At 35.9% G+C, this 72089-nt stretch overlaps 1 long non-coding RNA gene across 1 annotated transcript; it reads right to left on the reverse strand.

Moving 5' to 3' along the window:
- Positions 1-28334: 28334 nt before the first annotated feature.
- Positions 28335-30250, reverse strand: LOC149781398 (uncharacterized). The gene is made up of 2 exons (XR_016414504.1): positions 30032-30250; positions 28335-28627 (listed from the first exon to the last, which is right to left on the reverse strand). It is a non-coding gene; the product is annotated as an uncharacterized LOC149781398 (long non-coding RNA).
- Between the last annotated feature and the right edge of the window lie 41839 nt (positions 30251-72089).

The following is a 72089-nucleotide window of genomic DNA, read 5'->3' on the forward strand; positions in this document are numbered from 1 at the left end:
GACGATGCCACTCAAACTCCACACGCCTATTTACTCGTCGATTTGAAACCTACGACTCCCGAGGATTTGCGATTTCGTACCCACTTGTTTCACCACTGGTGCCAAGACGGAGGGCCTGTCCTGTACACGTCTCCGTCCTCGACTTCATTTCACTCCCCATAAAAAAATCTATAAAAACCTTAGACCCTTTTTCGTCTGTCTCACTCTCAGTGCGAACATGACGTCCCTTCAGTCGCATCTTCCCGTCAAATTGATTCGTGCCTTGTATGGCATCAGTCGAGAAAAAGATCCACAAACACGAGCTCGTGTCTTAGAAGCTAGTCTCAAAGAAGTCTTACGATGGTTCACGGTGACGGCACGTCAATTACTCCAAGGAATCATTCAGATTCCTCATCAAACCAAACGCTTTTTCGATCGAAACAAAGTCGCTTTGGTCCAACTGGCCGATCCCCGCATCGACACTCAAACCAAAAAACAAATCATTTTGAAACCTGGAGGGAGCGGTACTCTAGGAGGGGTCATCATTCGTTCACTCTTAAGATGGGATCCTAATGCCCCCAAAGTTATACCCAAGACAAAAGTCCAACGAAGCCCCAAGAAGAAAAAGACCAGGTCCCCAAGGAGAACTTCTCCAGTGGCAGGACCCTCCTCTGACCAGACACCACCACCACCCCGGAAAAAGAAAAGAAGCCCCCAGAAAAAGAAAAGTCCACAGAAAACTAGCCGCAAGAGAGGCACTTCGGCCAGGACGCAACCTTACACTCGCAAACCACGACCTGCCACGGCGGTGACTGCGTCTACGGCAGCTTCACGTTTGTCCACTTCTCCGTTAATGACACCCAGAACTGAAGAGTACTTGGAGACGTTGATCACACCAAGAACTTCTCCGTTGATGACCCCCAAAAGAACTTCCCCAGTGGCAGGACCCTCCAATTTAGCGGCAGTGGCTGCTGCTCACAAAGTACCTTCTCCCAAAATCAAAGTCCATGAAAGATCGGGCATGTTACAAAGTTTACTGGATTTGTCCAAGCAAGAACTGGCTCGATTTAGTCCGTTACGTACCCCTGCACGACGTGTCATGCCTGTCCTCAAACTAATACGACGTCAAGACAATCAGTGGCGACGCGTTCCAGTATAAAAAAGGCCTGTGACCAAGTCGGGTATCAGTGTTTTTTGGTGCTTCTGAAGACTCAAAGATGTCACCCTCCAGAAAACCCCAAGGAAAGAAAAGGAAAGGACTGCCACCACGTTTAGCCAAACATGGGGACATGTTATCTGTCCTGTCCAAGGCTTCTCCACCCCTACGAAAAAAACTCATTCAAACAGCCTCCAAAGAGGTCATCGATACCGTGTGCGAATGTTGTTTGAACGTTTTGAAAGGCACGATCCCTTTGTCCAAACACCAGAAACAATGCTTAGGCAAACATCGTCACGTTCTTCGCCAAATGGTTCAAAAGAAAATTCCCATTCGTCAAAAAAAGAAGATGTTAGTGCAACGTGGAGGTATTTTACCTCTCTTGTTAGGCCCCATACTGAAAGGAGTCTTGGGAACCATGTTGGGAGGACTGGTGGGAGCAAGATAAAAAGGCCTCGGAAGTTCCAAGATCTCAGAATCGACCCCTGACAACCCCATGGAAGGACGAAAACTAGCTTTAGTGCCTTACAAACGATGGATGGAATACCATCGGTGGCAAGAACAACACACCCCGCATTTACCTCCCAATCCCAATTTGAGCGAGATGTCCCAGTTACAACACGAATTGCAGTCCTTGATGGATCGCCAAGATTTGTCCGAAACAGAAAAATCACAAAAGTACGGTCAACTCTTGCAACGACTGCAACTCTTTCACCAGAAAGCTTTAGACGAAACAGCTCTACCCACTCTGAAAGATTTTAAGACCTTGATGAAAAGTCCAGCACCAGTACCAGTACCAGTACCAGTACCACCAGTACCCGTGACCAAGACAGAAAAAGGAGAAGAAGAGGAAGGGTTTCAAACTCCACCAGACAAAGTACGCAAGTTAACAACACCAACTACTTCCAGAATTGGATGGATTAAAAAGATGATGGCCACCCCTTCTTCCTCACAAGAGAAAAAGAAAGTGAAGACAGAAGTGAAGACAGAAGTGAAACAAGAACCGATATCCCCCGCTCAGACATCCTTCTCCTCTTCGACACCTATTGCTGGCCGCACACGTAAAGCATTGCAATCCAAGAAAGTACCCCAAGAGAAAAAGAGTAGCATTCTCCAAGAGTGGGTGTCTTATTAACACACCAACCAACACAAAAAAAAAATGGAAAAAGTCTTAGCCAGCATTTACTACGATCCCTCCCATCCTGCAGGTTACGCAGGAGTTCAAAAATTGTATCGTGCTGCCAAAACGCGACTGAAAAGTCTCCGTTTACCTCAAGTGCAACGATGGTTACAAGAACAAGCTACCTACACTTTACACAAACCCATTCGACGCAAGTTTGCCAGAAGTCGCACCCGAGTGGAAGGCATCGATCATCAATGGCAAGCCGATTTAGCCGATGTCTCTCATTTGGCCAGCTACAATCGTGGCTACAAATATTTGTTTTGTGTCATCGACGTCTTTTCCAAATTTGCTTGGGTCGTACCCTTGACTTCCAAATCGAGCAGCGAGTTAGTGCGAGCCCTGCAACGGGTGTTGAAACAAAGCGGTCGTCACCCTCTTCGATGGCAAACGGACAAAGGCACCGAATTTCTGAACCAAGCTTTCCAAAAAGAATTAAAGAAACGTGACATTCATTTTTTTGCCACCGAGAATCCCGAAACCAAAGCCAGCATCGTGGAACGTTTTCAACGCACTTTGAAAGAACGCATGTGGAAATATTTTACGCATCACCACACTCTAAAGTACATCGACATCTTACCGCACCTGGTGCAAGCGTACAACCAATCTTACCATCGAAGCATCGGACGTGCCCCGCAAGACGTGACTCCCGACAACGAAGTGCTGGTGTTTGAGCGCCTGTTTGGTACGTCCCCGACGAGGGCTGTCCCCAAGAAAAGTGGAGTGTTGGCCGTAGGAGATTGGGTGCGCATTGGCAAAACCAAACGCACTTTCGACAAAGGTTACTTACCTAACTGGACGACCGAATTGTTTCGCGTCACTGGACGAGTGCATGGCCGTCATCCTGCCGTCTATAAATTGGAAGACATGAACGGAGAAGTGCTCAAAGGAACGTTGTATTTGCCCAAGTTACAACGTGTCACCAAAAAAGAAGACGACGTGTACGACATCGAAAGCATTCTCGAACGCAGAACCCGTAAAGTGGGCAAACGAAGTATCAAAGAAGTCAAAGTACGTTGGAAAGGATATCCACCCAGTTTTGATTCTTGGATCGACGCTTCGCAAGTCATCGACTATAAAAAGAAGTGACCATCATGCCCTTTCACACAGCAGACGCAGCTACGTCGACCACTCCTCCTTCACCTAGTTCTTCTGTGCAAGATTTACAAAAACAACCCTTGTGGGTGTGGTGTGGAGAACGTGTGCCTAAAACGCAAATCGTCTTTTTCTGCCAAATCTTCGTGGTGTATTGTGTCATCGGGGCAGCCATCGCCAATTTGAGTTTGCAACAAGGAGACAAACAATTGTGGACCATTTTATTGAGCAGTTGCATCGGTTACCTGCTTCCTAATCCCTCCCTGAAATTCACCTCGAACGGGAACCCCGGGAACCTTGTGTCCAGTGCCAGTGCCAGTCACCATTTCAATCACAACCAGAACCCCATTTTAGACGGAGACACGCCTCTGACGTCCAGTAACCCCTCGGACAGCCACAGAACTCTGGAATTATGAGTCACCAAAACCAATTTTACTTAACCTTACCCAGTGACAGTTCCATGGAGGTGTTTCCCAAGAACACGTTGTGCTGTTACACGGCCAAATTACCTCAAGCCATCCAGTTAGATCACGAAGCCCATTGGGAAGTGGCTTTAGTAGAAATGATTCACCCGACCCAAGTCCTCAATGTCCTTCCCAATCAAAATTTTTTGATGTGGAAGTTCATGACGAGCAAATGCAACAGTGGATGGATAGCAATGTCAAATATGACAAGAAAACCCGTACACAAAAGTACACCACCTATCACTTGTTCATTCCCCCAGGCTATTATTTTAGTGGTCAACATTTGGTCAGCACCATAACCTCCAGGTTTAATGTCGTGTTTCTGAAAGCTTTGGAGCATGTCAACAAAAATGTCACCATGGAGTACCACAAAGCAGCTCGTCGCTTCTTGATGAAATTTGAACGGAGTAAAATCCTGTCCATTTTATTTTGTCCTGAATTGTTTGACATGTTGGGCGGAGACATGGACATGAGAAAGACCATGATCAAGAAAAACGAATTACCCATCGTTTACGACAACGAGTCTTTTAGCAAGTTATTTCGTGCCCCGGTAGAACTGAACCAAGGACTGAATTTGATGTTCGTGTATTCCGATGTGGTGGAGTACAACGTGGTGGGACACACCTCCGTACCGTTAATGCGTGTCATTCCTTTCAAAGTGGATTCTGCCACGAACACTGACGAGGAAGGTGGAAACACTTACCACGTCCACCGCGAATTTGTCCATCCTCACTATTTGCCTGTCAGTAAGTCGTATTTGGACACGGTCAACATTGCTATAAAAGGAGATCTGGGACAAAATATTCCATTCACCAAAGGAAAAGTCACGGTGAAACTCCATTTTCGAAAACGGTTCTCTCACGACTCTTAAGTCATGTATCCAGTGTACCGAGGGGTTGCTCGACAGCGAGGACACGGCTTAGGAGATATGTTAAAATCGGCCTTTCGTTCGGTGGCCCCGGTGTTGAAACCGATGGTGACACGCGGATTGCACGCCTTAAAAGATGCGGCACTGACGCAAGGCAAAGAATTTCTCCAAAATGTCATCATCGACAAACAAAACCCTAAAGAAGCCTTCATGAGGGCAGGCAAAAATGTCTTGCTGCAAACGGGCAAAGACATTTTAGGCCAACGAGAAACACCTATAAATGCCCTGCACGCTACCGAGTCAGGCATTCAGCAAGGACAAGGCAGAAAGAGACGACGAAGAAAACACCCTTTCACCAGACTTCAAGCGAGAAAGGCCAAGAAAAGAAGAACCGTTCGAGACTTAGACGTTTTCGATTATTGAGAAAAGAGACAAAAAAATGATGTACCGAGAATCTTGCGCTTGTTCCAAGACGGAACTGGATCTGTTTGCCATGCCCCCCACGATGATGACGATGCAAGAATCCCAGTGGGTGGAATTTCACCCCGTCTCCTCACTGACCGATTCCGCTCCCATCGAGTTTGAAATCAAAGGACAGCCCGAAGATTACATCGATCTGAATAGCAGTTACTTGTACCTGAAAGTCAAAATTCTAGATAAGACTGGAGGTGCTATAGACGATGAAGCAGTAGCTCCCGTCAACAATTTCATGCATTCCTTGTTCAGTGGAGTGGACTTGTATTTGAATAACAAACTGGTCAGTAGCAGCATGGATACTTACCCTTATCGTGCCTACCTGGAAAATCTCTTGACGTACGGAATAGATGCCAAGAACACTCATCTCAATGCCTGTGTGGTATGGGAAGCTGACGAACCTACCAAGTTTGAAATATTGGAAACTGATGAAAAGAAAGACAACAATGATGGATTTGTAGAACGAAGAAAGAGAATCACGGGAGCCGACACAAGTTTAGAACTGATGGATCGTTTGCATTTGGACATGTGGTTGCAAGAAAAGTATTTGCTGAACGGGGTGGATGTCCGCCTGAGACTGAATCGTAGCAGTGCCGCTTTCCATTTGATGGCTGATAGTGACGGTTACAAAACCAAAATCCTAGAAGCCAGACTCTACGTACGCCGTGTGGAAGTGTTACCTAAAGTGGGAAACGACATCAGTCAGACGTTGAGCAGAACGACCGCCAAGTATCCCATACGACGCGTGGAAGTGAAAACCTTCACCATTCCCAAGGGACAGCGATCCATGATCGAAGATCATCTGTTCCAAGGACAGTTACCCAAACGTTTGATCGTTGGTATCGTCGAGAATACAGCCTTCAACGGAGCTGCCGAAAAAAATCATTTCTACTTTCAACACTTTGGCGTGTCCAAAATCGAAGTCAGTCGCGATGGCAAGACCTTGTGTACCCGACCTTTCGAACCTGACTTTAAAAAGAAGAATTACTTGAGATCGTACTTGTCCTTGTACGAAGCCACCGGACAGTTAGGAACCAATACCAGTCACGGTATTACGTACGAGGATTATGCAGGAGGCTACGCTTTGTGGGCTTTCGATTTCACTCCAGACCAAGGCAGCGACGAGGGACATTTCCACCCTATAAAATCCGGCCAGATTCGTGTGGAAATTCAGTTTAAAGACCGAGACCCTGATGAAACGGTGAACGTCATCCTGTATGCAGAATTCGATAATACCATAGAAATCAACAGTTTGAGAGAAGTCATCCTAGATTACTAGAAACCATGGAAGACTGTTATCCCTCTTTACCTAGTGGAGAAACTTTTAGTGTTGCATTGTTGTTAAAAAATGTTAGAGTTGTTGTTGTTTAGTGTTAAGTGATTTTTGAATAAAAAATGTTGTGTTTTGAAAAAATTGTTTGATGTTATATTGTTGGATTATTGTTAAAAATGTTAGAGTTGTTGTTTAGTGTTAAGTGATTTTTGAATAAAAAATGTTGTGTTTTAAAAAAAAAATGCCTTTGTCTTTTGTTTAGCTATAAGAATGTTGGATTGATGCTCTTTCATTTCTTACTATCCCTCTCATGACACTCACTAAACGTTGCGACTCAAAAACCGTGTGGGGGATGTTTTCCTTCACGTCCGCGCTTTGACTTTAAGAACCGGGTTGTTTCCAGTCTAACCATCCATTGTCGACTCATCCTCCTAAGAAGATGTGCTCCAAACTAGCTAAACTCAACGAAGCCTACGTGAATTTGCATAGGGTCAGACACAGTCTGATACCGAAGCCAGAAGAAATAGAGAATGTGAGAATGTTAAAAGTCACTGAAGACCTGATAGAAGAGCTCTTCAGAGAAGAAATGAACAGGGAAAAAGAAGAATCGACAGAGAAGTACAGACTTCAGAGACAACAGCAACAACAACAACAAGAGCAGCAGCAGCAACCTGAAGCTGACAGAGGCTTTGTGGATTGTCGTATCGACACCAAAGAGTTCTTCTTCTCTTTCCGAAGAAGCAGACCTATCGCCAGAAAGTCTATCCTCAGAGGACATCGCATTCTTAGAAACTAAAAAGAATGCCATAGCAAACAAAAAAAACAGCCCTTTTCAGGGCTACCCAATACTCTAGAAAAGAAATAACAATCGATTTGCCAATGTGTGTAGGTAGAGTAGTATGAAAATAAACACTAACTCTTTTTTTAAAAAAATGTGAGGGTATGTGTTTGTGTGTTTGTGTTTGTAAGTGGTTAAGTAAGTTGGTATGGATAGTAGATTAAAATGATGTCTTTTTTTTTTTTTTTTTGGTGTTTGAGGTGTAAATTTGGGGTTAGATTGGATTGCTTTGGGTATGTGGATAGTCTATTGAAGTGATTTGTAAAAATTTTTAAAATAGTGATGGGTAGCATAAAATGTGAGTGAGTGCTTACTTTTAGGTCCACGCGTTGTTGTTTTTTGGTCATGATGTAGGTAAGATCAATTTTATGTTTTTAGGGGATGTTTTCCTTCACGTCCGCGCTTTCACTATAAATTGAAACTCGTTCGGCAGTCCAGCTACCCTTGTTGATTGATCAACACCAAAAATGAACACGAGACTGGAGAAACTGTTGGAACTTCATGTGCATCTGGAATATGCCAGGCGGATATTAAATGAACTGGCCGCGGAAGCCATTGTGGAGGAGGGAAGGATAAGAGAGGAGGAGGAAAGAAGAAACAAAGAAGAGGAGGAGAGAAGATATAAAGAAGAAGAGGAAAGAAGATACAAAGAGGAGGAGAGAAGATACAAAGAAGAGGAGGAGGAGGAAAAGGAGAGAAGAAGAAGAAATTTCAGAATCCCAGAGAGCGAAAATTGGGATTCTGAAGCGACATATCCTGCCTCTGCTCTCTCCCCCAAAAAGGTAAAAAGTAACTGGGGGACAAGATGTGTATGCGGCGCCAGGCCTGGAAGGTGCCACCATTAACCAGGTGTCCATGAAGTTCCAAACAAAAAAAACCAGCCCTTTTCAGGGCTACCCAATACTTTAGAAAAGAAATAACGATCGATTTGCCAATGTGTGTAGGTAGAGTAGTGTGATTATAAACACTAACTCTTTTTTAAGATAGTGTGAGGGTATGTGTTTGTGTGTTGGTGCTTGTAAGAGCTAAGGTATGTTTGTGGGAATAGTAGATTATGGGTTTCTTTATTGTTTCTTAGCGTAGGTGAAGAGTATAGTTAGGGTTCTGTAAGCGCTCACGTACGATTGTGTGGATAGTAGATTATGGATTAGTTTATTGTTCTTAGCGTATGTGGAGAGTATAGTTTGGGTTTTGTAACCGCTCACGTACGATTGTGTGGATAGTAGATTATGGATTTGTTTATTGTTTCTTAGCGTATGTGTTTGTGTGTTTGTGTTTGTGTGTTTGTGTTTGTGTTTGTACCCGCTCACGTACGATTGTGTGAATAGTAGATTATGGATTTGTTTATTGTTCTTAGCGTATGTGAAGAGTATAGTTTGGGTTTTGTAAGCGCTCACGTAAGATTGTGTGGATAGTAGATTATGGATTTTGTTTATTGTTTCTTAGCGTATGTGGAGAGTATAGTTTGGGTTTTTATTATATGAAATGAGAAAGTATAGTTTGGGTTTTATTATATGAAATGAAAAAGTAGGGGGATATTTTCCTTCACGTCCGCGCTTTTCGTATAAGAACTCACAGTATTCGTCGTTCAAACCATTCTGCAAAGAATAAAAAAAGAAGATGGCTTCTAACCAAATGGACAAAATGGAAAAATTGCAAAACGTCCTCGACAATTTAGGAATGATAGAGCAAATGTTGGTTAACCTAAACGAGGATCACTATTCTTATAGTCCCCATCGAGTGAAGATGGAGATAAACAATTTACGAAAAATGAAGGTAATCATCAGTGATCTGTTGAAAGAAATAAAGGAGGAGAAGGAGGATGAAGAGGAAAGGATAAGGATGAGAGCATGGAATGAAAAAATTGAAAAAGAAGAAGAAAATGAAAAGAGGAAGAAAGAAGAGGAGGAAGAGAAGAAGAAAGAAGAGCAGGAGAAAAAAAAAGAAAGAAAAGAAGAGAAAGAGTGTTGGAGATAAAATAAGAACTTGGTGGAGAAAAAGAAGAAACTAGAAGCAGAAGAAGAAGAAGAAAACCCAAAGGCCCTTTTCAGGGCCAGCAATATTTCTCGAAAAGAGATAGCCTTTCCATTGCCTACCCCTTTTTTTAAATTTAAATTTAAATTTAAATTTAAATTTAAAAAAATTTAAAAAAAAAAAAAAAAAATCCCAAAAGCCCAAACTCTATTCCCCATGTTAATTTCCCTTGTCCCTAGACAGACCCAAACTCTATGTTAAATTCCCATTGTCCCTAAAGTGACCCACGATTTCTCTCCATGTTAAATTTCCATTGTCCCTAATCTGACCCAGGGGTCTTTTTAATGCTAAGTCCCATTGTCCCTAATGTGCCCCACTTTACTACTCCTATAGTATGTGCAGTTTCATATTTTTGATATTACCACATGTTAAAATGTCACTTTATGTGATTCTGATTGGTCCAAATAAGGCCATGAAATTATTGTGCAGTATCAATTTTACTGATTGGTTGTGACTTAGAATATATTTAATGACGTAAGTAATGATATTGAATTCAGTTTAAATTCATTCTGATGAAGCAAAAAAGCGAAACCTGTCACACATTCTACTGGGTTTTTAATTACTATGATACTAATGACACGATGAATTCTGTAAGACAATTTCTCCAACTTAACTAGACTGTTAATGTATCACTTTTATGTATCATTCGTTATCCAACAACAACGGAAATTAAAACATAGTTATCCACGTATAGAAAGTCTAAAATGTTTAATAACTCTCAGGTACAGCTAACAAAATAACTTAACCATGTAATACACGAGTCACGCCTCAAAATGTATTCAAGAACGAACACAGTACACCTGCTTATACAACAACTAAATTTGGTCACCAATTAAACTCTTCTTACATTAGAATTACTATTTTAGATACCCACCAATATATCCGAATTGCACAGAAGTAAAAGAAATTAATATTAAGTTTTGTTTGTAAATTTAACGATTTTAACGCTTAATTTCTTTCACTAAATACAATATATAGTTGAATTCAACTCATCTGTTCAGCTATACATATATATTAGCTGAAACAAAGTGTATTCTCTCCGATAGTATGGCTTCATGTGGCATAAGTCTGACTTCCTAGAAATTTAGATTACATTCAAAAATATACAATGTACAAAACAGATTTATGACATACAGAGAATCGAATGAAGAATAACGTTTTACACTTTCACAAGCCTATATATCTGAAAATTGTTTATGTAAAAGTGGACAGTTCCTTGACATGGTGCCTATATATTGTAATGATATGCGTGAAAATGTCACTTGATGTACTAGGGACGTGGACAACTTCATGGCCAGACAACAGAGGGCAAGCGGATCCGCACTTCCAGAACTTCGCTAATTCTCCAGCAAGAGAAAATAATCCGCTTATTTTCATCTGCATTTGCCTAGACTTAAACAATACACTATGGGTAACGTTGTACGCGGCAAGGAAACCCATTCTGTATTCATCATCATATATGACACAAAGCTATTTTCGTGTGAACAGTTATGTGACACCTGATACAAAATAAGGAATAATATGTCCTGCAATACTCGCAACTCATAAACTGGTAATTGGAACACCCATTACTCCGGAAACACTTTCCATACCAACGTCTACAAAGTTGCTCAATCGTCCCCAGGAAGAAATATTTATATATGCCGTGTTGTACTTTTTTGTTATACCCTTTTTACTATCTCTTTAACTAATCCATACTTTAGTTCATTAATTGACATCTGCCGCAAATTATTTCCGTGGTCATTGGGTGGTTTCTGTACCATTTAAATTTGTTAAACTAACAAGTTTACTTAATTATTTTGAATGGCATTATGAATGATGCTCTTACGTAATCAATCGTAAACTGACTCATAAAATTGAAATAACCAATTGTATTACTTCTTCCATACATTTATTATATGGGAAATATATTTTGATATTAAATATCCTTTCCAAACTCATGCCGTAACTTACTCTAATAGCTGGACTTTGTGGTTGAAGGTAAAGTTTCCGTAACTTTGTTTATTTCCCTTGTCATTTATTAACATAAATTTTATTTTTAGAAAAGAGTGTATGGCTCCGCTAAAACTTTTCTGCAAATGGATTTACTTCTTTTGACTGTTTGGAGCTTATGTTATTAGTCTGTTGTGTGTCGTATTCTTTTTTATGTGTATGTTTTTGGGTTTTTTTGTTTGTCGTTTTGAAAAGATATCTCGATGTGAATAATTACACTTACTCCGATAACAATAATTACACTAGTTACTAAGTAATAAATAATGTAGCCTAACAAGACAACATCATATGATCATGCTTTCTCTCCTGTTCTCCCTATATCTCTAAGATGTTTTTAGTTTGTTCTGCTTTGATTTTTTTTATTCAATTAAACTTTTTCCAAGTTGCTTTCCATGTTTTGCTCTACGTGGATTTTTATCTTGTGTAAAGTTACCTCTCGGGTTTTCTTTCCCCACCTCCCATTTATTTTGCAACGAAATTACAGTTTTCCAAAACAGTTATTGAAGTTATTTTCAATTTACCTTCAAGTTCTGCTGAAGTTTTTCAAGTTATCTTCAGCTTAGTTTTAAATACCTTCAAGTTGCCTTGAAGTTATTTTCATCTTACAAATGTCTTAAATCGTATTTAGAGTTTCTGACGTTCTATTACATTCTGCTTTTGTCTTCCTTTTTAAAATTAACTCGCCTGAATGTATCAAGAAAGCACTTAATACTGAAATTAGTAATCTATACCAAATAAGTAAGTAAAAAATTTCATTTTTTAGATTGTTTTCTCTCAACTATTTCTGTGATTTACTTAATTTATCAATTGACAGAAATGTACTCGTGAAAGATGTTATTATTAATCTGACAATGGCTTTGATATGTTAGCAAATGTAGCATTATTAAACATTTCATCTGTTACCTTGATTTCTTTTGTTTCCATTTTATTCAATTCTTTAACGGTTAAGCGTTTACCTGTATGTTTCATTTACTATATTGATTTTCTGATGATAGTTTTATGACCCTATAGTCTTAAACTAAGTAACAGAAAAGAGCGAAAACCAGCAAGTTTTGTAAAATTCAAAAACTCATTTATTTCCCTAGAATAAAAATTGAAAAAGAACTTAGAGTATTGTGAATTAAATCCGAAATAGTTCACAAAGTACTCTAACCAGTCCTAGTGAATAAAGTACTAATTAAATTCCAGTGGTGTTCCAAAAAACTTTAACTCTGAATCCGTTGATTTGCCTGTAGTGGCATGTGACGTGGATATGTGCCGACAGTCTTTTGATGAATCGTAATATAATCCAACATGTCCCTATCTAAATTCACTATCATAGATGAACACTTTGTATTTCCACTGACTAGTAATTTCAATAAAACAATTTTTCCACCAAAATGAAATAATAAACACAACACTAAGACTGGTTCTGCTTAAGATATCAAATGCAAGAAGGAGTAAATTTTAGGTATAAAAGATTAAAAAACGCAAAGGTTGCAAATTACTATTTTCCAAAAAATACTCCGTCACTAAATGGAATTATCAATTCTAGAACATTCTAAGTTGACAATGATATAAAATCTCTTGCAAAAGTTTTAATAAGGAATCTGGTAAGCATCAGGTAGACCGGGTTATTTCGTATGGGAATTCCAATGTCCCAGACTGAGACTAAAATAAACATTTTTATATTAATAATAATCTGAGTACTTCATCCACAATCATAGGAAATCTATGCATTTTGTTTTCCACAAACTAAATGTTACTGGTCAGGTACAACATAAGCGTGATTTTAGACAAGATCAAATCTAAAATAAGAAATACGCAAACGATATAATCATGGAGAAAAATGCTAACCTATAATACAAATTAAATTTTGTATAACAGTAGGGTTCGGTTATTCCATCTTAATTTATAGTACTGACATCACTATCATTTTTGGATTCTACAAAACGTTTTGTTTTCAAAATCGGTTCTTAACCATTTAAATAGTGTAAACTGGACGAAGGAGGTTCTAGCCAAAAGTTTGAAAACCCTCTTTATAAAGATTTAATAGGTCAGTGTAAAACAAATATTTTAGTTTTATGCTTTAATTGATAACTTATCTAACAGGTGATTTGATGTATCTCAGAAAACAGTTCAATAACTATTTTTGATGAATTTAGAGCAATTATAAATTATGAATAAATTTGAACTAGCCGGAACAATCTGAGTTGCTTGTCCCTCCTTTTAAGATTAAAAATAGAACATTGCACTACAAGCAAATCGGATATTCAGATTTCTGTAATGGATAGTTAAAAAAAATATAATTAACAATATAGCTAATAAAACACGCTGATGTACTTTGACTGGTCAAAAGAAGGAACTGGTTCGTCTCGAGGAAAAGAGGACAACCCTACAATATTACACCAACCAGCTGAATATAATCTAAATTCATCAGTTACAATCATTCAACAAATAAGAGTTCACAAGGACGACCAACTGCATGACATTAACAGACATGAGTCATTTGTCATTCATGTATATGATGCAGAGACCTTAACTGATGAATCTATCGTCAGCGGCTTCTAAATTATTTATTATTCAAGAAGAAAAATAATTAAAAGATACAAAAAAACTTTTTGACTTATTTGAAAATATATATAAATAACAGCATTCCTAAAGAAGCCATGTCCATGAATAAAAACTTGAATAAAATCTTTTAAAGAAGAAAACGATTGAAATAAAAAAGATCGCACATAGTTGACAATTAACATTAAAGGAAATTATCAATCAAAATAAATCTCAAAATGAGAAAAAAAGTTAACACTAGGGGAAAGGCCGAAAGCACCCGTTCATTAACATATGTATAACAATAGCTACTGATTCCCCAACTATAGTGGAATAGCAGGAACTCTTGGTATAGCCAAAGCTAATTTTGGAAAAAGTTTAAAATAGAAAAACCTAACAGCAATGCCAATGAGTTCATTCATAAATTCAGAAAAGGCATCAAAATATTGCCAACTATGTGTTAAACTTGGCTAAAAAAGAAACAAAGCACTGAATGTCGTAGCTGGTAAAGTAATGAGCTGGCTTTAGTTATTACTCTGAAAAGTTATTTCTGTAATAGCTGAAAATTATAGGTTACTGAATTGTTTGGAGAAATATGAACGAGTTTTCTTTTTTGATAAATATACTGCATGACCTTGGGAGTGCAGCACATCCATCCGACAAAAAGAGTTCATATTTTCCCATACAAATTGAGTACACACTTTATTATATGCTCGTTTTCTAATTCTACCTTAAACTTACTTATATAAAGAAAAATACACTAAAAGAAAAAGGTAACTCCATTTGTGATGTATTTTAATAAATATACAAGCACATATTCATCAGTACACAACAACAATATTAATGCACATACCCCCCCCCCCCCACCGCCAAATTTGAATTTAGTCGCACGGTCGACATCACTTTCGAAAGAAATTGTCGCTTTGGTCTACTTAAAGTTGAAATTTAAAGTCAGTTTGTGAATGCATGCGCATTGCAACAGCTTTTCCATTTGGTCTGGAATGAATCGATTTTTGTCGATTTTGCTAAATATAATGATTACTGGATGTATCTGTGTCAATCCTACACGAACTAACAACTTATTTGTACAGCGAGGCAGCAGCGTGTTGACTCATCTGCATGTGTGTTTCTGTTCTGTCACTGAATGTTTGGAATCATAATGTGGGACAAATATGAACTCCTTCAGCTGAAATTATCAAAACGCTACGATGGAATATAAAGTTCATTTCAGTTTGAGTGTAGTAAGGAGGATTTTATTGCACTTGGAATGCAATCGAAATCTCAGTACTATTTCGAAATGTGTAATCGAGCTTTAGAATTGTGATAAATTTTATTATTTTACTAATTAAGCTTTAGAATCATTGACATAGCTCATGTAATTCGGATTTGTAGAACTAAGAGAGTACATTTTGAGGAAATTCAGAATTTGTAAAACAGTAAGTATATTTTTTGGTATTCTTATTAGCAGGCAAAGAAGATACGTTTATGCCTTGTCACTTGCATGCTATTTGTAGGGACACCAGCAATTTTATGATCTGTCTGGCTTCTATACCTAGCTTAAATTGCATGAACATGTCATCATGTGTCACCCATGCACTACTGTAATACCCTATGACAAAAAAGGTACAAATTTTAAGAATAAAACGTCTGTTTACAACAATATTTAAGAAGCAATTTTAACTCACGTCACGACTGCATTAGAAAAACGATATATAATTCGGACGCTGATTAGTGTGGTTGTTGCAAAGCGAACTTAAGTGGCCATAGAAAAAGATGGGATGCAGAGTTTGCTACCGAACTAGACTTCAAGCTTGCAAAGGTCACACATGCCTGCATGTAAATACAAACAAATTAAATCAGGCAAATCTTGAAAGTAAACTCACAATCATTAAAATATGTTGTTTAAAGATGGTACGCTCTGAAGTCTATTGGTTTTCGCACGAATGTAGTCATTCTTTTAAATATACACAATTTCATGCATGATATGCAAATACTTACTTTATAAAACTTTGTTTTGTCCAAATTATTGAAAAATTTATGGACATCTTTTTATCGTCGTGGTAACGTAACTTCTACTTGCACTGGCGCAGAGTGAAGAAAAGAAATGCAGATCTTGAAAGATGTATAGAAAAGCAAAATCTACGTCTTTTTAGTACTTAGTACCTTTACAGACATATTTCACTCATGAACTTGAAACATTCTGTACAGCTTCTTCTGCCTGTAATAATTTCTAAATCTATCTAATAATGATTAAGAGGAATATTGAATACACTTGCTTGTTTTTTATTTATTTTTTTTGCTTGCTTTACAAACTGTGTTAAATTTAATTATATATATATATATATATATATATATATATATATATATATATATATATATATATATATATATATATATATATATATATATAAAATTATGACATCATGGTCTTCAACCTAGTGACAGAAAATAACGAAAACCAATAGGGTTTGTAAAATCCAGCAAATAATTTTTTTCTAAGGGTTAGAAAACTGAAAATTTAGATAGAAATTACAGTATTGTGAATTAATACCAAAATAGTCCAAAATATTATATCATAAGTAATGAATAAGTTGTAATTAAATTCCATTGGTGTTCGAAATAAGATAACGAGCCGAAGGTGTTCTTGTGTCTGTAATCTTTAATGTACTAATGTACCTGTAGCCTGAAGTGTGATGATTTCCTAACAGTCTTCCAATTAATCACAATAATATAATCCAAGATGTCCTTGTCTGAGTTCACTATAATTCCAAATTAATGTTTCTGTACAAGAATAGCATTGAGTCCACTGTAATTCCAGATAATAATAATCTGAATAAATAATTCCACCCTAATAAAAAATGAACACATATCTATCCGTGCTGTGACATCTATCAGTTTTAAACTGAATTTTATTCAACATGTAGACACTGGGTTGCAGATATCTCAACTGGATTTTATAACACTGTATCCGATCTATTAGTTTTCATTGGAACATTTAGATTTATTTAGGCAATATGTCGTTGATATTCACTTCAGAGCTAACGCGAATGCAGGTGGTGTTAATTACAGAGCAATTGCGGTTATACTCAGCGACAAAGCAATGTTGCTTGAAGGTGTTGGTGACCGAATGAGAGTTATTGATGCATCAATAGAAAATATATGTAACTGCGCGGTGATTTAAAAATACGAGTATAATTACAAATGGTAGAATATCATCATGTTAGTGTCAGTCTGACTCCTGGTTAGATTAAAAAAGCTACAATTAGCAACAGCAAAAAAAAAAAAAAAAAAAAAAAAAAAAAATTCCGGTACCACAATAACGCTAAAAAGTCAGATTACAGATGGTCAAAATAAATTGTCGTTGACAAAATGTCATCTTAAACATCGTAATAATGCCAAACAATCCCAAACTAGAATACCATTTGAACTTTCCGCCGGAGCCATCAAAGATACTGCTAACATCGGCGGTATATTTCCACTTCTCGTGGCGATACCAGCATCGATAGCTGCTGAAGCTGCAGTCGTTGCAAAAGCGGCCGCGTTAGGTGCTGTTGGAACAGCTGCTGGAATAGCATTAAATAAAGCAACAGGAAAATGTCTGAGACTTACAGGAACACTTCGTTAACACCGAAATGTTGTCAAATTTTGATTTACTTGATGCTGATGAAAAATTAAATATAAAACATTTTAGAGGTGTTTTTATGCGCGACCAGTTACCGCATAAACCAGAGCACCGAGACGGATATTATTAATCTTGATAATAGTACCGGTACAGGAACTCATTGGGGGTGCATATGAGATTGATCCACGTGCAATTGTTTATTTAGATTCGTATGGGTTGGCTCCACTGCAGGAATTTATCAACTATGTCACACCACACAAAATCCCGGTTTGGTGTTCAACATTACCAAAACAAACACTAACCGATCCACCGATATGTGGTCGTGAAGCAATTGCTATACTCGATGTTATTTCAAAATCAAAATTACCATCTCACAAAATCGTGCACAATTATACAAATGGATGTTATAACGAATAATGGTAGATATTTACGGAAGATCCCGCGGCGATACTGCCTAGAGTTAAAAAAAAATCGATGAAATAGATTTGTCAAATTATGCGACAAAAGCTGAACTCGCTGATATTATGAACCTCTCTGGAGTTGACCGAGACGTAGTTGTTGTTTATTAGGATAAATACGGTGTTTTAGAGACGAGTAATATCAAATGGAATGATAGTTCGTAGAGTTCTGGGTGCTACTACGGATAATATTCCAGTATTTACCAATGATGGTAAAATCAGAGACTCAAGTATATCAATCATAACTATTAGAAATGAAATTACAAAAAAGTGTTGCTAATCGTTTACGATCTACCGGTGATACAATGACATGTGAACTCAGCATGAATGGAGATAAGATAGTTGTTTAAGAGATCCAACATCTGCTGAGGATTCTGCAACAAAAAAATACCTGGACAACGTAGACACTAAATTAACCACACTACGAGCTGAGTATGACGTTCACGTACATATGTTTTCAAATCTTCGTAGAAATTTCATAACAGATGATGAACTCGCAGAGGAATTCTTTGGAGATCTGTTGACTGTTGACATAAAACTTGTTGATATTAACACAAAATTGGCGATATTAAGACAGCTATGTCGGATATTGAAACGATTAGAAAAAGTATAGAAGATGTTATAACTGGAATTCCTGATATCGTTAAAAAATTAACTGGTTAAAATTACCCACAGACAGATTACCAACGTAATATATACAGCAGCGTCTGACCAACCATTAGGGTCACCACTTAATAAAACTATTAAACATCGCGCTGAGGTTAGGGGCCCCGAGTGGCCGAGTGGTCTAAAGCGCTCTCCGTTACGGATCACTGCCATCTCACCTCTGTCTGCGCTGGTTCGAGTCTCGGATTCAGCCAGTGTGGGTATGTGAGAAAGCTTGCCAGTAGCTTCTCGTGGGTTGGTGGTTCTTTCCGGGTCTTCCCGGGTTCTTCCTCCACCATTAATACTGGCCGCCATGTATAGCCTATCGTGTGCTGAAAAATGGCGTTAAACTCTACAACAACAACAACGCGCTGAGGTTACCGGTGTATACATACTCTCATTACTCGGTGTTGTAGCATTTATAATATCTACCACAATTTCACGGTGTTATCCACTAAGTTTATCTCCTAGATCTATGTTAGCGATGTTAGATCAAAACAGCGAGGCAACATTTACTGTGGAACCGGAAGAAGAAAAACTCGACTTGATTTATTACTGGTGTCTTGAACTATTAGCTAAATTCCCACCTAATTAAAATATAATGAGTATTCCGATCAACGTTCAACGTGATGTTACAGCAAGTGAATGGCAAACAAAATTAAAGAATATCGTTGATGAGTATACGATAAAAGTAAAGAAATATCGAAGACGTGTAGTTATCGTTGACATAATTGTTTATTCAGCGTCTACTGTTATTGCTGAAGTCGGCGTATTGTTGTCAACAATAACAATGATGGCACCAGTAATTATAACAATTTGTGTTTCAGCTGCGACAACGATTGTCGGTATTCTTAATATCATTACAAAACAATATGCACTTGCACAAACACAAAATTGCATGATTAGATAATAAAATTTCATACAGCGACGTTAGCATACTCCAAATTATCCTCGTTATTAACAAGTCTTAGTGATGAAATAATATCCGATTTTGAGTTCACGGAGATGATTAAAATTTATAATGAAGCAATGACTGTGATTAATTTAGAAAATCAGGATTTAAATAATAATGTCTACCCCATTGACGTCGTCAGGCGAGCACCTGCAACATATTGTAAACAATACAGCTCCAACAAAAATAACAAAGATATCAATGAGCTTAAACAATCCTGAAATTAATGTTAACTTTCCAACTGAAATTCGCGCAAATCAAATCGCACTAACACAATTACAAGCATACCATATTTGACCAAATATCAGATGAAATTCGTTTGGTGGATTACAGGCGAATAATGCGTTTGTATTTGCAAATAAAAATAAACCAGATGGAACTCCTGACTGAAACGTTATCGGCATACCTTCAGGCAGTTATCAGAAAGAGAAGCAAAAGTGGTTATAACAGTGTACGAACCAAATTTATCAGCTGCAATTCGAATATATCCTCCAGATTACGTCGTAGGTATTTATCAGTCTTCGATCAGATTAGTGTTAGGATGGCCTGAAATTCCACCAGAATATCACAGACCACCAGAACCAAAACTTATTGATTTTCTTACAGATGAGAAAATGTTCTTAAAGGATAGAGAGTATCGAAAAACTCATCCATGGAACACAATAAATATACACGATTATATCACTGGTCCTGATGACACAAGACATCCTAGATTATTAAATATAAACGCTTTACACAATATTGGCGAGGAAAATAATTTTTTCATCGACACAAAAAAAAATCATTTTACGACGTCATTAAGTCTGAACATAAACAAGTGAGTAATAAACTACTATATGTATTTTCCAGTATCGCACAAGATTACAACGATGATATAAAGCAACAGGTCATTGAGTCAATGCAAATTTAACCCAGGTTGGATCAGACCTCGATTTTATCAATAAACCGATCGTTGTAAATGTTTTTGAATGGGGTGATCGTGTAACATATCAAATCCTCCATACCCTGACGTAAAAACATTAAAAATAGTTTTTCTAAGGCACTACGCGATCACAGGAGAACAATTACCAACATTTATAATATCAGGATTTGCCACTGATGAGCTGAAGAAATCACTTAACGATATTATTAATGAAAACTTTCCCAAAATGCTCGAATCATGGAGAAAAACTACCCCATCAGTAGGTATTCTTCGATATAACAATGATCCATATGGTGGCGGGCGTCATATTTCACCAGGAATCGTTAATATAACTTCAACAATAGGAAATAGGAGTCAATCTTGTTTGTGATGTAATTGATGGCAGCTATCAAAATGATCTCGAAAAATCAAATCAAGCTAAAAAAGGGTATATGTTATATACATTTACACCGCTAGTACCGCCTGGATATTTGATTGTACAAGAACCGATCAATCCGGTTTATCTACGATGTCATAATAATTTATTATCGCTAATACATTTCAAACTAACTAACCAGAGCGGACATTTAATTGACCTACGTGGAGAATTTTTAAATATTACTCTGTACGTAAAATCTTAACAAATTTCAACCTCAACGTTTTCTCTAACGAAACCGACTAAAATGAGTGGGGGGGAACGATGAATTTTGACTAAATTCATAAAAAAATAACAAAATTCAGAAAAAATGGAATATTATCCGTAGATTTGTTGATCACGCAGATTGTTTTACAATTAATTAAATCAGGACGTATATTATCTAATGTACCACCATGTGAGAGTTTTCATACACGACAACGGGGAGGTACTTGAAAACGCAATCAGAACAATAATGACAGTCTCCAGTCAACACAGAACAATTTAGTGTTGATATAGTTATTGATGAATACGGCAACGAAGATGTTTTATTGACGCAGGAACAATTAAATCAGCTACGGCGATAACATATTACTATGATCAAGTGTGATAGAGATCAGATTTTGAATTATGCACATTCCTGTATTAAACTCGATCAACTTAAAAAAAAATATTGTCTAATTCTGAGTAATTTGGTATATTAAAAAAATGGAATATATATTACAACAAATTTTATTATATACTGATTCTCGGTAGAATTAACTTTCACTTTCATCAGTGACGTTGTCATTTTCACTTTCACTTTCCTTACTATTTTCGCTTCCACGATCTGACATAATCTTTCTTATCTGTCTCAATAATATTTTTCGTTTCGTATTCGTGAGCTAATTTTGATCTAATATTTTCTATCACGCTTGAGAGGAATAAGAATTTGTTAACTTCCGTATCTTTTACCGTAGCCAAAGATGTGAACAAAAACTGCTGTATACTTTTTCATGAAGTTACATTCAGATGGTAGTGTATATTTATCTTCAAATTTACGTGCTTGCAGTGATTCAAAATCAGAAATAATTTTCTCCGGATCAAGTTGAATTTTTATGCCGTCTTTTCTTAATTTTTTTTATTGCAGAAATAATATTATTAATATTTTCAAAATTCATTTTTATTATATCATAAATGATATATATTTAAATTATATTTTTAGCGAAAAATAAACAGTAGTAATGATGAGCGGTTATCATTACAGGGGGTATACTTCATTGCCAGTATTTGCCGTTCCATAAAGATCCCTTCATACAAGGCCTTTGTTATGGCCCGACTTTCTTTTAATGCTGTATGGACATCTTTCATGAGGCTTTATTTCCCCCGGCGACATTCTTTCCCAATGCCCTTATTAGAATCCCCTAAAGAGATTGAGAGCTCATCATTGGTACTGTTTATTTTTGGAGGTTCCAAAAACTCATGCACCCCGTATGAAACCCCGGGGAGAGTGCAAAACGATACTCACCACGTTGTTTGATGTGTTGAGGGGTGTACACGGGCTAGTTCCCCAATCCTTATATAGAAAAACCGCTATAATCGGTACCGTTGACATTATACCGGTCACGAGATTCGAACACTGACCCCCAAGATGTGAATCAAACGCATTTGCTTTCTTACAAATATACGTTTCAGAAATTATTATAATGTATCTATACTACAGTAATGAGTAAAATTATTGCGAGAATTATTTTCCTTTATTTTCCAAAACTGTATAAAATAATTATCTGTGTGTATATACACATATATTTCTGCCTTGACAAAACAAGGTTTGAAAATATATATTCCTGTGTAATAGATCTTAAAATAACTTTGTTGTATTTACATGTACCGCGTAATTTCGAAGTTATAAACCATAAATTATCCTTCTACTAATTTGAACTATTACACAATCATACTACTTCACTGATATTAATTATGACAAAGATGGTTAATTAATTATCAGGACAAAATAAATTGGGATCAACGGACAAAACGTATGCTACAAAATTATCTCCCTTCCTTCATAATGGGAAAAGAGTAGTAGTATCTGAATGAGGGTTTTATACCGAAGGTCTCAGAGTAACAAAGTTACGGTCGTATCATAATTTACTGAAGGATAACACACACAAAAAAAATTAAGCTCAGTTGTTAGTACAGATAATCGTGGTAACTACTTAATTACTGTACCGCAGATAGCTTAGCTTGACAGTTATCTCCCTCAATAATAACGGAAAAAAATTTTTTGTTTATTTTTCTGAGAGAGAGAGAGAGAGAGAGAGACAGACAGACAGAGAGAGAGCAGATTTATATATTTTATCCGCAACACGTTCTACCGAATTCGGTACAATATCGAAATATTTGGCTGCTGCATTTATTGATTGAAATATTATTTCTTTGCCAGTCAGTGTATTTATAGATTAAACCGATCTTGCAATTTTCGAATATTTGCCAATATTACCGAATTTGCAATTTTGAATTTGTGTAACAGCTCATAAATTGGATGAATGGAGAATAAAAAATGAAAAGATACTGGATTGTTCTTAATCTGCCGATGCTTCGATTCAATTTATTTATTACAAAAATAATCAAATAACAAAAATATCGTCTTCATCATCTGTGTTTGATCCTGTAGTTAAGCATAAAACAGTTTATCTTAATGGAGCAGGTAGTTCTGGTAAAACAAATCGTGTGATCGAACTATTACGGAATTTTGATATGAATGTGTTAACACCTACACACAGACTCGCCAGAGAAAGGAGCGAGCGAGGAGTGAAATCTTGTACTTATCATAGCTTTCTTAGGTGGAAAGTAGACACATGGACTGCTGAACGAATGGGTGAAAAATATATTCCAAGGATTATTATTCGTTATGAAATATGTACAGTGTCATTGGAAACATTAAAAACATTTCTTGATTGGTTGTTATTGAAAAATACAGTTGTGATAATGTGTGGAGATCATGGTCAACCACCGCCTTTTGTTGGATTATCTCCGCACGAATGGGTAAAGAATTTTGTTGATTATTATGAAGAAATAAATGATGACCATAGATCACTTGATCCAGAATTAAGGGAATTTAAGAAATTAATCAGATTACAATCGAATAAAATTCAGTGTGAAATAATGCGTAAAATAATTTCAGAAACTTTTATTAATGATTTTTGGAATTTGTGAGACCAAATGATCTGATAGTAGCAAGTGAAAGATAGTTCGTGATAAACTTCAAAAACAATTATTTCAGTTGCACCGAGAGAAGTGTCCAGAATAACCTGTACCATTGTGTTATAGACCAGCTGATACGCGACGGCGAAATACCGACGTATATACCAGGACGGACCGAGAAACAAAATCTTGTGTTAACTGCTATTGTTTTAGTTGATGTCAATGTTGTTCAAGATGCGTTAAAAATGAACAAATCTCCATGGACGTTAGGATACGCGATGACAATTCATTCGTCACAAGGACTGACTATTTCTATACAGTTCTTTGGATCGTCGATGATCGTATCGAGTGGTCAAACTTAGTTTATCTCGCAGTGTTTAGATTTAGAAAAATATTTCAATTGCGGAGGGTTATCATAGACTTTACAGAAACAACTGGCGATGTTATTGACAATGATATAAGAAAAAAAATGAGTTGGCTATAAACAGTGTGACAAAAAAAAAGCGCGACTTTGACCTTGATGCTGAATTTATATTGAGACCGAAACAACAGCAAAATAATCATTGTGCGAGCTGTAATGTTTTGAAGTTGTGGCGATACTCGAGTAATGACCCAAGACAATTTACCGTGGATAGAAAAGATAGTAGTCTTGGTCATACACGCGAAAATATAATGCTGACCTGTCTTGAGTGTAGTCGACGTAGAGGTGCTAGTTAAGTGATCACGGTGGTAATTCTGTGTCCTCGGGAATTAATTGTAATTGTTCACGTGTAAATCCACGTTGAGGAGCAGTTGAATCTAATCTGTAGATTGCGGGTCTACCCGTAGATCTTACCATGCTGGAAATTTTATGCGTTGTAATACTTCAAACAGGATCAGTTGCTCTTTTTTTTGCCACCTTCAAGTTCACCGGTTTCATATAAATATCTTACAGTAACATTACCCGTCACTGGTTGTTTTGGAAATTCATGTCGTTGTATAGGTATATGTGTTTTTTGTGATCGCGCTAATAAGTTTCAACGCAGTTGTTTGAGTTATTTCATTATTTAATGCAGCTATCACACCTGGTAATCTTCAACTCACTCACGAGATCTTATATTCTTTTGAATTATTTCCTTCGCATACTGATATCCAAATAACCGCTCAGTAAGAGTTCGATTAAATCGTTCAACAATTGCCTGATCACGATGAATTGCAGTATGTCCTCGTCGTATTTTGAAGTTATGTTTTTTCATCAACGATGATACTACACCCTGAAATTCCTTGCCATGATCAACCTGTAATAGTTGTGGCCATCGTAGACCATCACGCTGATAAATTCGTTCAAACGCAGAAGCAACTTCAGTTGCTGTTTTAGCTGATAATGGTTCCGCTTCCTTGAATCTACTTGCAACGTCAACGACAGTTAGCGCGTATTTATACGTTAATCTACGTCTTCCAATTTTAATAGTATCGTGTGGTAAAAATAATATTTCCGCTTGATGAACTTCATTTGGCACGCTGACATCAAAATGTACATACTCGATTCGTTTAGGCGGTGGCAGATCAATTTGCCATATTACCACGTGTAACAGTTGCTGCTTCAGCGAGTTTACTAATCGCTGCTCTACCCCTCCAGTATCATCTTGTGCTATGATAAATCGATTCCATTATTTTAATAATTAGTTGATTAATTAACAGCTCCTAATGCTAGCTTTATTTTAATCGCAGATCTCACCATCCAATTAGCTAATAATTCTTTGAAAGATTTATTTTTTTATGAAATTTAGTGCATGAATTAATTTCACATCTGCAATATGTCAATCTTGTAGGTTTTTACTTTTATAAGCTACATCATGAGCATGACACGCTCGATCAATCGCGTTTACCGGATACTCTCCGGGTTTTGGCTGACCTTGATTATTATGCCTGATATCAAGTCTGGTTCCAGGAATACAATAATTATATCCTGGGAGATGTTTTTCTCCTGGGTGTTTAGCCCAAGTTAATGGTATCTTTGTTACCGAAGCGGCAATATCACCTCCCTTTTTTTTAAAAAAAAACTCTGCCTGTTGATAAACTTAATTTATTTTGTACCGCATCGTTCACACTTTCCCATAAATGCTTGTCGTTTGTTTTTCGTAGTTATAGTTTTTAGTTCACTTGTGGGGGGTACGCGCCCTGCATTTCATACAATATAAATCCATGTTATAAGTATATGGATGTAATTGATTTTTCGGCAACAACAAAAAAAATGAGAACCGGTTAAACATCATCCAGCGCTACCAAATTCTGTCCGTATGATAATAATTGGGCCCTCCGGGTCTGGTGAGACACAACTGTTACATAATCTGATAATGAGGTGGTTGAAATGGGATAAATTGTATTTAGTTGTACCATCAGGTGATGACTAGCAATGTTATGAAGTGCTTTAAGATTTTAACGAAAATGCAAAATTGTTAAATGAAGACGTTATTGAATTTATTACTGATATCGGTGAATCGCCGTCCGTTGATGACCTCGATGGGTTTATTAACAATTTAGTTGTATACGATAATGTGATGCTGGATAAACGGTCAAATCCAGCTAGAATATTCTCGCGCGGAAGACATAAAAATACTGATGTGATTTATGTCACTCAACGATATACACAAATACCAAAAGTGATCAGAGACTATTTTAGTTGTATTTAACGGAGTTGATACGCATACGTTACGAAATATTCACCAGACTTGGTGTAGCAGTGATATGGACATAATTAAATTAAAAGAATTCTTTTCACGGGCACAGTCAACCCCGCATGGATTTATAACAATAAACTTACATGACCGGCGGTCGAGATACCGAGTCGGACTTGATAACATATCTGGATAACAGCAGAGAGGGTCAGCGCAGAAACGCGCACGTATATTCACTCGAAAACGACAACGCGAAAAAACAAACCCCCGGAGCTACCCTCTGCAGAAATTCTTGGAAAGTTAGAAGCTTTGTTTTCATGTTATTAACCTTATGTTTTTATTTTTGTAGGAAGCCTTAGTTTTCAAAATGGGACGTCCTACGAAAAGGTGGGTTCATCTGCTGCTCTTCAAATTAGTTTTCTTGGCAGCCATATTTATATAGCTGGTTCTCCTAAAATACACAGCGGCTTCTGATTGAAAATGGTGTTGATGCGAACTCAAACATAGCAACCACAGTAACCGTCTCAGAAATATTGTTATATCTACGGTGAGACTGATACTGAGTTCTCATTAAAACACTACTTGCAGAATGTAATTAGTGCTGAATAAAAATGATACAGCTCTGACTAGGAATCTGTCCGACCTAATGTGAATATGTTAGAAGACCAGACCTACTCAACCCACTCAACCATGACGTAAATGTGAAAACAATTATATGCAATTTCTTTACTTCACTGATCTTATGAACACAGTGACCTGCACATAAACACACGAATTTTGACCAGTTGTATTTTTTTCTTTTCGAATAAACAAGTTCGTAGCCTGCACTCTGACATTGATTTCAAGGTCAATGGTCTTGAATCGAGTTTATATCTGTGACGGCTTGTGAGAATTATAACACAGGCAAGTATACAAATATTTTAATCAAACTCAGTCTGGGAATATATCTTAAGACTACTTTGAACAATGCCAGTTCAATACCTTAATTTTTTAAAACTATTAATTAAGCAAAACAACAGTTAGGTAAAGTAAAACTCGAGATTATTCGAGATTCTGCTCCTGTCAATGTCACAGGCCATGAAAACGATGTATGTACTTCCCTTAGCTTGTGAAATGTTAACTCGTATGTATGTATGTATGTATGTATGTATGTGTGTGTGTGTGTGTGTGTGTGTGTGTGTGTAATCTTGATTTTTAACGTAGCTTTAACAATTTTTCCGTCATATCGCTACGATGTCTGTAGTGTAACAGTTTATAGTGACGTAGCATGATGTCACACTCAGTCACATTATCCTGACACCAGGCCGACCAGTCCTAACACTAACCTCTTAATGCTGAGCGCCAAGCGAGGCAGCTGTTAGTACCATTTTTGGTATGACTCGGTCTGGGATAGAACCTACGACCTACCGCATCCGAGGCGGACGCTCTGACCACTAGGCCACCTGAGCGGTCATATGTATGTATGTATGTATGTATGTGTGTGTGTGTGCATGTACGTACGTACGAACGTGTACGTACGTATGTACGTATGTACACCTAACCACACTTAGATCCAAAACTATTAAATAGGTTTCATGATTTAGTAATTAGTGTGTCAGCAATCCATGTAAAATTCAGTATAACCGAAGTACTCTTTTATTGTAATTATAAAAGAAACACGAAGAAATAACAGGCAGAGACGGTTGGATTTCTTATTTACAACTGAATCCAAGATCTTGAGTTAAAGCTAGGGACCAAACTAAAAAGGCCTCTTGCCTTAAATGTCAATATTCCACGTCGAAGTCCTAAGATAAAGATTTAGTCTTGCATGTGTTGGTCGGTGGATCTCTGCACATGAGGTCCTTACACCCGGGAGCATTCTTGTGGGTACAGATGCAACAAAGCATGTCGGTAAAGAGCCCGCCTGTAAGGCCTGTAATCAGAAAACATATATATATATATATATATATATATATATATATATATATATATATATATATATATATATATCCAAACATATACACGTACATACAAATCCAAAACTATACATATACGAATCCAAACATATGCACACACAAACAATTCCAAACATAAACGCGTACATACAAATCCAAAAATATATACATACACATCAGAAAGTATAAACGTAAATACACATCCAAACATATGCACATACATACATACATATCCAAACACATACGCATACACATCCACCCAAATATGTACAAGTATATACACATCCACCCAAATATGTACAAGTATATACACATCCAAACATATACACATGCCACTTCAATCAATTACGAACCCTTGCTAGATGTTTTGGTGAAGTACTGAACATCTCTTTTGACATCGAAGACAATTTCACTAACTGGACTGTGGAAACTGTGTTCATTATTTATTTCAAAGTTGACACGATTTATTAGAAACAGTTATTCTTTCTTTTATGATTTGCTGACATATGTTTTCTTTATGAAGCATCTATTTTTTCACGGAAGAGTACTCCTACATTTCTATTTTGAACTTGATTAAATACAAAATATCGGTTCCTGCATTTATAAATGAGTAAATCAGAATGGTACAGTGAACTACAAAAGAATATGCAAAGCGACAAAATAATGTTTTAAACAAAAAACAAACAAAACAAAACAAACAAAAAAAGCAACAAAACAACAAAAAAATTATTATAAAGTAGCTCTTTGAGTATATGCTATATACCAGGCGAAATAAACATTTAACAGGAAAGAAGATAAAGGACGGATAATTTAGATTGGGAGAAAGTGAAATTAGTATATAATTGTTGGCGTATGCATCATATTCAATTTATGCCGACAAGTTCTGGTTACGTGTTTCAGTTTAATTTAAATACTGCCAAATTGTGTTGCTAATTTATTCTTAGTTTTTTGCAACACATTATTTATTATGAAAGAAAACGTTCGAAACAAAGCTTATATTTTATGTTATATTTACACTCAAAATGCTGTATGAAAAGTATGTTATATCTACATGTAACACGATATAACTATTTATGTTATATTTACGTGTAACATGCTATAAACGTGTACGTATGAGCTGAGATTAATATACCGGGGCACTGGAAAGTCTCAGTCCAGCCCAACGGCTATCGCCCAGTCCCCATCATTAGGCAAATGAGTGTTCTAGTGTCCTATAAAAAGAGAGAGTAGAATTCTTCAAGAGGCCAGCTCATTCATGGTACACACTATATATATTTTGTGAAGTCACGCTAATTTTCAGTACTAAATACATGTACTGCAATGTTTATGAGACATTGTTCAACGCTTTTGCTACACAGGTTGACAAATATAATATTTATTACCTAAACTTCGAGCGAGTCGTCTGCCAGCATTTCTTGAATCAGCGAAATGGAACACAGCGCCATGTGTGCATACACAAAAGGACAAAATGGTGAACAGTATACGGATTCTAGCGGTACTCATGATTTATTGCATACCCTTTTCCACAGGCACACAGAACACTATCTGCAAACACGAATAATAAATAAATCCAGATCAAGGCCTTGGAGGCTCATTTGGTCTTTAATACCTAGTATGTATAGTGCTGGAGAAAGTTAAGGAACAAAATATCGCTGGCACATGTATACGAAGTTACGTAAGTAAAAGATTTGTAAATAAAATAAAGGCTAAATAAAACGTTTGGTTAAAATCTGATTAGACCTGATAAATTGAGAAAAGCCAAATTTCACTTTGAAGCAAGTTTCCTCCTTAAAATATAATTAAATATAACAAATGATACGATGACTATACTGCCTTATGGTTAGAGCGTCCGTCTCGGATGCGAGAAGTCGTGGGTTCGATCCCCGGTCGAGTCATACCAAAGACTTACAAAATGGTACTAACAGCTGCCTCGCTTGGCGCTCAGCATTAAGAGGTTAGTGTTAGGACTGGTCGGCCTGGTCTCAGGATAATGTGATTTGGTGGGACATCATGCAACATGTCTGCGACATGATGCTCCAGTGCTAGACATCACTGCAAACTGCCACACTGCAGACATCGTAGCGATATGACTGATTTTTTTTTAAAGCTACGTTAAAAAAATCCAAATCCTAATCTTTAGCGACCAGTAGATCTACTAAAATACATATAAAGGGATATATTGTTACGTGCTCGATACTAGAAGATTAACATAGATGTATAATGCCTGGTAAACTTAATTGGAAATTGTACGCTGTATTAATCTCGCCCAGACCAGCGGGCGGTGTGTGTGTGTGTGTGTGTGTGTGGCTTCTAACTGCATGTGTGTATTTCTACCCGTTCGTTCGTTTGTTTTAGGTGAGTGTGTGTTATGCAAGCAAGGAAGCAAACACACACACACACACAGGACTGACTGACGGACAGACATACATACATGATTTATGTATGTAAGCATTGATATCTTCATGTCCACAGGTTTTATATCTGTGACGATCTAAGCATCACGTGTATTTGTTATACGTTTGGATGGAATATAGCGTCTTAAAATAATATAGATAAAAATACAAATGCTGATTCGTCGATTTTGAGTATCAAAAATATATATCGCAGTATTGTCGAGAAAGATGAAAATGGAGAGATCGCATTTAATGATGATAACATAGACATAAACACTAGGCATACCATTTTGAAAACAGTGCTGATGAAGAACGAATGTACTACGCATTTGATGTCAGTTCAAGTTTGATTCCAGCTAAATTTACAGTACAAGTCAAAATTTAGCAAAGTGAAGCTACAATGATTCAATAAAGACGGAGGCATAACTCCTGAAAAGTTGGCATTTAATTAGCACATGATGAATGAAAATACGATTATGAATGGTCAAATATGGCACAAATATGAAATCATTCATACTTTTCACAGGATCAAAGAAATTTTTCAAATTGCTGACATTTAAAGTTTTCGTTGTCAATGGATTTCCGGTTGGATCGTCGATAACGACTAAATCTATCAAGTGATGACATTATAATTTTGTTACCGAGTGATATGATAATGCAGATGGGTAGTGTCGTCGGATACAAAATGTCACAACAGTACCATGACTGGTTTGAAATGGGGTTAAATCCAATCGTCAATGATGATGAGTGATATTCCCAACGCTGATAAACAATGCTATTATAGGATAAACATTTTCAAGTACAGAAAGGGAGGTGTGACTAAAATATATTGTATTAATTTTACCTTATGTACAACAGTTGGTTCAAGAAGATAATTAGATTGTTGTATGTATGTGTATTCAAGTATACTGAATCTTTCCTAAGTTTCGTTCGTAATGTCTATTTACTTATTCCTCAGCATTGTAATCTTTATAAAAAGAGTCATTTATCTGTTTTGGTAGGTGATACTGCCCTACTCCTTCTTGTGTACTCTTTAAACTAGCTACATTACATTATCTTCTTTAGATTTGATATACACATGTAAATCATTATTAATACGCATATAAGTTTTTCTCACCCATGCGGCAGATAAATCTACCCGTTTTGCTAACCTTACTTTTTCTATATTATAGTCTGATAATACAAACCCGTTTGTTTGTATCCCCCTACCGATTTAAATAATGGATACCTTTAAGTTATAAAAAGTGCAAGAAACTTAGTCAATTCATGTATTGATTTATAGTTTCTAACTGACTCTGAGTAGAGTGTCCCTAACACCGTCATCTTATGCACGTTTCATGCTTAACGGATGTTTTCAGTGCAATAGATGGACATGCTCGGATCCATTTCCAGTTTCTGGACAAGTCCATTTTCAGCAAAGGTATGTATCACGACTACATGTGTAGATACATAAGTCGTCTGCTTCCGATATTTACAATGTCGAATCAAGCAAAGGAAAATGACAACTACGCTTTTCATGTGGATTTAACATGCGGTTTAATTTACATGTTCTTGAATGCAGAGGGATATAACTCCAAACTCTCAAAGTTATGTAATTTACGCAATTATTCAGCATTGCTGAACAGGATGAACTACGTCATTATGTTGTCTGATGGAAAAATAAACTAGCCTATAGTGTACGTAATATGGCGCCGTGTTAGTATGGTAAGTCCGTTAAGCATGAAACAGTGCAAGGGGTGCCATCATTAGTGCCATTCTGGTCACAGTCAGGTTAGAAATTATAAATCAAAGATTCAATTGACTTAGTTCTGTGCACTTTTTATCACTTAAACTTTCTCGTTTTTGAAATTGGTAGGGGGTACAAACAAACGGGGATGTAGAGTCAGACTATAGTCTGGTTATCTCGGACTAGTCTCAGTCATTGTGTGCACGCGCCAAGGACAACTTTATCAAGGGACGCAAACACTGTTGTCTTCTGCTTGGCCTGATTGAGTTTGTTTTCCGACAAAACAAACGCCAACACTTCGTGAAATTTACCAAAATAGTTTTTGGAGGGGACAAAAACATGACTTACAAAAAGATTATTTTAAAATAAAGTCAAACGATAAAGATAAGAAAAAATGGACTACAAGCTAGGGAACATCTTGACTCTTAAAGGTAGGGGAGCATAAACCGTACACGTTTACCCCATTGTGCCCCAGTTTAATCAAATATGTACCTTCAACTGTTAATAACAAATAATGTACTTACCAGTCAGAAGGAACCATTCATCCATCCACACGTTATTCCACAAGCAGATTACCCTGTATCATATCCTTCCAATACTAATAGCAACACTTGCCATATTCCCAAGACAGAAAATATACATTTTCCAAGAAACCGTGAACATGAAAATTCAGCACATGGTTATCCGCTAGGGTCTGTATTTGGAGAGTGTTTCATATACGAGGGTAATTTAACAAATAATACTAATTACAACACCAGTATGTCACAAACAGTTTGACATCCTCCAAAGAAAAGGAGAGCTATATACTATCGTGACACAGATCTCTGGGTATCCATCCAATCATTGCCACTCACGCTACACGTTACTCTTCGTGACTTATACACAGTATCGTTTCATCACTTACAATATAACTTTTCTAAATTGGAACTGATAAAAATAAAACATTTTTCTTGTAATAAAAAGTAATTTTTATTGTTAATTTCATATAAAATAAACATGTTAAAATTTAATAATACCTCAATACTATCACAAGTTTTATGTTGTTATTTTATCGAAAACGCGTAATAATTGTGTACTTGGGATGGATCGGTCACGCTACAGCCCTCATTAACGTATATATATTAAGGTGCCGCATGTTAACATTTGCGCTTGAACTATATTGCAAAAGGCAAGGATTCTTTTCACTTTTAAAAATTATGGGTTATGCATCAATACTAGGAAATCTCAATCGCGGGGTTACATTACATGTCTTCTCACGAGGCAAGCCTCATGGGGAGACAAATAATGAAACCACTTGACTGGGATTTCCTTGTCTCGGTGAAAACGCCAGCATAGATTCCATTCATCTTGCATTTTATCAACTACAGTATAACGTAACCAGAATTTCTGAATTTATTTTCTCTTTGCTCATGCTATTTTGGTGTTATGTCGTGATCATCAAAACGTTAAGCAAGATTTTCAGCACCATCAATTCAATAATATGTTGGTCTTATATCGTTATAATAATAATCTTCAGGATGCTCAAATTGCTTAATTTAAAAATCTTCGCCAGATATTTTATCAATATTTTAGATAATAAAGAAATGGAAATGTCACAGCTTCGAAACAAGATGAAAACAGTAACCCTGTTACAACTTAAACTGAAGAATACAAACATGAGTTGAACATAGATTTCGCAGAGGGAACATACATAGAGATAAAAACTTAAACGCTTGACTCGTGCAAAGTAGGTAATTTTGCTAAGAGAAACAAATATAAAAAGACGCATATCTTTATTAATGCCAAAACAGTTTCAAGAGCCAAATCTAAACGTCGATGTCGAAGTCTCTGCAATGCTTGAATTTGGCACAGGGTCATGGATTATCTGGTACGAACTCAAATTGTACAATCTATCCCTTATTCTATTTGATAGGCGGTGTTGTAGCTTTGCAGGTATCTTTTCCATATTGTCAAAAAGTAAGTTGCTTCTTTACTGAGCTTTCAGTGTACGGTTCAGTATAGATGTTTGATTTAGTAACGAACAGTCACTTAAATTACTACTGTCTGAAGGAGACGACAAATGTTTCCATATAAACCAATACAATAAATACATTTTGAAAAAACTTTATGTCTGCGCCCAATTTTTCAACTTTTCTTGCTGATAAATAAAAACTGACAAGAAAAACATTACGCAATAAGTCTGTTAACTATGCATAGCTTCAATGTGTTATCATATATGCATTTAATTTATTCAGATCAGGTGATGTTCTATATATAAAGGGCTAGGTAAACAAATTATTAATTCCTAATTTAAATTCAGTCTGTGTAATCATTTAGGTATGTGTGCAGGTATAATTTGAGAGCTATTAATTTATTTAAATTATTCATTGGAATTACAAAGTGATCAAGGACTTTTTGGACTAAAACATTACTTTGAGATTATTGAAGACTCATGCAAAGACATGCTTGATATCATTGTGGTACAGCAAGACTATTGGTGCGTGAGTACATTGAAGACTATTTAAATTTGACCGCTCTGATGGCGCAAATGGCTAGAGCGTACGCATCGGATGCGAGAGGTCATGGGTTCGCATCCCGGCCAAGTCATACTAAAAACTTATCAAAATGTTAAAAGCCGCTGCCTCAATTTGCGCTCTTATTAAAGGGTAGTGTTAGGACTGATCGGTCTGGTGTCAGGGTAATGTGACTGGGTGGTACATGATGCAAAATGTCTGGGTCATGATGTCCCAGTGCTAGACATCACCAAAAAGCTGTCGCACTGCAGACATAGTAGCTATGTTACTCAAACTGTTAAAGCCATATTAAAAACTTCCCACTAAACACAAAACACACCATTGGAATTCATTCGGAACATTATACACCTTTAGACTTGTGATAGGGCATTTAGTTATTTTTGGAGTTTAATTCATAATAATGTAAGCTTTCCTTAAACTCTTCACTTTGTGTTCTAGGGAATTTAATTGTCTCTTGAAGTTTACTAATTTTGCTGGTTTTCTCCTTTCAATTACATAGTTGAAAACCATAGACTCTTAATACCTGTTACCATTATCAACAGGTGTACAAGCAAATGTTATAAAAAAATATACAAAGATAGCGTCTTTCGCTAGATAAGAAAGAAAATATAACAATAATCTATTAACACGATTTGCAAAACAGCATTACAGATCAGGTTCTGCTCTTACTGTTGAACACAACATGCCTTTAAAGAAGCTAATAAAGTTTACAATTCACCCACTATCAGCAAAGGTCACTGAAGAACCTAATAAGTCCAGTTTATGTGTGTCATTGCACAATCGAAAGCATATCTACGAAAATGAGCGTCAGCTGGTGTAGATGTTTCAGCAGCTGGATTATGTTTATTAGTAACAGCTAATAGCATATATGTTCCACTATCCTTAAGTGGATTTTACACATCAGATATTGAATTGGTAAGATAATTAGTGAAAAGGTTTTTAACCATGATGGAAAGAGAATATAGATAAATTTAACGAGCTTTTGTTATGTAAAGTTACCTTGCATTGTTTGCTAGTTATGTTTTATGTTTTTATTTCATGACATGCTATTGTAATTTTATGTTGTATGCTGGACTTGACCTTGTCCAAAATTGAGTTAAGTTTCTGCTTGACCTGTATTGACTTTTTAAATTTTATTATGTAAACTACTACTATCTAGCTAAACTATTCTCTCTGTGTATTGGCTCAAAACCAGGATCATTGTTATTGGAATTCACCTGTGTACCTTACCAAATCCAGGTTCTATATTGCTAATTTTAGTAATAGGTTGCTAATGACAACTGATATTTTTATGTTGGAAACATCAGGATCATTCTCAAAGGTTGTGATCCATTAGGTAATATTTTTGTTTTTAGAAAATGATAATTTTGACCTAAAGTCAAATAGAAGACTATATAATCTTGTCACTGAAGGGAAAATTCATTCATGCCTTAAGTTCTAGAACAATTAAATTTTATTTTATATGTTGTGTCCAGTATTTCATTTCGGGCTGTAATCTAATTCTTCTAATTATTAAATTCAAGTGATTATTTTCTCTGAAAATACAAAAATTCTCTGATAAAATTATTGGACAGAGACATTCACTGGAATTTATAGTGAATTCAAACCTGGAGTTATATTACCGTGATCCAATAAAAGAATTGAAAAAGCAGCTTTATACAAGCTACAAAAGACAAGTCAACGCCTTCAGCTTTGGAGTTAATTTGAACTTCTCCTAAATTTTACTCATGACTTTAAATTATTAGGACTTATGTCTGTAATTCTAGGATTATTTGGGATTTTAATTGTAATACTGTACTTTACAAAGCTTGATGTTTTCACTCTGTTCTGTTACTTATTTTAAGAACATAGACTCGTAACGGCTTCAAACCTGCTATTGACCTCCTGACGACAATTAGATTAGAAATTATAAATTGAAGGTTTGTGTATATTTTATGTATCAGTGATATTTTAAGCATTTCAAATTGGTAAGTAAAACAATCTGCCATGGCTGGTGGTGGGGTAGGAGGTGGATAGGCGATTACTACATACTGTATTCATGTATATAAAAAAATATAAAAGTTTATTGCTGTCTTTGTTTCTATGAATACTTTTAGATAAACGTTTTAACTGCTTTTGCAGTGTCAATGATAAACCTTATTTTCTAAATTCAGTGAAGTGAATCGAAACTAAAACTAGACGTTTATTTGGGAATTATTCATCTGCGTATCTACGATTATGTACCTATTATGCATGGTCAACATATTTTCAATCGTTTCTGACAGGAAGTACTGTGAGCCAGAAGCAGAGGCAGGTAATTAGATTTCTCACCCATGTAACAGATAAATCTACTTATTTTGCTAACCTTACTTTTCCTGTCTCAGTCTAGTCATCTCAGACCAGTCATCTCAGTCAAGGTGTCCACGCGCTCAGAACTACTTTTAAAAAAGAAACCCTTCCCAGCTAACAATTCCACGTTGCTACAACGTTGCAGCAACGTTGTGGTAAGGTTGTGGCAACGTTGTCAAATAATGTTTTGGCAACGTGATTTGGTGAACAAGTGGGAACGTTGCTACAACGTTGTTGTCTAACGTTATTAAATAACCTTCCTACAACATTCTTACAACATTCAAATCCTATATGGAAATCTGATGAAACCGGCAGGGCCTTCCATTAGATTTAAATGGGACATGTGAGTTCACAAAGTAGGCAGGGGTTTGGGGAGATCTACTCCAATGGGGATAATTACTTTTTTTTAAGTAGCAGGGTGTAAAGTAAAAGTAGATGGGTAAACCACACTGCTTTTTTGCCTGATAAGGAATCCCCTGAATTTGCAGACTGAAGGTTCAAGCATTTGTTTTTAAAAGAGAAAAAGGAAAAAGAAAACAATACAACATATATTTTAATATCAGATTTAATTAATAGTAGGACTCAGAATTAGTCTCCTCCTCCACTCTAAATAGTATCTCTTTCTTCTTCTGCTCAGGCACGTGCAAATTAAAAAATAATTTAAAAGTCACATATCATCTCAGCACCGCTTACATATGCAGAAGTCACATTAACTAGCATTATTAAACTTTATGAAACTTTCTTCACTGCACTTGTGCTTCCCTTAATATTGTTAAGCCACGTTACAAGATAACTTTGTACTTATGTGTCATTTCAGGTAAGTGGATGGTGAAATCAATTTGCGCAAAGATGAATTTATTTTGTCCAAATATTGTATGTGAATAAAAATTCCAAGTGGAAGCACTTGTCCTATCAGACAAGATGGATGAAAATTGTAGTTAGTTGTACTTAAGCTATTAAAGTCCTGTAAACTATGATAAGCTGATTTTGTTTGCAATTTAGAAATGCATCCACAAGGCTTTAAAAAACTGAATCCAATACTGATGAAATAAGAGTCAAATGGCTAACCTTGTATTTTATCCCTCCGCGTTGGTTGGGTGCATATTTGAGGGTCTCCTATATGGCCTCTTCAGTTTCAGTTTCTTTCGCTTTGCCATTATTTTTCAAGCAAGCTTCTGCAAGAGTAACACAATATTTTAAAATAAGTTTCACAAGAAAGAATGCATAGCAGTTTTCTAAATGCCAGCAATAATCAATGGAGTATTTATAAAATATGTACTTTGAAATATGGGCGCAGGTTCTTTCATATAGATGTAATTGCAGTAAACGTGAAGAAACATGTAGTACCTTATCCATTCATGGGAAAATCTCTGGCGAGTCATTTTCAAAAAATAGACAATTGAAATCAAGTCATACTTACTTATCAAAACTCGGCATATCATAAGGTCTTGAAATGCTTTTTTCCCTTTACGTCCCTTTAGACTATACTCTGACCGAGTCTTTTTGTTCCTAGCCGTTTCATCATCCTGCGGAGACTATTCCTCGTATTACACCCACCTAAGGAGCTCAAGTAACATATATGAAAATAATAATAATAATAATAATAATAATAATGTGACAAAATATGCTTTAATATAGTTTTTTTTGGCCATGATTTTGCATGCAAATTTGTTTGCTCTAACTTGAAACAATTTGCCAACACCAAGTATGCAACACAATGTACTAACAGCAATTATAAAACAAATTAACCACCGTGAATCATTTAACTTCATAAATGACATTCACTCTAAGATTGAATTAAAATAGCCAAAAATATATAATGGTGTATATGTAGTAAAACACCTGTAAATGTTCATCTCTATACATGTTTTGACCTACATCCATAAAACTTAATAGCTGACCACTATATCTTATCCACTCCACCCCCACGAAAATAATTCTGCAGGCGCCCCAGCACTTGTACAATGCATATTGAGGTTCACAACAGCAAATAAAGGTTATAGACACGATAACAGTTTGATATGAGAAAATGAGGCCCCAAATTACCATCTTCTTGGAGAGTTCGGGATTCTCCTCCAACCTCTGGCAAAGACCCTCTAGTTCCTCCACTGAATCAGGTGGAGTTGCAATAATTTCATCTGTATATTCTGTGTCTGGGCCTTGTGTAGTAAATATAATTTTCCTAAGGAGGGCCAGCTGCTCCTGCTGATTTTCAATTATTGTATCCAATTTCATTAGAACGCTAAGCTGGAAATCTGTAAGAGACTTATGCTACCATAAACATCTGTTTTGAAAGATCAGACTTATTCCTATTAACTCCTTGTTAAGGTCTGTAGAGTGAACATGAGTCTAACAATGAAAAAACGTTTTGAAATGAAATAGTTGCTCTTTGTACAATTTATTTGAAAAGAAATAAAACTTACTGTCACTGGAATCCTGTAATTTTTTACTCCCTGGCCTCCTTGTTTCAATCCTGTTGTCTGTAAAGTGTTCATTCAATATAGATGGTTTTGGCGTCAGAGAAGACAATGGTGTACCTAAGAAAATAAAATAAAAAACCCAGTGGAATGATGAACAGAGTAGACACATCAATGAAAAAAGAATCCATTGTAAATATTGTTTATAGGTGCAACTACGTGTGCGTGTGTTTGTGATTTGGATTTTTAACATATCAAATATGTAAATCATGCTTCAGCTTCTACGGTCTTCTGTAATGTCTTTCAAATGACAATAGTAATCATCTCCAAAGTTCATCATAAGTCTTTAAGAAGCTTTGTATGGTACAATTGAGTCCTAGACTCTATAAAAGTATGATACTTGTGATTCCATGCATATTATAGTCATGCTCTGTAGCAATGCAAATATTTAATTCTTATCAAAAAATGCACATTTTGCTTAAAATGTATGATCCTTTTCTCAAAATAGTAAAGTCATTTATGCATTGTTTTATTGCCAGTGTGACATGAACTATACTCTTATTTCAAGTAAAATGAGTCAAAATAATTTTCCTAAAAAATCAAAGTTAAACACCTGATATGGGATCATAATTCCTGACAATCTGACACATGCAAATTAAGTAATAGTACTTGTTGATTTGGTAATGTATGCATTATGTAGGATCAACTGACTTATGCTCAATCTCTAAACTTTTTTTCTTCATTTTCATACCTCATAATGTTTTGATATTTGTAAACAAAATTAAAAAGAGGCTGATTTTGAGTCTACTTAAAATCTGTTGTTAAGCTTATGCTCTCCACAATTATCATTTTGCAGCATCAACTTTATTCAGTAATAATAAAGACCATGTACACAACTATCAATTTAGAATTTAGTAAATAAATAAATATAGGGCTTGCAAAATGATTTGCAAATTTTTGGTTGAATATTCTGCATGATTCTCTAGAGCACGTGGATCACAGAACTGACCATGCAGACCTAGTCCTACAATGTAAGACATAACATGTTTTTGTGCTTGACGCCCACAACATAAATCAGCTTAGAGGTCTTACAGGTAGGACTAACCTAGACCCATCAACTTAAAATGCAAACAAGTTCTTCCATCTTATTAATTAGTAAATATACTGCATAGCTGATGACAGATGTCTTTCATATGTGCTGTGTTTATAACTCACAAAAAGATCATGTACATAATTTATCACTGAAGACATGCCTGTATTATAGATTATTCACAACCATGTCTGTAATTATCAAAATTTAATCTTTAATATGCATTTTCTTTTTTCACATATATGTAAATCAGCATATGTATACATATGTCTAAACATACATTCATTTGAATTTCACTTGTGATTGAAATCAATTTATATTACTTGGTATTTTTTATATAAAAATAATTTGGTCAAGAAATGCTAGCCTAACGGAAGGTATTTTATCATGGTAACCTATCCTATCCTCGATATTTTTCGTTCCAAAAATGTACCAGTGTAACAACATAATTTACTTAATACGAGTCGGATAAAAGTCACAGAAATATGCCAAGCAGTTAGGTCATTTTTACAAGTTGAACGTGTTGGCCGATATCTCCCATTTTCTTTGTTTGAAAATGCGATTGAGGCCATAGCATTGCCTCGCGCCTAGCTCGTAGCAGTTTACAAGTGCTTGATTGCATCAACAGACATCGACCAATAAAAAAAACGTTATTTTCTGCAACTAAATATGCGAATATACGTTAACTATTTAACTATTTAATGTTCATACCTTGGTGGTTCAAAATAGCGGGAAACAGGAGATACGTCTCTGCCTCAATTGCGATTCGGTCGGTACAGGATGAGCTAGCCTTTGGTTCGTAAATACGTAAAATATTGTGAAAGTAATGGCAGTACCTCATGTTTGTAATTATAAAAAAAAAGCTGTCGAGTAAAATGTTTTCCTACAGAAATTGCAATCTCCTTTTAGTTATTGGTTTTGAAAATAAAAATGGATGAACAACGAAACTATGAGTGTTCTCCTTGATAATGTAAAGTTAACCACAACATTGGTACAACGTTGTAAAAACGTTATATAATTTCTTTGGAATAATTATGTTAATTCTTGCCCATAGTATTAGGATCAATGCATATACATACCATTTGTAATTTAGATCAGAGGACTATTTAATTTCATTTTCATGTGTAACGTTTTAGCAACGTTGCTAAAACGTTATTTTCCCACGTAACCAAACCACAACCATAAAGCAACGTTGTGAAAACGTTGTGTGTTAACTGGGTTGTTGTCTTCTGCTGTGCCTTACGTAGTTGTACTAAAATCAAACAACAACAACAACAGCAACAAATATATAACAAAAATATAGTAAATTAAGTTAAATCCATGTTTGAGAATACACCATACAAAAACAATATGGAGAGAGACAAAGACAAACGCATATGATGTCGAGCTTTTTGTTATTATGCTTGTTCGTTCCACACGGCAATTTTATCCTATATGCAATCTTAGCTCAGTACAATTTTAAATCATCATCATTAAATGTAGCTAAAGCTACCAAACTAGTTTTAAATACTTCGCGTGAAACAAAGTATATACTGTTAGCTACATTTAATGACGCTGACCTGAAAATGACTGTGCTACAGATAAGATAAAATTCTCAATGCTGTGTGAAAACAAAATATAATAGAAAACACTGCTCTGTGCATATAGACTATAGACCTATACACTTCATAGCCTCACAACTCTCTTGACAACTACGGAAAACTTAGTAACGCCAGAAAAGTGTTATATTAAACATGCTTTTATTCTAATTTTGTTAAGCATCTCCATTGTGCCTCGGTTGAATCAAATATACACCTACAATATTTAATGACAAATAATACACTTACCAGCCAGAAGGAATCATTTATTCGTCAGCACATAATTCCATAAGCAAATTTCACTGTAGCACTTGCCATATTTACAAGACAGAAAAATAAATCTTCAAAGAATCCGTGAACTTGAAAGTTTAGCACATGGTTATCCGCTAGAGTCCGTTTTTGGAGGGTCTATTATACACAGAGGTAATTTTACAAACAATATTAAGGACAACACAAGACAGTCATACAGTTTCACCTCTTCCAACAAAAGAAAAAAAAATAGTTATATACGATAGTGACACAGATCTCTAATTCTAAAGAAAGATATTACTCTTCGTTACAGCTTATACTAAGTATAACTACAGTACAGCCGAGTAGCCAATATCGTTTTATTATTTACAATATAACTTTTCAAAATTGGAACTGACGAAAATAAAACAGTTTCTTGTAATAAATATTAATTATTTATTGTTAATTTTATATAGCATCCATATATTAAATATGATAATACCTCATTATTATGCGACGTTTTATGTTGTTATTTTTCTTTGCTCACGCGTATAAACTGTGTACTTCGGACGCAACGGTAACACCACAGCCCTCATTAAAATATTTATATTAATGCGCCGCATGTAAACATTGGACGTGAACACTAATGCAGAATTCTTTTTACTTGAAAGGAAAATATTGGGTGAGAAAAATAATCTACGTTGGGGTTTGGGTCGAGACAAGGAAATCTCAGTCAAGGGTTTATATTATTTGTCTCCCCACGAGGCTTGCCCGAGTGGGGAGACATGTAATATAAACCCGCGACTGGGATTTCCTTGTCTCGGCCCAAACCCCAACATAGATTCTATATATATGCCCATTACAATTTTGTTGGTTAAGGAAGTGATTGGAAAATATTACAAATAGAGATAATCATTTATTCCTGTTTGATGAAAATATCTGGCTTGTTTCTAATCATGTCAAGCCACATTCCATCTCAAATCCATTTGTTGGTTCTTTTAAGGCTGTTTTATGGCTCAATAAATACACAACATTATATGTTGAGAGAAGCATGAACAGGGTCTATACTGATCTGTACCGGTAAAAACGGGCCTCTACGAATCCTGTCATGGAAAAGAGAGACTATAATAATCCTTTAATGGTAAAAGAGGCCTACACTAATCCTGTAATGGTAAAATAATGCCTACACTAATCCTATACTGGTCAAAAGAGCCTACACTAATCCTGTAATTGTTAAGAGAGCCTACACCAATCCTCTAATGGTAAAAAGAGCATACATTAATCATCTAATGGTCAAAAGAGCCTACACTAGTCCTGTAATGGTTAATAGAGCCTACACTAATCCTCTAATGGTAAAAAGGACTTACATTAATCCTGTAATGGTTAAGAGAGCCTACACTAATCCTCTAATGATAAAAAGAGCCTACACTAATCCTGTAAAGGAAAAAAGAGCCTACATTAATCATGTAATGGTTAAGATAGTCCACACTAATCCTCTAATGGTAAAACGGCCTACACTAATCCTCTAATGGAAAAGAGGGCCATCACTAATCCTGTAATGGTTAAGAAAGTCCACACTAATCCTCTAATGTTAAAAAGGGCATACACTAATCCTGTAATGGAAAAGAGAGCCTACACTAATCCTGTAATGGTAAAAAGAAACTACACCAATCATATAGTGGTAAAAAGGTCCTACACCAATCCTCTAATGGTAAAAAGGGCCTACACCAATCACGTAATGGTAAAAAGAGCCTACATTAATCCTCTAATGGTAAAAGGGCCTACACTAATCCTGTAATGGTAAAAAGGGCCTACACCAATCCTCTAATGGTAAAAGGGCTTACACTAATCATGTAATGGTAAAAATGGCCTACACCAATCCTCTAATGGTAAAAGGGCCTACACTAATCCTGTAATGGTAAAAAGGACATACACCAATCCTCCAATGGTAAAAGGGCCTACACTAATCCTGTAATGGTAAAAAGGGCCTACACCAATCCTCTAATGGTAAAAAGAGCCTACATTAATCCTCTAATGGTAAAAAGGGCCTACACCAATCACGTAATGGTAAAAAGAGCCTACACCAATTACGTAATGGTAAAAAGAGCCTACATTAATCCTCCAATGGTAAAAGGGCCTACACTAATCCTGTAAGGGTAAAAAGGTCTCTGAGCTAAAAATCAACGAAGAAGATGCGGTAAATAATTTTAACTATCAAAGAAAATCTGAGCAACTTTCCATATAAATTGTACAGGAAAACAAGCAGGAAGTAATTTCTCTTTATAACAGAAATAATTAAGGCTTACTAATTTAATATCTGACTAAAATTTAAGATTTGTGAAAACTTTATAAAATTATCTAAATAATTAATAAGACAGTTTCCTTAAGTTATAAGTTTTTAAGTATGAATAATTAATAATTCTAAAATAAAAATCGCTCGGCATGAAAGTGACGGCGGAAATATATTAACGCAATTAATATTATAATCCCAAAGTCAGTATTTGTAAGACTAACCTAAAGTAAATTATTATTACTTTATTCAGTAATACCTAATATAAATTCAGTAAGTTATAAAGTTGTTCTAAAATTAAAAAACCCGTAACACGTTATATTTTACAATGTCACATCATAAACATCAGAAATAATTTAAATAGCTGAGAAAAATAAAACCTTCAAATTATGACCACAATGCCTTCAGATTTTTATATAATTTAAAATAATATAGTAACAGGTCGAGAATAAAGACGAGAAAAAGAATTTAAAATTTACAAAAGGAAATACTTTCGTTATAATACTTATAACGGAAAAAGGAAATACTTTTAAGCAAACCAAAGAATGTTTATGCAGTAAATGAACACACATTTCTGTACGTTATAAGAAACATTAGAGATAATATCTTAACGAAACATTTGAATCACAACTATGTTAATACTGTTATAATATGAAGTTGATTTTTCTTACAGTAAATTTCATAATGAAAGGTCTAGTGGAGATTTTACTCGTTTAACTATATATATGGTTCCAATTATTTAAAAGGGGGATATGCTGACCTTCTTTCCTGTTTTATGACTTCATATATTTGGCCGTTTGATTTGGAACATGAAAACAAATGCGTAAGAAACAAATAGATTGAAATGTCTTTGTTTAAGGGAAATGTTTTGGACCTCTTCTGGCAAATTCGGTTTGAAATGTATATGATGCAAATCTGCCTACATACTTTTCATTTGTCTCTTGAGCTATATATTTCAAATAGATGAACTGCATCAAATATATCCATTTCTAAAATAGCCTTCTCTCTCTCTCTCTCTCTCTCTCTCTCTCTCTCTGCATCTGTTTGACACATTGGGCTTACCAGTTTGGTTCAATGTAATTTTGCCTCCATCACTTTCAAAATAATTGATCTTTGGTATGAGCTGAGACGTTATCGTGACTTTTGATCTATGGTATGTCAGACACAGTATATGTTATTTTTATTTCGAAAATATGAAACAATTTACGCCATCCAGTCAAACAAGCAGATGAACATATTATCTTAATGACATAAATATAATTAATCCATGAAGTCGATGATGATGACTTTAGTCATCCAATGTTTTAGCGGGAAGAAATGGTCTTGTGGTTGCGTAAGTGGCCGATGAGGCCGATGTGCACCCTGGGTGTTCTGTGGCAATGTGGACATGGAATGGTAGCAATACTGGTCGTGGTGTTATTGGCTCGGGATTTCCTGGCCTGCCTCCTTTGTTCTGCTGTAGCTGTCCTGTTGACCTCGCAAACGTCAGCACCTTTAGTGATGGAAAGGCGTCACGCGACCCTGTCCTTGGGCAGTTTACTCCTACGTGTTATTGCTAATACCAATTTTTTTTAATGATGTCTTCAGATTATCCGTGTATCCTTTTCTCTGGCCTCCTTTGTTGCTTTACCTAGTTCAAGATCGCCATAAAAGATTTTATTTTTTTTTATATTTTTTTTTTATTTTTTAAAGCCCGTGGTCTGGCATGAGAGCTAAATGGCCTGTCCATTGCATTAACTTCGTCATCGATCACGAAGTTTTGGGACAGAGTGCTGCCAATATAGGTGCACAAATTCACTGCGCTCAGTCTGTAGCGGTTGACTGTGGTTTTTGGGTCATCATACGGTTTTCCTGGGGCTGGCTGGTACATTATTGCAATCTTCTTTATGTTGATTGTAAGGCTGAAATTTGTGCAAACATCAGAGAACTTGTCGACGATGCATCTGCTTCAGAGCCAGCGTTGAGGGCGCAGTCATCAGCAAATAGAAAGACTCTGATGATATATGTTGTGACCTTAGTTTTTGCTTGGAGCCTCATGAGGTTGAACAGTTTGCCATCACTGCGGTATATGATGCTGATTCCCACGTCACCATCGCTGAAGGCATCAGTGAGCATGGCTGAAAACATGAGACGGAAAAGTGTTGGCGTAAGTACACAACCCTGCTTCACTAAGTTTGAGACAGGAAAGGGATCTGACGTCTCACCATTGTTCCTTCTCTAGCTTCCATACCGTCGTGGAATTGCTGCACCATGGTGATACATTTCCTTGGGCATCCGTATTTGGCCAGGGTTTTCCACAGACCCTCCCTGCTAACAGTGTCGAAGGCCCTAGGTCAGATCGACATACGAAGAGAAAAGGTCAATATTCTGCTTTTGGCTTTTCCCTTCAAACTGTCTAGCAGCAAACACCACGTCGAGGGTTCCACGCTCCTTTCGGAATCAACACTCGGTTTCTGGCAAGAGTATATGGTCATGGTGTAATGTGAGATGTTTGAGGAGAATCGGCGAGTATCTTGCCTGCGATGGAGAGCAAAGAGATACCTCGATAGTTGTCACAAGCCTGACGATTTCTTTTGCGCTTATACAGGTGAATACGAGTAGCATCCTTAAATTCCCGTGGAATCGTCTCTTTTTGCCACATGAGATGAAACATCTGATGGGGCTTTTCAGTCAGAGCGGCATCGCCTTCCTTGTATATCTCTGCTGAGACTGAGTCTGAGACAGGATCATTGCCACTAGGGAGCAGATGTATTGCTTTCTGGGTATCTAACATGGTTAGTGGGTCATCCAGTGATTGATTGACTGGCACATGGGGCAGCCGATCAATAACTTAATCATTGATGGATGTTCGGCGGTTCAGGACACAGTTGCCGTGCTCATCCCACCTTTCGAGGATCTTCTCTTTGTCTTTGATCAGTGTGTTCCCATCCGCACTGAGGAGAGGGGATGATCCTGATGATAATGGGCCATAGACTTCATTCAGTGCATCATTAAACCTCTTCGTATCATGCTTGACAGCGTGGCTTTGGAACTCATCAGCTTTGTTACTCAGCCAGGAGTAATTCATCTGCCGGAGTTTCTGTTAAACAGTCCTGTGGATGTTATTGAAGGCATCTTTCTTTGACGTGGACTTTGGATCATTTAAGTATGCTTTGTGAAGGCAATGTGTTTCATCCAACACCTGCCTGATGTGTTCGCAATTCTCATCAAACCAGTCCTGGTGCTTTCTGGGGGAATGCACTTAGGCCTCTGTGGCGGTGTTGTAGACCAGCTCTCTAAGAATCGACCAGGCGGCCTCCGAGGTGGAAGACGGTGTTGGTGATGAGCAGCTGATGTTCTGCGCAGGTTTGAAGCAACAGAAGACCATTGGTGTTTCAGTGGCCGACGCCATATTTTCCAATGACCCCTTCTCAGGAGATGTTATAAGAGCTGACTCTTGCACTGAGGTCACCAAGGATGATGAGCTTGTCAGATTTGGGAACAGTGGTTATGATATAGTAGAGTTCTTCATAAAATGTATTCTTTGTTTCATCTGGATTGGCCAAGGTTGGAGCGTAGGCACTGACGATAGTGACATGCTCTATTTCATTCGACATGGGAAGTTTCATTGTCATAAGCCTATCATTCACGCTTTTTGAAAGTCCAGCTAGCTTGTTAACAAGTACTGTCTTCACTGCAAATCCCACTCTAGCCTCACGTCGCTCCTCACTTCCTCTTCCGCACCAAAACAAGGTGTAGCCAACACCCCTTTCACAAAGTTCGCCCTCTCCTGCAAGGCGGGTTTCACTCAAGGCTGCAATATCGATCATATACCCCTGCCAGTCAAGGCAGTTCTCCTCTGAGATATGTCAGTATCACCTCTGACCAACAGAATGACATAAATAGCGTGTGACTCACACAAAGAAGCATAAAAATGGTAATACATAGCATCTTCTTTCCTTTCAATATTCAAGCTCGGTAGTCATCTGAAATCTGATAGATAAAATAACTGTGCAGCAATAATAATGATCATGAAGAAATCAGCGTTGGTCTCATAGAGTTGGCTGATTAAAAAAGGAATACAATATACTAGCTTTCTTATTGTCTGATTACATCACTGAAATAAATCCGTGACTTCTTCTGGGAGAGTAGTATAGTGGGACTAGGTTCTGGGACAGTAGTATAGTGGGACTAGGTTCTGGGACAGTATTATAGTGGGTCCAGATTCTGGGAAAGTAGTATAGTGGGTCACAATTCTGGGACAGTATTGTAGTGGGTCAAGGTTCTGGGTTAGTTACCTCATTTTATTCCAACACAATATTTTACTGGTTTTGATACTCGGTTTTGGAATAATTTTTGACAAAAATTCTACTTTCCACCATAAAATCTTATGGATTTACCGTAACTTCCCAAAATCATTAACTGATTTGTTTTAAACGTTGAATAAAATCCACATTTGAAAGCATTCTCATCTATATTTTAAAGTTGTATATGGATTGAAATCTTAACTAATTTACTCTTCTTTTATTAAAACTGGCAGCTTCGTGGTATTTTTATGTAATTGTAATCAGATTCATCCGCTGCTCACTCAGACTTTATTGCAAAGCATATACCACTGGTCATTTAGATTTTACCGAATACACTATCCCACTAACACCTACAGTTTATGTAAAACACCCTATATGTCCCAATCTTCATGACTTTTAATTTCAAATATTCTTACATGAGCCTAATTTATAAAATCATTCAAAGAAAACAACTCGGATGAAAGCTGGTGTAATAAAAGATGAGTTATAGAAGTCAAACCAAGAAACTTATGTATTTCTTATATAGCAAACTTCACATAATCAGGTTTTTTTTTCTCTCTTTAAACAATCGCTTCTTGACAACATGGGATTGCGTACTACAAGCAAAATTTACTTACCTCCGAAACTGAAAAGCTTAACAACATGCTAAACTACGGACTCCGAAAATAAAGATCTGGCAATGTAATAAGCATTGGCAAGCTTTGCAAAAACACACATTACCACCCGTTTTGGGGGAAATATTGGCCTTATTTTAAAATTGCTTCCAAAAGATATATTTGTCTGACTTTAGTAAGTCGTGAAAATTAACAAAATAATGGGGCCATGTGTTTTAAACTGAACTGTTGCACTTAACATACAGATGAGACCTCAGAGTTGGTCGGAGCAGGGATAATATCCAAAATTAAATAATAAATCGCAAGATAGCAGATTCGCTTATTTTGTTTTAGCGACAATGAAGACTGCTCATGAAGAATGCGGGATAAAGGTAAATAACTCTTTTCTATCCTGGAAAAGAGACACCCCGGAAGGCATTACACAATATTCTTTTCAGATTCTGAAAATACAATATTTTGGTCAGTAAATCCAATAACTATGCAGTTTTAGATACAGACACACCTGTTAAATGACCTTGCGTTGTTTATTTTCAGACGATACTGAACGCATTAGCCGCAAGTACTCTTGACCTATGGTTTTGTTTATCAGATCTGTAATAATACATGCATGACCCGGATTTCTCGGGAGTTAAATACGTAGCGTATAAGAGAATATATTTACAGGTCTAATAAATTAAATTGTATAAATTTACGATGATTGTATATGTTATTACAAGTAATACTTATGCTATACGAATTAATCTATTTGACACAAAATCTTAATCTATTAACTAGCCAGTTAATCTTGTTACGTGTTTAGGCTCGAATAAACAATAACACAAGAAAGAGTGAAAACAACAAATATAACAAATCATTTATTTCCCTGGAAATATACTGCAAAAATGAAAGAAAGAAAAAAATGAGAGCTTAAGGTTTCCAGAATCAGATCCAGATATAATACAAGATAATATAATCCACGAATACATTTTTTTAAAAAACTTCTAATATTGAAATATTGAGTCTAACATGGCAGGCGATCACGTATGCTGTAGCCTGTACTGTGTTGACGTCTACAGTTCCTTGTATAAACATAATAATTAATCCTCCGGTCTTGGAAATCCAAATAAAATGTTCAAGAAATGCCCCTGTTCAAGAGTTCTGTATGAATACAATAATATTTCCACTGAAACGAATTCATCTTCTAGAGTCCAAATAATCTGACGAAAAATTAACATATAACTCAAAAACTCAACATCTTCAATACTGATCACAACAGAAGAAAACAAATTGACATTAAATGTTTATAAGCCCGGACTCTGAGATCTCTCTCTCTCTCATTAAACATCGCTATTAATGTTAAGTATTCGCAATTTCGGAAATGCCAAATTACGAAATAGAGGATCACGTGATCATGTTTACATGTAAAAGTCACATAGTTCCTGTATGTCCTTGATAAGAACAAATCATTTTACTTTGAGAAAAAGTTGTTTACTTGACCTTCAATCAAGGACAGGAACTAAGCCAAAAATAGAAACAAGTGTTTCTATTATTAGGTATCTAAGGAAAAACTCAGGTCAAACTGAATTTTTGGAAAATATCAAATTCCTAATAAACAAAATTACATTACATTGACATGTAAAGAAAATAAAAAGACTCCAAAACCCACAAACAATCAAATCAAATCAAACTCAAATTAAATCAAATATAAATTAATTCAAAATATACGTAACAATCTATCATAGATTTAACTGTCTTATCTTGATGTATAGTTTCAAAATTTAGTGTCATTAAGTTACATAAAATTATTGTGATAGTAATAATAATGATAATAATAATAATGAGGACTTTGTATAGCGCCTAATCTTTAGAAGCTCTAAGCGCTTTACAACATTAGACAACACCTATAAGATAAAAAAACATATAATAATATTATTACAAAAACAAACACCATGAAATTAGAAGAAAAAAACATTAAAAAATAAAAAAACTTGCTGAGAATATTTCAGGTAGGAAACATTATTAGATCTTTAAGTTTGTTCTTGCAGTCGAAATAAGTGAGCTTTGAGAGCCCTCTTGAATGTGATCACTGTGTCTTTGTGTCTAAATTCAGTGGGCAATTCATTCCACGTTGCTGGGCCTTGGTATGCAAAAGAACGCTGTCCATATGACTTTGTTTTCATAGTGGGAATAATGAGTACCTACGTATATGTCTTTGAAAAATGTTATTTTATATTAATTAACAAACAGTCAATAAATTAATCCTAATACAGACTTGAAATTATAGTACATGTGTTAGTAACTATCTGAAACAGCACGATCGGTGTAATATTCAAAACAGTAAATCAAAGGTAAACAACAACATAAAGATAAAATAAATAAATATATTGTCTTAATTTTTTTTAATGTAATAAGAAAGTTTCTATGTAAAAGCTATACGAAGCCGCCCAGGTCAGTCAGGAAGGTGATTTATGGAGATGTAGCACCATTTCCACCCGTCAAAAACCAGCTGTCCTAATGTGACGTCATCGCTGCCGACCAATCGTAGAGGACGTTACATACTGCTTGGTTTGACACCTGGTGCGTTCAATCGCAGCTGAATACTAACTTTTATCATGAGTGCGTGGTGGGTTTATTCCCACTCATGACTACCCTACATTCAGGTTGATAGGGCTAATAAGTTCCACGACCTGATGGCCAAATCAATCCGTGTTCTTTGAATACATACATGCCTGAGGGATGAGGCACTAATTCATTCCCCCAGGATTAATTAAACATCCAGTTTTGCTGGAATAAATCGTCGAACATGCCCTCACGGGCGACATCGACGTTAATTTAACAAACTAACTAACTCGTTCGCGCCATTCAACATTGAATAAACGAAGATGGCGATATAGTTATTTAACCAGTTAAAGGACAGTTGGTACTGGATGGTGGATGTCGCCTATGTGGTGGAAAGGCTACAACATGAATGGAAGCATCCAGTAGTTACCAAGGACTTTGTGACAAGTCAACTGACCAGTCTGAAAGTAGCCAGGATCTGGTTTAGGGCATGATCGAAGAGGAAGTCAAAAAGTTATGAGGTTTCATTCAACATCCGTATGTGAGAGTGGGTAGCTTGAAGGAGGTCCTTGATAATGTAATGAAAGTCAGGTGTTTTTAGGAAGACATACTGCATTGGACAGAGTGGTCTTTTGTGGAACAGCTAAAGAAAGCAGAAAAACTAATGAGAAAAGTGATGGAAGAAGAAGTGAAGAAGATAAAATAAAGGTGGTCTAAGGAAAGAAAGGAAAGATAACAGAGAAAGAAAAAAAAGAGGAGTTTGACAGACTAAATGAAAACTTGATGATGGTGCAGGAGAAATTTAGATTGATGGGCCATCCTGACTGGATACCAGAGAAAGAGAAAAAGAAGAAAGGAATGATTGACAAAGTTAGGAAATGGTAGAAGACCTGGAGAAAATAGAAGAACCCAAAGACCCTTTTTAGGACCACTCATATGCCTCGAAAATAGTTGCTTTCTTGCCTAAATCGTTTTAAATTAGTTGTACAGTTGTTTGTATAATGGCTATTGTCTGTTTTATCTCTGTCTCTGTTCCGCCAGTCCCGTTCCCGCAAAGCGTTCTATGATTTTTTCTCCCCGCTGTTTGGTCAGATTGAGGTCAGCCCCTTTCTACATTATTGCTAATCGTCAGTACCGTGACGTCACCTTACCTGTTCCATTCCTATTGTCCCTCAATAGTCCCGCTCATGTTAAAATTTCCCATGTTAAATTCCCATTGTCCCTATATCGTCCCAATGGGTATTTTAATGGTAAGTCCCATTGTCCCTATATCGTCCCCTTTCACTACTTTTATATAAAAGTGAAATGTTTTTGCACCAGAATGCTTTATAACAAATTAAATAAAATTTATTTTCAGCGAATTCGTAAAAGAAACTGTTTGACAGATTTTCTAGTTTCAGCAAAGACGACCATATTCGATTGCATGTTCGCATAATTTGTACAAATTTGAAGATCTCTATGCAAGAATGATACGTGCTACGCTTAGTTGAAACTTATTAGGTGGTTTGTTTGAGAAAGTTAAAAATTGCAACTGTTGGCAGGACAGATGATTCCTTTTGTCAAAAACCGATCTGATTCTATTCATCGGTTTCGCAGAAGAAATCGTGTGATATTTCTTAAATTTCCTTTTTAATAACGGTGAATATCTTTCATGGCCGTTCAGCATGGAAGAGTCTTTATACTCTGTGCCAAGTTTGGTCGAAACTGGTCCAGTAATTTTGGACAAGTTAAATTATTGGACGCTCTACGGGACTTGTCTTTAACGAGTAGGTGAGCTAAAAACTATGAACTATTATTAATCTTAAAGCTTGTTTTTACGTATCTCCAAAAAGATATAAAGACAAAAAGAAGAGCAATATAAATGCATGATAATTACAATTTTTATTAATGAAACGGATTTTCTGCAATACCATTGGCTGTAAACAGTCTGAAATTTTTTACACATCGATAAATTCTGGGACTACGTTCGGCTTTTGTGCTGTTTGCAATATACAATGCTGTCGGGCATTTCTGCGCACCTAAGGTTTCTGTCACCAATACTGAAGCAAAAGGCATACCGAATACGACCGATTGACCAAAAAAAAAAAAATTCAAAAAAAAATTCAAAAAACATTTACTGCAATGCTTACCATTTTAAAAGACGCAAATGTCATCAGAATATTCTGTTCAAAATATAATTAGTTTTGGGCACAAGGGATACCACCCCCGTTGTCACGTTGCCTGCCAGCGATTACGTAAGTCAAGAACAAAGGAACTGGTTAGAAGCCAAGTATATATGTTAGACCCAGCCGCTACAGTGGTCCTGTTCGTAATTGTTACGAGAGCCAGCTTTGTTGGGTGTCAAAAATCACATGTGGACGTTGAAAGCTTTGTTCAAGAAAGTAATTTGGACGCTTTCCAAACGCTCAAGTATAGGCTTCCGTCCGTCTACCGGATCCGTCCAAAGACTTCGTGCGTGCTTCGCACTTACACATGTGACACGGGACTTGGAGCAGTACTACTGCAAGCGCACGAGGGGATGGTTTCTCCTGTCGCGTACAGCAGTCGGAAATTGTCTGCTGCAGAGAACTATTCCGTATCGGAGAGGGAGTTCCTTGGAATCGTGTTTGGGATATCACGGTTCGAGCAGTACTTCTACGGATGGTAGTTCTTATTGGAAACTGACCCCAAACCCCTCGCCTATCTCGCGCAGGAGAAATTGTCGAACGGACACTTGATGCGATGGTCGCTGTTCTTATAGCAGTACCAGATGCAGATCAGATACCTGAAAGGACCCGAGAACGTAATCGCTGATTTCATGAGTAGGAGCGCTGAAATGACATAGATAGCTCTGTAGATAACCGTATGTTGTGTGTATATTCGTGTCCGTAGTCAGCGTGTAGTAACGCGCATTTGCATTTGAAGCAATTTTGAGGAAATAAAATCCCGATTTTATTCTCAAGCGTGGGGGGTTGTCAAGTTGCTGTCAGCGACTACGTAAGTCAAGAACAAAGGAATTGGTTAGAAGCCATGTATATATGTTAGACCCAGCGGCTATAGTGGTCCTGTTCGTAATTGTTACGAGAGCCAGCTTTGTTAGGTTGTCAAAAATCATATGTGGACGTTGAAAGCTTTGTTCAAGAACAAAGTACCCTTATTAGCGTCGTAAATCTCACCACGGTGATAGACGCCGGTCGGAGCATTGTCTGCTAAGTTGAATAGAACAGGGTAGAATCGATATCTCATCGGAATAGAGAGAGGGTGTGATCACCATTTCAACCCGAATTTAATTGAGTAATTTAGACTAGAAACTTCAGTAATTGTAAAACATCGTGCTGGAAAGTTAAAGCAATAACTCCAGGAAAGCCACTCGTAAATTGGCGAGAAAACTTATAAAATTCTAAGGAAAGACAAAGCTTCGTAAAGGTCAGTGAGATATTTGCTCGATTGTTGCAGAATATTACGGCATTGTAATTGTAATTATATGCAGTATGTATACCCCATTACTAGAATCGTTAGTACGTAGTATAGTGTAGTAGTGTTTAATTTACATGCGTATTTGAGAACTGAGCTATGATTTTGTAAAGAATTATGTAGATTGCTAGCTCGTGGTTAGAATTAATATTGTAATTCGCTGTTTGGTTACTTAGTAGTTAACTAGTGCATTTATTCATGTGATATTCTAGATTTTGCAACTGTTGAATTGAATTGTAACTTTGGGAAATGGTTGCATTGTGTAAAATTAGTTATTATGGATGTTTGAATATTTGTGTACATTTGTGGAAGTGTAATGTACAGAAATGCCTCTGATTGCTGTGCTATTGTTCAGTATAAAGAGATTAAGTATATATATATATATATATATATATATATATATATATATATATATATATATATATATATATATATATATATATATATATATATATATATATACTGATGTGACGCAATTTATTGATGTCTGTATGATAAGAAGTTGATACTGTGCTTTTATCACGACGTTGTTTACCATACAAGAGCATATTGTGTTCTCCGTAATGTGCATGATTGCGTGACCGAAAAATGTAATAGCCTTTATCTGATGATTGGTTGTTGGTTTAGTGTGAGACGAGATGGCTAAGGAAATATGCTAACGTCCTAGTGTTTTCACAGGAAGCCTTTAAGGGACAGAAATACGGGGTGGTTTAGTCGCGAGTCTCTAGGAGAGAGACGGAATAGGGACTAGTGGATAAGTCGATTGTGAATAGAAGGCTAGTAGGAGAGCAGAGTCAATGAAGAGGTGGAAAAGGTGTCGAGGAGGAATTGAAGAAGGAGCAGTCTAGGAGAAGGTGTAAGGAGGGAAGTCGGAAGGTGAGAAGAAATTGGCTGGATAGGAGAGATACAAATGAGTAGAAAACAAGGACAGGTGGAAAAGCGATCTCACACTGTAAATCAAAGGATGCAATATACTATCACTTGATCGTGAGGAAGAAGAGTGATTGGGAAATTATTATCATTTGAAAATTGAATTGTATTAAATTGTTATTAGTTTGAATTTCTTCTTTTGTTTTTTAAATAATTTAACTGTCGGCATTGCTGACTGGAGTCTCAGAGCCTTACCTATATGTGTCACTAATTTTACTCCCTACAAACTCGAGTAATTTAAATAATATATTGGGAGCACCCTCCCCAACCCTACCAAACGGCACACCCGTGTTTTGACGACTCGCGATATGTCAGCCTATTCAGCCTATTCTGCGCACAGCTTTGAAAAGATGCTATCCATCGGGCTAAAAAAATGAAATACATTACTTTGGACTGTTTCTGTCAGCAGTTTAGTCGAGTAATTAGGTCAGGTTTATAGCTAGTTTTACAAAATTCAACGTAACAATGCCAATAAATGGCAAGCAATATTAAGCCAACTAATCCAATCTTGTAAAAAATATTAGTAAATTTCAACATTTCATAACAATAATAAACTATTATATGGAAGAGAAACAGCAATGACTAGGGTGTAATGTGTTTACAACGTCTTGTTATGAGAAAAAATATTAAAGAATTTAGAAACAGACTATAAGCCAATGAATGTATTGAGAATCCCGTTCTAGCGGCAAGTTGACACGTTGGGTAGCCTACCAGTTTGTACGTGTGAAACAACTTCTTTCAAAATTGGAAACTTGGATTAAACTACAGAATTCCAATAAGGTATACATTTTCATCTTTAAAATATTGTATATATTTGTACGATTCTAATAATTACATAGCAAATATGATTTTCTGGGTTAAAGGTTCACGAAGATCATAGAGTCAGGAGTGGGTCTTAATGTTGACATTTAAAAATCGCTTTGTCATATGCATTTCGAGTCAAAATGTGGGATATTTTGTACAGTTTATGAATAACACTTCTCTTAATTAAAGTAAGACAGATCCTTCATGACACAAAATGGATTTCGGACCCAAAATATCACGTGATCCATGTTTACAGAAATTAGGTATCGTTGCGCAGAATTACTCGACGCGCAGAATTAGCCGACATGATGGTAAATAAACATGGCAAACACATCTTTGTGACACGATTTTGTCATCTTTTAAATGTTTTATTCAACAAATTAATATAAATTATACTTTATTTATTTATACATTTTCCAATATTCTTTGATTGAAATGCAGAGTTTAACTATACAATATGGCATTTGTCTGCTATATAGTCGAGCAAAACAGCCTATTACGGTCATTTTTCACTGCAATTTTCTGTGGAGTTTTTTTCAACAATTAGATGACAAGGAGTTAAATGAAATAATCGCAACGATTGAAGTAGATGGAGATGGACTTGATGATAATGGAATGGATGTTATATGCGCTGAAATCAGAACAGCAGATTGATAATTTCCAGCACACAGCTCCCCATGACCTCCGTCACCCTAGCTATACACAACAACAACAATAATAATAGCGTTGCGCCTGGGTCATACAATTTCGAGGTCGCTGAGGGATATAAATCAAGCTTCAAGAAATTATCCGGGGACTTAAAAGCTATTGAAATAAATATATACTCGGAGGCTACTAAACGAAACACAAAATGTGACATTGGCGTTTTCAATGGTAAATTATATTTTAAAAAAATCATTTTTTCGCTTTTTTAAAAACGTTTGTGGGTGTTGATGGCACGGTGGGAATATAATCAATTGCACAAAAATCAAAACAAATATTTATGAGACCATTATTCAAAGTTTTTAAATGGTAAATTTACCATCTCCACCAATGTGACTTAAAACCATTGAAAAATGTACATAATACTAAATAAGGGTGATTGTTTTGCTACTTCAAATTATTTTGTATATGTAGTCATTAATTTCAATGACCAATAGATTACATAATTTTTTCAGTTACTATTCTTCTCCTCAAGAAATAAAAACTTTTCTGTAAAAGTCTGAACGATTTTAACGAATGTGATAACACATTACATTTGGAAGATACACATCTTTTTGAAATAAATCTTTCACCGAATTTCAAACAGAAATATTTATATAAATGTTTTATTGATAGAATTGGTTCATCATAGAATCAAGTGGATGATCGAAGTCATTGCCTTGTACAACTTCATAACCTGTATATTCCGGTTCACTCAAATGTCACAGTAGTTGTTTCTCTTGGTCTTTCCGCGTTTTTGTTTTTCTCCTCCAACCACTCTACTGTCTCGACTCTTCCAGGTCCTCAAACTTTGTCAGGGGGTGGGTTGATACGTAAGCATGTAGATACGTAGATACTTGTGTCAGTAGGTACGTGGATACGTCACTGTATACGTCAGTGGATACGTCACTGCATACGTCAGTGAAGGTATTTCCCCTTTTAAAATAAATAGAGAAGCAACCTGTCGGTTATTATACTAGGAATCGATGATTAATCCCCCCTCGTTATGGTCAGATATCGTTCTATCGGAATTCAGACAGATATCATGGCTATCTGGTCAGTGAAACATGGTAGACCATAAACAAACCCAGTTTCATTAAAATTAATGTACTTCCTAATGACTATTCGATTAATGATTCCCATTAACATTACACAAGATAAATCAGTTCCGTTCTCGTCTCAATTACACAAATGAATGAATGAAATTCATTAGATGATTATCTACGTTTTTTGAGCGAATACACACATTCAAGTCTTTATCATACGTTAAATCATCTATGATTGGTGAATATAAACGGATTCTCGTAACTCATATCAACTAAAGTAATGCATGAAATCTTCGAATACCCAATTCTTATACAAACAAGACGACAAATTCAGACAATTTGTGAAACATATAAAGGAGATCATTGTACGAATTCAGATGGATTACCTCAAACACAGTTACACTCATTTCAAGAGAACTCATCGACGGATCTAAACAAATAAATTCATGTAAATATAAACAAATAAATTAATGCAGTTATAAGCAAATACATTCATGCAATTTATAATATTGGTATCATCAAATTACATACATTTGATGCAAATACCTCGTGCTTCAAGCTTTGTTCGCTTATACCGCCATATATTTTTTTATGTGTCCGTTGACTTTCCAGACATCCGAACCCTTTGACAAATTTTTTACGAGAACAATTCTTCCAAATTCAGTCTCGGCGTCCCTTATATTTTCACTCTTGCGGGAAAATTGCAGACTGACTAGATTTTTCGATTGGGGGAGGAAATATTTACAGCTAGGAAATTTAGTTTTTAGAAACACGTCCATTATTTAGCGTAACCATTCAGGATGAAATATATTTACCGCCTTTTATAAATAGGCGTAAAATTTGCGGTCAACTTGACTTTTAATTTTTTGAATAACTGTTCTGGAGAATATCAATTTCTGATATAAAATCGAAGTTACCTGCCATCATCTAGTCTCTCTCTCTCACGGTTAAATAAACGAAGGCTTAATTAAGAATCACTTCCTCTCTGGACACAGACATTAGAAATCATTGTAGTATAGCGATTTAACAAGCGCCTGCCCCATAAGTCTAATTAATTGTTCTCTGGCCCCAAATTAGTGCGTTCTTCATAGATCGACATAAATTTGTATCCTTACAATGATCTTACAAATTGTTGTTGTTGTTGTTGTGGGGTTTAACGCCATTTTTCAGCACACGATAGGCTATGCATGGCGGAGAGTATTATTGGTGAAGGAAGAACCCGGAAAACCCCCGAAAAGAACCACCGATCCACGAGAAGCTACTGGCTAGCTTTGTCACATACCCATAATGGCCGAATCCTAGACTCGAACCCACGCAGACAGAGATGAGATGGCAGTGATCCGTAACGGAGAGCGCTTTATACCACTCGGCCACTGGGGGCCTCCTTACAAATTGTAAGAACAGTATTGCTATGGATATTTTTCGTTTTACTTACTGCTTGGTGCATGGAAATTGTTGGATACAACCTTGACTTCATGACAATTAGACCAGACGAACTGAGTGGCCACTTAATTGGTTCTACACTGAGGCCCAGCCCAAATTTGTGTCATACATGGTCACAAAAATGGCAGCCGATCAGTTGCAAGAACATCACAAAAAATACTAGATAGATGTTCGTGCAGCCATAAACATATATTTGAAGGACAATGCGAAAAACAATATTGACATTGTCAAACACAAAGAATTAAAAAACCCTAATTCAATGTTAAATGCAAAACTCAAATTGAATTTAAAATCTGGTATTTCAAGGCCAACCCAGCACAACCAAGCAATTTCACTGGAAGAATTAGGAAAAATTAACGCGTATCTTCAAAACTTTGACCCAATTGCCCTTCAATTCATGGTACTGCTGGCTATTCATTTTGTAACCAGAGGTATAGAATTTCACCATTTCGCGATCAACTGACCCCAATATCCTTAAAATTTGACAATGATGAATCTGGTATTGAGTACATTACTCTAAATTATGAAACAGTTGGAAAAAAAACACCAAAGTGGTGTTGATGAGAAGCTTGAAGAAACATCAGACAAAAGAATGTATGCAACTGGCACAAACACTTGTCAAGTGAAATCTGTGAGAAAAAAACAATTCCTTCAGAAATATGAGAAAACAGCAAAGACATTATTTATGCAATGCAGTAAAGAACCACTAAATTATCCTGAATTTGCTGACAAATGGTATACTTATGCTCCAGTTTGTCTAGCTCAGACCCTAACACCACCCCCCTTTCACTTCAGAGCAAGGTCAGCATCCAGTGATGAAATCTCCAATCCGAAGATCAAACACTCTACTTTTACAGTCCTTCCAGTGTTATGTATATGTGATTTAATTTATATTTAATTTAATGTAATTGTTTGTTAATTAGTTTTAATTTATTTTTATTCCATTACATGCTATTGTAATATAATTTTATTTATTGGTATTGACTTTTTCCAGAAATTCAGTTCAGTTTGTTTTAAACATTAATACTATAACCTATGTATTTAATGCTGACGTAGTTCCTGGCCTTGAATCAGAAAATACGATAGGATTTTTTAAACAACAAAACATTTTTAAAATTCTTTCCCAGAGTAAAAATCATTTATTTTATTCACGGCCATACTGGGAGTCGTGACAAATAACATGTATCAGTTAGGGTTTCCCAGTGGACTGACCCGCATCTTGGTATCTGTTTTGTAAAGTAGCCAGTTTAATATTGATGTATTGAGAAATAATTATTAGTCTTGCTTTAACACTTGAGAAAACAAAGTGTTTTATATTGTAACCAGTTTGAGTTGATTTTTTTAATTTTTCTTCAAATTAGTTGGATTCCAAGAGATTATTTTTTTTCCTGGAAATACTTGTGCTCTAAATTAATTCTTGGACAAGGACAGTTATCGAAATTTACAAAGAATTCAAACACTGGAATATTATTTTTTGTGATTCAACAAAAAAATACGTTGACACATCAGTACGATACTGACCACAGCATACGTCATCGCCTTCCATTTTGGATTTCATCGGGATTTTAACTCAGTTTCATTAGAACATTTTATTACGTTTTATTACTGGGAGTTATATTTATTGAATTCTTGAATTATATTTGGATTCGAATCGTAAAACCGTAAGTTTTTTCTCATTTTTACCTTGTATTTCTTGGGAAATAAATTATTTATTAAATTTTACAAAGCTTTTTGTCTTCACTTTTTTCTTGTTACTGTTTCAAAGAGCCTAAACACCTAACACCAGCACTCCAGCACTCAACTATGCAACCAAACAAAACATATGGCCAGTTGTTCGAGCAATTCTACATTTAACAACTGCACATTTAATTTCACATTAGATAACTGAAAGGGTCTTGTTAATTATTAACGCTGATGAAAAAGATATAAAATGGTATTCATGGATAGGACTGACCAAATTTAAAAAGGAATATTGTTGTTTTTTATATGAAAAGAAATGTGATGACACTACGGGTAGCCACTACCTAAGACGTAAATTATGAAGTTGGGAATAAACGTAACTGTGACAGTAGTTGTATTTAATTTCAGATTAGATCAGAGAACGCATCTTATTAAGTATTAATGCTGTTGACAATACCACCTTGTACAAAGTTAAAAATGTATCTTTTGATGCACTACTAAATTTCGTTATATAAAGGATGTAAAGTTTCAAGCGAAGTACTGAAAAACTCAATGAAAATGAAAGCCTCAAACATTAATTCAAGTTAAGAAAACAGGAAATAGAACGAATACAATCATTCAATCAAGCATTTGCTGAGAAAACATTTAGTACAATAGCAAACCCAAATTAAAAACTTATAGCAAATGTCATACCGGTCATGAATGCGCATTTACTAGTCTTAAATTTTGTATTAAAATTTAATGCTAATTTTGTTCAACGAAAAAAGTCTTCTATTCAATATTTATTTTATAATGCTCTGCACCTTAACTATCATCAAAGAACTTCCAGAAGAAAATTATCGATCGCTATGTACTGTTACAAAGTTGGCCAGTTTCTAAAATGGGCCAAAAATCTAATAGTCACAAAATAGAGTAGTACGAACTTGTTTATCAACATGCGAGGCTTTACATATGACGTCACAGCGTGCGACATACAATATGAATTAAACTGGACCACACCTTTAGGTTGATATCGCCTAAACATGTTCACGTATTTTAACATAGATAATGTCGTATATACTTTAAGAAAGGTTACTGACGATGATGCAGTTTGGCGACCTGCTGGTGATGCTGGTAAAGTAATACTAACTAAACTTTCGTTGTGGATGCCAGTAATGACTCCAACGATTGCCGAAGAACAAAAAGTACTTTCTTTTATGGATCATGGCGGTATGTCATTGTTGTCATGGTTGACAGTGACCATGGGCAGCGTTAAAACTAGTGTTAGTGGCTTATTTACATGGCATATAGCATCATAGCAGGGTGTTTTTGCACCACGACATATATTTGCTGCTTTTCAAGATTTTGCGCGAGTAAATTCACAAATACGTAGTCACATGATATTCGGCAAACTTGGAGTTAATGAAGTTTCTTTACGGATAAACGGACATCAAGAACCAGCTGAGGATATATTATTAAATTTTTATTCATCTAGCGAGTGCATATCATCGATTAATGACGTTTATGGGACGTGATCAAAATATAGATACATGGTTGCAAATATCGCAATTAGATTTTACGACGCTGTATCAGATTTATTACTTGTCACTGCAGCATCTAAATTTATCTAGACATTCTGTCGTTGATATTCACTTAAGAGCTCACGTAACACAATCTCCTCTTACTGTAACTGGTCCACCAATTATTCATGGTGCTTACAGAGCAATTGCAGTTATTCTTTCAGATAAATCAATATTGCTTAAAGGTGCTGGTAAAAGAAGGAGAGTTTTTGACGCTCCAGTAGAAAACATGTAATTAAATCACTTATCATATTATAAATACGTTATACAGTGACGTTAATGTCACTCTGACTTCCGGTCAGGTGATAAAATTACAATCAAAACTTGCAAGCAATTGCGGAATAAAAATATCACTAAAAATAGATCAAAGTTCTAGTGATGGACGAAACAAATTATCATTAAACAAGACTCAACTTAAACATTTTAATAAGGCTTTAGAATAAAAAACCGGAGTTCAACTTCATCTATCTCCGAGGGCTATTAAAGATATAGTTACAATTGGTCGTATATTTCCACTTCTTGCAGCTATACCAGGTTTAAAAGCAACCGCAGCCCCAGTCATCGCAAAAACAGCTGCACACGGCTTTTTAAGTGGTACTGCCGGAAACATTTGTAATACGCTTGTTGATAAAATAACAGGAAAAGGATATAAAAAAGGGAAGGAGTCTAAGTCTACCGGGAACCCTTATCGGTACGGAAAAGGTGTGAGACTTACATGAACACATCGCTAATTCTTCCAATGTCTAACTTTGACTTACTTGATGCTGCTAAAAAATTAAATATAAAAAATTTCAGAGATGATTTTATGCGTGACCAATTACTAAAACAATCAACAATTTTGAAACAGGTATTATTAATCTTAATGATAATTCAGGACCTGGTACTCATTGGGTGGCATACGCAATTGATCCACGTAGAATCGTTTATTTCGATTCATATGGGTTGGCTCCACCAATTGAATTTTTAAAATATATAAACACAATAAAAACACCAATCTGGTATTCAACATTACCAACACAAACACTAACTCATACACCGATATGTGGTCATGAAGTAATTAATGTACTTGACGCTATATCAAAATCTTCCAATGCACCTCATAAAGTCTGCACGATTATACAAGTAATCGCGTCGTTTTAAACAGATCTTAAAATATAATGGTTGATATTTACGGAAGATGTTCTCTTAGTGGTACCATTAAGGGCAAGAAGAAAAAAAGATGACACTGATTTGTCAAATTACGCGAGAAAATATGAACTTGCTGATATTATGAAACTCTCTGGAGTTGACTGAGATGAAATTGTTATTTTTCAGAATAAATACGGTGTTTTAAAGACGAGCAACATCAAAAGGAATGATATAGATCGTAGACTTCTCGGTGCTACTACGGACATCATTCCAGTATTTACTGACGGCGGTATAATCAGAGACTCAAATATATCATTCGCAACTATTAGAAATGAAATTGCAAGAAGCGTTGCTAATCGTTTGCGGAACACACCAGTGATACAATGACAGGCAAACTCAGCATGAACGAAAATAAGATAGTTGTTTTAAGAGATCCAACATCTGATGAAGATGCTGCAACAAAAGAATATGTAGACACAGTAGATATTAAATTATCCACGCTACGAGCTGAGTATGACGCTCACGTAAGCGCGTTAACAAGACTTCTTAGAAACTTTCGAAAACTTAATGAAATCGAAGACGATTTCTTTTGAAGTCCGTTGACTGTTGACTTAAAAGTCATTGATATTAACATAAAAATTGGTGTTATTAAAACAGCTATATCAGACAATGAAACGATTAGAAAATGACTAGAAGATGTCATAAGTGCGATTCCTGAGATCGTTGAAAAACATTAATCTAATTAAAATCCCCCATGGGCAGATTACCAATGTAGTATACACGGTGTCATCAGGATTCCCAGCATGGTCACAGCAAAATAAAACCATTATACATGCTGCAGTAGTCACCTGCGTTTACAGGCTGTCTGTGTTCAGTGCTGCAAAATTTAAGATATTTACTATGTATCCCTGGCGTCATTCAACCGATAATGTTTTTGGAGTTGTGTCTATCATTTTAAATAAAGCGAACGAGGAAATATTTATTATGGAAGCATCCGATAAAAAATTAACCGCAACGTCTCACTGGTGGTGTCTGGAATTTGTGGCTGAAACACCTCAGTTGATTACTAAATAAAATATAATGAGTTTTCCGATCAACGTTCAACGTGATGTTGTAACGCAACATTATAGATATAATCAAGCGCGTGAATGGCAAAAAAATTTGGAAAATATCAAGAATGTAGAAAAAAATAAAAAATTATCGCAGAGGTGTAGTTATTGTTGATATAATTGTTTATTCAGGGTCTGTTGTTATTGCTAGAACTGGCGTGTTATTATCAACAATGGCAATGATTGTTGTTGTTGTTGTTGGGTTTAACGCCATTTCTCAGCACACGATAGGCTATGCATGGCGGCCAGTATTAATGGTGGAGGAAGAACCCGGGAAAACCCCGGAAAGAACCATCGACCCACGAGAAGCTAATGGCAAGCTTTCTCACATACCAACATTGGCCGAATCCTAGACTCAAACCCACGCAGACAGAGGTGAGATGTCAGCGATCCATAACGGAGAGCGCTTTAGACCACTCGGCCACTCGGGGCCCCAGCAATGATAACAACAGTAGTTGTAACAATTTGTGTTCAAACTGCAACAACGATTGCCGGTATTCTCAACATCGTTGCAAAAAATATGTACGTGTACAAATGTAAAATTGCATGATTATATAATAAAATTAAACACAGTGACATCAGCATACTCCACATTATCCACGTTATTATCAACAACCCTTAGTGATGGGAAAATATCAGATTTTGAGTTCACGGATATGATCAAAATCTACAAAGAAGCAACGACAGTGATTGATTTAGAAAATCATGATTTAAATAACAATGTCAACTCCACTGACATCGCCAAGCGAGCTACTACAACAAATCGTAACGAATACGACCCCGTCAAAAACAACAATGATATCAGTAAGCACAACTAATCTAGAATTTAGTATTAACTTTCCAACTGCAATTTTATTGAAGGAAATCGCACTAGCGCAATTAGGAGTATATTACAGCTGACCAAATATCAGGTCAAAATCATTTGGTGGATTACAGGTGAATAAAAGAAAAAGAAATAAAGATGATACAACATCTGATTGGAATGTTTTTTCTATTCCTAAAGGAAATTATCAAATCAACCGGAGAGATTTTGTACGAATCAAAATATAAATCAAAAGGAGCTTCGATCGAAATTATTGATCATAATGTGCATGCGTGGACTCATGCAGTAAAACCTTTCCAAGAAATCGAACTGTTAAATTTGACCAAGGAGATATATTTGATTTTATTAACGAAATAAGTAAAAAACGATCCTGTATCAGTATAGCTGTTTGAGAGTTTTGATGATGAAAACTATGACCAGTTTGTACGATCTAATGGCGTTGTTTATCGCACAGAATCCCTCCAAGAAGAAATGCAAACTCTTGCGTTAAAATATACCTTTGATGCTGATCGATTACTGAGTAATTGTTTTACTGTTTCGTCAGTTACGACTCATTTTGCTAGAGAGAAAAATTCGTGGAAACCAACTAGGGTTGATTTTCTTAATGAGACAATATCGAGTTGTGTAGAATACGGACACGGTGGACAATGGAATAGTAAATATGATCATAAAGATGTTATCTCGGTTGATATGGTTGCTTGTTATCCTGGAAGTTTTCTTAGTATGGGAGAGTGTTCTGTATATTTTAAAAGATTTGGTCATCACACACACGAATTGGTCAGAGTATAGATAAACGGACCATTATCAGATTTTGACTTGACTGGATTCGACTGTATTGAGTCATTTGAGTTTGCTGATTATCTTCATCCAATTTCTTGTCTGGTTTGGCAAACATTTTTCAGAAAAAATGTGGGTACCAACAGTATTTTTACGATATATGGTCGATGTAAAAATACTGATATTTGTGACAGTTGGTGAAGCAATTGTATCATATCGTCCGCAGAAAGAAGTTTCTTTACCACAATAAAATAAATATTCTGAAAATCCTGATATAACCGATTACGAAAATAAAATCGCAAAAGATCTAGGCAGAAAAATAATCGGTAAATTCACCCAAGGAGGATCATATGATCATAAACGATACTGTACAAGATTAGCTATAGACGATGCTGAGTTAGATTTTATAATTGCCAATACAACGAGAAGAGAAAAAACATTTATAAGTCGAAGCAATGCTAACTTATCGGACTAGAACCAAATTAGGTACAATTGTGAGTTATATTGATGGCGAGTCACCGCAGTTTACTCATTTAAGATCTTCAATGCTTCGTACGTTTCGATAAATCTATTATCAATGATAAATAGAGTTTCTAAGTTTGCTGTCAGAGTCGCTAAAGATTCGTTTTATATCAATAAAAAATATTCAGGATTGTTGAAAAATTAAATATTGGCACTTATGCATCATGGGGCGAATGGAGAATAAAACAGGAAAATATACTCGATTATTCCGAATCCGCCAACTTTGAAATCAAAGATATTTATTGCCAAAACAAAACAAATATCAAAATTGTCATCTGCGTCGTCAGTGTATGATCCCGTAGCTAGACATAAAACCGTTTATCTCAATGGTTTGAAATTTTGATATGACCGTTTTAACCCCGCACACAGACTCGCAAGATAAATGAGAGAAATAAATATTAATTCAAGCACTTATAAATTCTTTCAATGGAAGGAAGATAAATGGACTTCTGATCGAATGGGCGAAAAATACATTCCAAAGATTATCGTGATAATGTGCGGCGATCATGGTCAACCACCACCTTTTGTTGGATTGTCTCCACATAAATGGCTGAGGAATTTTGTGGATTATTATGAAGAAATACCTGATGATCATAGAGCACTTGATCCAGAATTAACAGAGTTTAAGAAATAAATCAGGCTACAACCGAATAAAGGTCAGTGTGAAGTAATTTCAGAAACCCCTATTAACACTTTTTGAAATTTGTGGAGACCAGATGATTTGATAGTGGCAAGTGGAAAGATAGTTCGTGATACACTTCAACAACAATTATTTATGTTACATAAAGAAAAGGTTTCAAATCTACCCGTACCATTATTTTATCGACCGGATGATACGCGGCGGCAAAATATCGACGTTGATATACCAGGATCGTCAAGAAAACAAAATCTTGTATTAAGTGATATTGTTTTGGTTCCTGTCAATGTTGTTAAAGATGCGCTAAAAAAGGAGAGAAAAAAAAATGGTCGAATTTAGTTTACCTTGCAGTGTCTAGAGTTAGGAAAATATATCAGTTGCGGAGGGTTATCATAGACTTTACAAAAACCACTGGCGATGTTATTGACAATGATAAAATAAGAAAAAAATTAGTTAGATATAAACAGTGTGACAAAAAATAATAAGCGCGAATTTGACCTTGATTCCAAATTTATAATTATGCTGAAAAACAGCAAAATAATCATTGTGCGAGCTTTAATATAGTAATGTTGTGGAGCAATATTCTTAATGATCCAAGACAATTTACTGTATACAGAATTAATAGTAAGTTTGGTCATGCACTCGAAAATGTAATGCTGACCTGTCTTGAATGTAACCGACGTCGAGGTGCTAGTTTACAAAAGTGAATGCGGTGGGAATTGTGTGTCTTCAAGAATTACTTGTAATTGCTCGCGTACGAATCCACGTTGAGGAGCAGTTGAATCTAGTCTGTAGATTGCAGGTCTACCCGTAGATCTTACCACGCTAGATAGTTTTTGTGTCGTTACAATCTAAATAGGATCAGTCGCTCTTTATTACCACCTTCAAGTTCACCAGGTTCTTATAAATATCTGACAGTAACATTACCTAATACTGGTTGTTTTGAAAAATCATGTCGTTGTATTGGTATATGTTCTTTTTTTGTAATTGCATTAATAGGTTTCATGGCGGTTGTTCAAGTAATTTCATTATTTAATGCAGCTATCACACTTGGCAATCTTGCAACCCATTCACGAGATCTCGTATCTTGAATTATTTCCTTCGCATACGGATAACTAAATATCCACTCAGCAAGTGTTCGATTAAATCGCTCAACAATTGCATGATCACGATGTATTGCAGTATGTCCTCGTCTGATTTCGACATTATGTTTTTTCATCAGAGCTGATATTGCACGCAAGAAAATCATTGACAGGATCAACTTGTAATAGTTATGGCCATCGTAAGATTCATTGTTGATAAATTCGCTCAAAAGCCGATACAACTTCAGCTGCTATTTTAGCTGATAGTGGCTCTGCTTCTTTATGCCTCCTTGCAACGTCAACGACAGTCAACGCGTATTTAGTATGTTAATTGACGTGTACCAAATTTGATAATATCGTGAGGTAAAAATAGATCATCAGCCTGATGAACTTCATTAGGAATGCTGACATCAAAATGTGCATGCTGAATTCGTGTAGGGGTGGTAGCTAAATTGGCCATATTGCCTGTCGTGTTAACCATTTTGCAGCAGTAAAACGTGTAACATTTGCTGCATCAGCAAGTTTACTAATTGCTGCTCTACCTTTCTAATATCACCTGTGGCTATAATAAATTGATTCCATTATTTCAATAATTGGTTGATTAATTACCGGCTCCGAATACTAGTTTACCTTTCATTGCAGATTTTATTATTAATCTATCTAATTTCTCTTTAAAAGATAAATATTTTATGGAATTTAATGCATGAATTAATTCCACATCTGCAATATATCTCTTTTGTAAATCATTGCTTTCATACGCAACATCATGAAGATGACACGCTTTATCAATTTTATTTATCGGATATTCTCCAGGTTTTGGTTGATCTTGGATATCAAGTCGAATATTAAGTCGGGTATCAGGACCACAATAATTATATCCAGAAGATGTTTTTCTCCTGGGTATTTAACCCATGGTGTTCCTGGAAATTTTGACATTAATGTAGCAATATCACCACCATCCTTACGTTGAATTTTAGATAAAAACGAAAAAAATATTCTCTTACATATTGTACATTTTTCACCATATGCTATTTTTCCATTTTTTTTTTGTAACCGTGGCTATATCATTAGTTGAATTTGCAACTCTACAACGTAAACAATATAGATTTATGCATATTTATAATATGGATGCAACTGATTTATCAGCGACACGAAAACAAGAACCAGTCAAACATCATCCTGCGCTACCTAATTCTATCAGAATGATTATAATAGGCCCATCAGGATCAGGTAAAACACAATTACTGCTTAATCTTATAATGAGATGGTTAAAGTGGGACAAGTTATATTTAGTTGCATCTTCAGTTGATGATCGGAGATGTTATGATGTACTTAAAGAGTTTAATGAAAACGCAAGATTATTAAATGAAGATGGTGACGAATTTTTAATTTTATAATTGATTTTGACGAAGCACCGTCCGTAGATGAATTAGATGGATTTATTAATAATCTCGTAGTATACGATGATGTGATGCTGAATAAGCAATCAAATCCAGCTAGAATATTTTCTAGAGGCAGATATAAAAATACAGATATAATTTATGTCACTCAACGATACACACAAATACCAAAGTGATCAGAGATAACTAATATTTTAGTTGTATTTAACGGAGTTGATACACATACCCTAAGAAATATTAATCAGACTTGGTGCAGCGGAGTTATGGACATAATTAGATTTAGAAACGTCTTTTCAAATGCACAAACTACCCCACACGGATATATAACAATACGTTTACACGATCCCAGAACAAGATATCGTGTAG

Source organism: Sinohyriopsis cumingii, chromosome 15, assembly GCF_028554795.1.
Source record: "Sinohyriopsis cumingii isolate HCF-2022 chromosome 15, ASM2855479v2, whole genome shotgun sequence".
Lineage (NCBI taxonomy): Eukaryota > Metazoa > Mollusca > Bivalvia > Unionida > Unionidae > Sinohyriopsis > Sinohyriopsis cumingii.